Below are 71,460 nucleotides of genomic sequence, written 5' to 3' on the forward strand. Positions count from 1 at the left end.
GCTCTGGTGTCCCTACCTTAAAAGCAGGTGCTAGAACTGATAAGCATTGAGATATGGATACTAAAAGTATGAAATTACTTTTAGGGGAAGTGCCTGAAAATCTAAAGACACTGATGTTTACAAAAAGAACAAAGACAGTGAAATGCTAAACTATGCATGACATTGAGAAAACAAGAGAGAATGGCTATTTGCTATTCCTCAAAGAACAATAAGTTTTACAAGAAACAGCAAAACACAATTTTTATATTGGGAATTGTTGTTACAAAAGTTGAGATATTTAAAGGCACAGATGAATTGAAAAATGGGTTAGACACCAATAGCATAAGCAAATACAAGTGCTATTACAAAGATGGCAAGGCAGCCTCTGGCTCAAGAAAACTGAAATATGTTTCCACAAGTATATTAGAAAGAATTGATATATAAGTATAAACGTGTACATGAATGCACACAAACACAATTATTCCTGGGCCAGAAGGGTGAAACAAGGAAGAATCTCTAGTTATTTGGTCAGCACCCTTCTGTAAGTCCATCAGTAGTTACTGTCAGGTCAGTCTCTCCCAAGACCCATTCACATGTCTCTCCCTCCCTTTCAGGATCACTGTTGCAGATGTCATAGACTCTTCTCTGCCCTCAGGTCTCTGATTGCAGCTGATTCTTCACGTAAAACACTTACCTGGAACTGGGACACTGGCAGCTGGCTTGAGTGTTCAGAAAGTATGAGACCATCTCTATTCAAAGAACAACATTTGTATGTAAATAAGAAAGGCATGATCAAAAAGGAATCCTTGATTTACACTGCTGAAGACTCTGCCAGAAGGAAACTAAAATGCAAAATCCTGAACCTCAGAGAGCTCTGGCAAGTAAGAACATTGTTTTTCTGCTCTCATATTAAGTTAATAAATAACATGCTTATGGAGGAGCTTGAACCATAAGAGCTAGCAAACAACAGGAGGGTCCAAATTTCCATGCACCTGCAAAGATAAGATTGGTGCTTGCAATCAAATGTTTTAATGTATGTCTGTGATAGGCTGTATTATCCTGTGTTAGGCCCAAAGTGAGTGTTCTATCTTTGCCTTTTGATATGATTTGTTGCTTATATGGTTGCTGTCTTTTCCTTTTATGATACAAAATAAACCTTGTGACTGACAGGAAGCACAGGCTAGCAGGGAAAACATGAGACACTGCACATTCATTTCTTTCTAGTGATTCAGTAAACAGGTCTGAAAAAGGTGAATATATTAAAGGGCACCACATTTCCAGATTGTTGAGAAATGAATAATGCATTGGGAAGCAAACATAAGCATTATTTGTCTTCTAATCAGTATCATGAAGCATATTACAAATTAACCACTTTCCCCAGACACTTATTGTATTAAGTAGCTCTAATCTGAGCCCCTAGCAGGGTGGACGGTGCCATCTGCACTTAGAAAATTACCTATACATTTATTAAAGTGAAATTCAGCCATTAATTGATCCTGTCAGCATTTTCCTCATAAACTCTCAGTAGCACATTGAGCTAATTACGACAACCGGCAGCACAAGAGGGTTTGTGTATGTGCAGGCTGGGGAGGAGGGAAGGTATTCTAACAATAACAGAAAGGATAACTCACTCCTACCTTTGCATTAAAGTCAAATTGATAAAGCCAGAATAACTTTGGGATGAGATAAGCCTACGATTTTATTTTCCTTCCATACTGGAATCTTTGTTGCAGCATAAAAAAATCTTCTGAAGCTGATAAACCAGAAAGAATGAGACCTTCTTCTAGTAGCTGATTCCTACACAACTCTGTGGTGGTAAGTGTTGCAAAGTTTTGACCTAGGAAAAGGAAACTGCATTTGTGTAGCAATACTACTTAGTTTCTTTTCTAATCTCTCCTTGCTCAGGATATTTTCCTACTTGCTTGTCTGACAGCAGCACCAACAAACCCTGGCTGGATAGGAGAACACAGATGCACCACAGGGTTATCTTGATCTGCCCTTTCTTTCTTCAGCAAGGCAAGCCAGGGGGAATGTGAGAAGCTCTTGCTGCAACAAAAGAACAGGCAACTACATGGTGCATTCTCCGTCCCTGGAGGTATTTAAAAAGAGACTGGATGTGGCACTCGGTGCCATGGTCTAGCAACCGCAACGGTGGTTCAAGGGTTGGACTCGATGATCTCTGAGGTCCCCTCCAACCCAGCCAATTCTATGATTCTATGTTTCTATGATTAACTCAAACCTTTCACAGTGGGGCTTACATGAAAAGATTTTCCTCATCTGTCACACAAGTTAGAAGTAGCTGTGTAGTCAGGGACTATGGCTCAGTTGATGGATAGTCCTTTTTTATGCCATGATAGCAGTATTCCCATCACAAAGATCACTGTATGAAAATCAAGTGAAATAAAGTGAAAACTCCTTTACTTGATAACAGGTGGGGGGGAAAGTGGCAGTATACAGAAATTAAATTACTTTTAATGGTTTTAGGGTAGAGGGAGGCAAGTACTAAACCCATGAATCTTCACTCCTCATTGGGTCACTTTGCCAGCATACACAGTTGTTCACACCAAGCATCTTACAGGTATTTTTTTCCTTTCTTTACAAGTTCACACATTGTCCCAAAGGAAAAAGTAATATTTTAATAACTCTTCTCTATCACATATTTGTAGCTTAAATGCAAATATAGCCATTATTACCGGTGCTGCCCACAACCTTTCTGCATGGGCAGTCCTCCTCCTGCAAAACGGGAGCTGTCAGGGCAGGGCCTGGCAATAGTCATCTCACACACAGCAGAGCACAGCTGGCAGATGAGCACATTATCCAGCTGACACCACCAGGCTCACACAGTGGGACTGCCACAGCAACACTCACACCCGTGGGCTTTCTAGAGGCACATAGCAAAGAGGGTGGAATCTGAAGGCATATGGTGAGAGATAAGTCTCAGAACATCTTAGTTAGAGACCCAGCTGCCAGGACTGATGCGTGCACTGAAAACTAGGTCAAGCTCCAGAGGCCTTTATCCTCAGGGAGAGGAATCAACTGCTGGTCATACCACTGTATTACTCACTGAGCATAGGAAGTTCCACATAAATAGCAGGAAAAACTTTTTCACTGTGAGGATGACAGAGCACTGGCACAGGCTGCCCAGGGAGGCTGTGGAGTCTCCTTTCTGTGGAGATATTCAAAACTCACCTGGACACATTCCTGTGTGACCTGCTGTTGGTGACCCTGCTCTGGCAGGATTAGGTGATCTTTCAAGGTCCCTCCCAACTCCTAACTTTCTGTGATTTCTGTGAAAATTGAGGGCCTTTTCTTGTCCGGATCCTGCAGATCACAAGACACATTTGTAAGCTAGAGACACTACACAAGGTCCTTGTAAAAAACAACCCCAATTAAACATGATTTGCTCTTGCTAATTTTACTGCAGTACAAGTCTTGTAACTATAATTATCCAAAGCTCTAAGCAAAGATACACAGAGGTACTTACCAACCAGCCCATCAGCAGTTCCAGTTCTCAAGCACTCTGCTGCATACATAACTTCTCTTGAGCCTTTCATCCTTTCAAAGTCAGCAGAACAGTCCCTATGTGTAAACCAGATCTTACACACATGCCTTCAAAATCAGAACTTAAGTAACATTTTGTAACCTCAAAAGCATTTTCCTTTCAATAAAGAATAGCAAAGTGTTTCTTTGTCAAAAAAAGATTTTCAATTAAATTAGAGCTCTGACCTCATATGGAGAGCCAGATTATTTCAGCTTGCTAGAGTTTTCACCCAGCCTTTTAATGATATCCTTTCTGGCTTTCTAATGCTGACAGATTTCAGCTGTATTCCTCTAGCAACAAATGGATTATTCTGTGGCTAAAATAATTGTATAAATATAGATGCTAATGTACTCCCTCCTACCGATTAGTATCAAGTTGTAGAGACAGTGAGTTCAGCTTGTACTTGTATAATAATTTCTATTAACTTCTGCCCCCAATCTCTATGTAAAGATACTCTAGTGGAGAAATAACACTAAATAAGTACAAGGTGCAAAACATTTTTGGTGTTGAAAAATTAAAAGAAGAAAAATTTAAAGAACTTCTTCTGTGTCATTCAGGCCAGATGGCTGCTCATTTAAGTAATCAAGTTCAGCAAGATGTATTCAGGACTATCCTCTTTAATTTGATTATTTAAATCAGTAAACTGCGCGTAGGGCATTGGGTTTTTGCACATACAGTCATGTCATATTCAACTCTAGTTCTTATTTCCTAATTTTGATATGGTTAGATCCAAAATGAAAGAGTTCATCATTGCTCTGGGTTGCTAAACTGTTTTGCTTTCATGAGGAACGTTTTGCATCAGATGAGAATTACCCTGATGCACCAATTGATGTTATGTTAATGCCTGGCAGATTAATGCTTGGGCAAATTTGCATATAATGAACATGCACCATAACCCTTTGCTGAAGTGAGCATCCCTGTGTGCCTGACCCAGACACTGGGCCCTTTCCCTATCGACAGGGGACTGAGAAGGGAGGAAAAGCAGATTCTGTAGTTCCTCTTTTATGCATTCAACAAAACTACCACCATAACTGTGGAGGTAGTTACTGGTATGGGAGTGATTATGCAAATGAGATGATGCAATTATAACAACTGAACCACCACCACCCAAAGATTCTACATTTGTTCAGTCTACAGTAGATGTTTCCAGCCCATGCAGGCTTCAAAAAAGATGAGTGCTTATATGGTCAATAAAAAATGCTGTTCTGCCCTTCTTCCTGGCAAACTTTGGCAGTGGTTATTTAGGGCTTGTCCAAAAATTTTCCAGTAAAACTGTTTTTTAAGGCAAACTTCAACTTAAGACTGGCCAGCTTTTCATTTTTACTGGAAGCAAATCTTCTGTCTGTGGAGTATTCTGCCCTCTCTGTCCCAGTGAGCTGAGTCCCAGGCAAATCCCATTTAGATGGGGACATGCCTTTCTGAACAGTCAGTGGAACTCAAAGTGAGGATCCTTTGGGTTGGGTGGGTTGATCCACCATGGGTGGCCAAACACTGGAACAGGCTTCCTAGAGAGGTGATTGATGCCCCAAGCTTGTCAGTGTTTAAGGAGAATTTGGACAATGCCCTTAATAACATGCTTTAATTTTGGTCAGCCTTGAATTGGACAGGCTGTTGAACCAGATGGTTGTTGTAGGTCCCTTCCAGCTGAAATATTCTATTCTATTCTATTCTATTCTATTCTATTCTATTCTATTCTATTCTATTCCATTCTATTATATTCTATTTCATTACATTCCTTTCCATTGCATTGCATTGCATTGCATTCCATTGCATTCCATTCCATTCCATTCCATTCCATTCCATTCCATTCTAATTTACTGTTGAGGCACAACTATCCAAAATTAGCAACTGCTTTGTATGCTTTGTAAAATTTAGTCCAGCTAGAAAACCTGGCCTGGAGAGGGTAATGAAGGTATGAAGCACCTCAGGGCATTTCCATACCAAAGCATTCGGGTCTATTATTTGACAAAATCTTTTTTGGAAGTCAAGCAGTAACTTTGTTCACCATGCAAAAATATCCTGAATGCAAACCAAGAGCTAGTAATTGAATTTCACTGAAAATACCCAAATCTGGAAAATTTATATGCTTCCTGTTTGTCCTGGAGTCACTTTGTAAATGGCTGGGGAGGACTGCATGGGAACGTGGAACACTGCAGTCATCAATCTAGTCTGGAGTGATGTAAGATGAGAAATTTTGATATTAAACTGATACAGTGAAGACTGGAACCTGCCTTACCCTTCTCTTGAGCTAGTATCCCAGAGCAAAGCCTTTGGCTTTAATGAATATTTTTTTTTACAAAATTTTATTGAAAATATTCCCAAGGATCTACAATTAATACTTTTCAAATGACATGGAAACAGTGGGATAACCTCTATTTATTTACTCAGACAGTTGTTCCATTTACTCTAAATCATTTTTCTTGGCTCATGACTCATTTTTAGACATAATTAAAATAAACCATTTACCTTTTTAGAGCAGCATTTAATTATATTTGAAGCTCACAACGTACAGTTGCTTTTCATTACCCACATATGTAACTGTAAAAGCTGTTATAACACAGCATTCCTCTCCCAAGTTTACAAAAGCAGGGTGAGCTAATGGAAAAAGAACCACTAAATAAAGCAGTAACTGGCCCTCTTTCAAGACTTGCTTTTAACTTTTTTCCCTTTTTTGGACATTTAAGAAAAGATACTGTCATTTTTCCCACTTTATTTTTACCCAGACATGAAATAGCTAACAATAACTCTTATCTTTTTCAGTGACATGTTGAATCATGTTGATTCAGATGAGTAAGTATGAGATTTGGATGTTAAAAAAAAAAAAAGATTTTCTGTTCTGTTGCTCTATTTCCTTGTAAACAAGCAGACAAACTAGAAACCTAATTTCTCTGTGTATGCTAATTCCATACTTGTTAGGACCAGACACAAATTCTACACAATCTTGAAAATGGGGAAACATTACAAAGCTGGAGATCAGTAAAAAAAGATTTATTTTTTTTTTTTTAAGATCTCATTATGGTCAATAATACAGAACTTGTCATTAGCACAATTTGCAAAATTATTTTCCTTTGACAAATCAAATAGAATGAACTTCTCAAAGTGGCAAGAAATTCTTGGAGGGCAGGCTCACCAACTTCATCAGGAGGGCTTGAGACTGAAGCTGTCAGGGAGTGGGGGCTGACACAGTAATGTCTGTGACATTGCAGCTAAGGGGCAAGCAGAGCAAAGCAACCACCACAGAGAAGGGCACAACCACAGGGGTTCTTCATGGTCTCACTCCATTAAGCCCTTGAAGTGTGCAGTTCTGGGCTACTCAGTTCAAGAGGGACAAGGAACTACTGGAGAGAGTCCAGCACAGGCCACCAAGCTGATGAAGGGTGTGGAGCATCTGCCCTGTGAGGAAAGGCTGAGCGAGCCTGGGTGGTTTTGCTTGGAGAAAAGGAGGCTGAAGGGGGAATCTTATCAATGTTTATAAATATCTGAAGGGTGGATGTCCAGTGACATCCAGGGGTAATGGACACAAGCTGGCAGACAAGAGATTTCAATAAAATATGAGAAAATAGTTCTTCACTCTGAGGGTAACACAACACTGGAACAGATTGCCCAGGAAAGTTGTGGAGTCTCCATCCCTGGAGACATTCAAGACCCACCTGGATGTATCTCTCTCAAATCAGCTCTAGGGGATTCTGCTCTAGCAGGGGCATTGGACTAGATGATCGTCAGAGGTCCCTTCCAACCCCTTACTATTCTGTGATCCTGTGATTGCCCGTGAGCCTTTACAGCCTGAATAAATTCTGCTCAGACATTCTAACACCATCTATGTTTGTGAGTCACTTGATCTTAGCTGAGTATGGGAATAATTCATTTGATTTCTGAGTGCAATTCTATGTGCTAGTGCAGAGCTGGTCTCTGAATTTCTTACTGAAAAAAATTACTGCCTACTGCTCTTCATAGAAAAAAATACAAATCATTTCTTGGGGCTCCATCATCCATGTTTAATTTATGTAAATAACATATGCTCTGACACAATGTAAGTATCACTGGTGTATGAACCTAAATGCAAAACTTGCTGGGAACACGAAGACATCACAGCACAATTAAAGTGCTTTAAAATTATTAACAAATAAATTCTCACCTTTCTACTTAAATATAGAGTAGTTCCTTATATTTCAAATGGACTGAGCTTTTAGGACAGCTGTAATTGCTTCTAGGAAAAATGTATACATTAGGGTCACAGTCCTTTACTAGAATGTAAAAGGGCAGAAACTGAAAATCACTTAGGTCCTGGTGATGCCTGAAGGGATAAATAATGGGGCTTTTCACCCAAGTTGATGGCATAATTCAAAATTCTTGGTATGCCATTGTGGTAGATGACCCTCCTGAGGTCCTTTCCAGCCTAAATTATTCTCTGGTTCTACAATTCTGTCACAATGTAGTAAATCGTATTTGTTGACAGCTATTCCTTCTGGAGCCAAAACCTTGTTCCTATAACCCTATGGTATGTGGAGGGAGGGTAAAAGGGAAGGGGAGGGAGATTATTAGACTTTGAGGTAGGTAACACACCATGGGGTATGGAAGTCACCAATGTGTGAAGTCTGGGATCAGAAAATGTACAGAGGACACTGAAAGCTGGCCTGGCTGTGAGAGGTTTATTGTTGGTGCTCTCTGAGAGCACATTTGATACAAACAGTAAAACAGAATATTGCAGGAAAGGGTGAAATGTAAAACTCTGGATTAAGAGTTTTCCATATGTATCTTCTGGAAGAATCCAGCCTGCCTTCTGGTTGGAACAAAAAGAGATGCAAGGGCAGGTAGGGACTGGTGTGAGGGCTCTGTTGCTGGAGGATGTACATTTTTATATCTGAGCTGTATAGTAATTTTTTGTGTAGTATTTTGACAACTTGGACCAGGTAGAGGAGCATCTACAGGGAAAGCTGATCTTAGAGAACATACCCAGTTTTGCTGAGATCCTATCACAAAGCAAATAATCCTGAAGTGTTCCATCCTTACGGGGATAAAACAGAGTACATTTCAGAGGTACTGTGTAATTAATTCTGAAAGAGACTTCGTCCCTAGTTTGAGATACATGAACTGCACCTGCACAAAACAGAAAAGTTAAGGAAAACCCATCAAAATAGATAAGATATATAGGGGTATGTCATGTTATAATTTCATTTTACAAAAATCAGGCACAGTGAAGTATTGAAGCTACTGCTGAGATTTCAGGAAGACAAAATACGTTACCATTAATTCAGGAAGTATGAAATACCAGAAATCATAATTTTCTGACAACAAAGGGATCATAATTGATGTTTTTTCATGTTCCTGATGCTACACAGAAAGCAAACAATTGGGCAGTAGGCAGGCATACTCAGCCTGTTGAAGGACTTCTTTATTATTAAGGTTATTAGTGAAGCCCTGAGATAACAGGAGAGCCCTAGTGAAGTGCTCATTGCAGTTCTTCTTTAATGTTCAGATTACAGCAGTGCCCAGTCTGAGAGCACAGCTCCCTTATGATAGGCATGGTTGAGATGTACACTTAGAGAAAGACCCTGCAAGGAAAAAGGGAGAGAGATTCTCTTTAAGTGGTCAAAAAGATGTGAGGAGCAGTATGGAGGTGAAGTGGCTTATCCAAGGTCACAGGGCACAGCCGTGGTAGCACTGCAGTCAAAACTCATCTCCTGAATCCCAAGCCAAGAATCACCCAGCCAACACAAGCATGAGGCAAAAGACAGAGATAAAATTTTGGCTGTATGAATCCAGGGCTCTTCAGGCTGCTCTAATGCTTCTTATCTTATTCTATCACTAAAAGCACTGACCTGCAATAAATAACCTTGCTTTGGTGTGTCTGCAGCCATCACTCACACAACTTACTTTGCAGTTCTCTTCCCCAAGCTTCCACTCAGCCTGGACCATTTGATGCCTGCTGTCTTTGTGAAGCTTTTGAAATTAATTCTTTAAAGCCTGTAAGAGCAGCTCAGAAGGAAAAACCCCATCAGTTTTACATTTTAAAAAAGATGCTCTTATTCCCATCACAGCTGAATTTTGCCAGCAGATTGTGAGCAGAATAGTAAGTAGGAATTTTTGTTGTGTTTTTCCAGGCCAGTTTGTCTGGGCTGCAGAGAGCCATATTCTGTCTTGGGTTTGGTTTTTTTTTTCCAGCAGTTAAGCTATAGGAAGCCACCTCCTCTGCAGAGGCTGCACCTGTACATGTGTGCACCAAAGAGGATGCACAGCCCTCCACTATTCGACCTCATCATGTCATTTTCCCCACTACTGGGGACAGAGAAGGCCTTGTATTTTTCCAGGTCCCCACTTGTCTTCTCTCATCCTTTGCCAGTCAAGTGTCTACATACATACCTACAAGCCACACCATTACAAATCAGCGAATCACAGAATTGTCACGATTGGAAAAGACCTTGAAGATCACCATATCCAACCATCAACCTCACAACCCCCACCCCCAATTAAATAAAAATTTGTCAGTATCTGTATCACCCTGCCCACTAAAGCAGGTCCTGAAGTGCCTCATCTACACAGTTTTTAAATACTTCCAGGGATGGTGACTCCACCACCTCCTTGGGCAGTCTGTTCCAACACCTATGTGTGAACTGAACAGACTTTCTCTCCATCTGCTAGGCTGCCCCTCAGGAAGGATTTATTCTACACCAGCAAAAATGTTCATATTAAGTGATTCAAATAGAACTTTCCCAGAAGTGTTGGTGATGATGTGCATCTCCATTGAGTAATCCAGTCCTCTGGAGAGCAAAATCAGCTCTCAGTCTTACAGCCCAGAACCCAGTGCTAGTCTGAGCTAACCCAACAGCAAGTTTCAAGCATTGGTCACAGACTGTAATGAAACCCAAATCAGATTAAATTTCTCCTGTGAGCAAAGAAAAAGTTGTCCTACAAGCAGTGAAATTACTGCTTGTAGTAATTTGAATTGCCAAGTGATATTTGAATTGTCAAGGTTTGTGTTGTCCCCAGTTCCTACTATAATCATTCCCATTCTTCTCTTGTGGGCAGATACAGATATTGCTAAATATATTTTATTTAGTTTAATGGAGGGGAATGTTGACTGTTGGATGCTGTGGTCTTAGAGGTCTTTTCCAGCCATGACAATTCTGCAATTCTGTGATTCTTCCTACCTCCTACAACAGGCCTACAATATAAAATAACAAAATGAAGATCTCTCTATCCCTCCAGCATGTCCCCTGTGCCTCTCCATGGCCCTCAAAATGCCCTGGCTCCCTCTCCCATCTCTAAAACACTTCCCACAACACTCCCCCAGCCTTCTACACCCCCTATACAGCCCCTGGACAGCTGGGGAGGCAAAAGGCACTGCAGATTGCAGCTGATCTGAGAATACCCCTGTGTTAACTGGGAAGCCCTCAACAAATGCTGTCTGGTCATCTGGATGAACGCTGTTGACAGAACAAAACATTAATTTGAAGGTCTCTCCACTGTTAAAGTGCAGATTTAAAAAAAAAAAACAACAAAAACTTGTTAAAAATACATAAATATTTATAGCTGTTATAAATATACAATATCTTTGAGCCCCCTATTTCTCTGCCAAATGGGGCTGAAGCATCCAGGCAATTAAAACTGCTGAGAACTGACAGAATGATAGAGGAAGACAGGATGATCATGTTAGGTGTTTTTTTTTAAGAAAACATATTGAGAATTAAAAAAACCAACCATGAATATGCAGTACTTGTACTTAAAAATTCTGAATTAAATTCTTACTTCAATTTTTTTGTTTGTACCAGGATAAAATAACAAAAAGCAGTAATTATTAATTAATTTTGAAGAAAGGACATTGACAGATGAACATAAAAATTATACTGAACATTTAAAAAATATTTTTCTTCAGTAATTTTTAGAAAAACTTAAGCTTTCCTATCTTTCCATTCCAAAAAGCTGAGTGAGAAATTCATGGTGGAGCTACCCACTGGACCCACTGAGTGGGGTGTGTAATTTTTGCTTCAATAAAAAATCACTCAAAAAACTAGCATCATGCATTATATGCTAAGAAATCTTGGAGGGAGATGCTGAAGACTGTTCTTAAGGGCATTGACTTTGATCATCTTTAGGAGCAGATAAAAAAGAAAATAAGATTATCTTGGGAAAAAATACACACAAACCCAGTAAGATTGTAAGGCCCATGGTGAAACACTACTCTTGGGAAGTTATACTGGGGGGGAGAAGAGGGGCAGTAAAAGCAACTCCTCTGTCCATAATGTGTTGTTTTTTTTAACATTTACAAATTATTTTTGACTTAGCCACGCAGGGAGCCTACTTTCAAACCTCAATTTGAAAATCATGGAGGCTTTATAAAGTCTTCCACCTGCATCTCTTTTTTGCATCACAGTTCTTTATCCTCTAAAGGATGAAAACCCCGGCATATAAAAACTTTGTTAAGCTGTCACTATCAATAGAGTAAAAAAAATAATGGTTGACAAAGAAGAAACAAATTGCATCTTCGAATAAGTTTCCTTCATGCTCTTGTTAAAAGCTATAACCTCTGATGTTAACTAAATTTAACCCATTCTGACCCTTGCAGTGGCCCTTAACCTTTTCTTTATTCTGCTTCCTGTGGTTGCTGAAGAAAACTGGCCCAGCCATTGGAAAAGCTCTCTCTGTTGCACACAAAGCCCCTGCCTGGCTGCTAGTCTGTCAGGAGGGATAGAATAGACGGGGAGGTCAGCACCTGTGCTGAGGAGCAGGTGACAGGGAACTGCTTGGACCATTCTAGGGCAAGTTGTAATAGTTTCTACCCTTTAAATATCACACTGTAGTTTCGGGTATTCAAGGCAGCGAAGTTCACATTTTCTTTGTGAATGCAGACTTTAAACAAATTAATCTATTGCTGTTCAACTGACTGTAAAATTAGTAGATTTACTGTTGAAAAAAAAAAAAAAAAAGAAAAAAAAAAAAGGGAGAGCTTTTACTTCCACTTTAATAAGGTCACGGATGTGTCCTAGGCTGCCAACAAAAGCAGCTTTTAAAATCTTTGCAGCTGAACCCAGCAACTTGCAAAGGCTGCAGAACAATGTCTTAGATGTACAGTGGAAACTCTTCTCCCTACAGTCAAGTTGTAAAACGAGACAGTTAAAAAATTTTCTACACTGGGAAGTTTTAACTTTAATTGTGTCCCGCCCTGGGGACCTGCGGGCTTGTTTTATGATTAACATTTTAATAAATTTAGTCAGCCTTGCTTTTCAGGGAGCAAAATCAATTATTTGCCTGGATTCCATAAAACAGTCCCAGCAATTTAACAGCAGAGCATGCATCTTCAAAGGATTTGCTTTAATTCCTATAAAGGGGGCAGATCTCAGAAACCAAACAAAACTTTAACTGTTTCAACTGCATTTGTCTACCCTGTGCAGGCAACAGTTAGCAGTGACCATTTACCACTCAACAGAATTTTTGGGCTTCCTTTAATTTTTTGCTTCCTCTTGATGGAATAAAAATAGAGATTTGTGAGTGTGAAGCAACTTTGAAAAGCTGGGGATGGAAAAGGAGTAAATGAGCCACTGCAGAATCCAGGAATTTGGACCTACTACGTACTCAGAACTTCTGTGTCCTTTAAATACATGTTTACTATGATGTGTTCTCTGCCATATGGCAAAGCTCAGCACAGCACAAGGGAGCTTTTCATCTGAGTTATGTGTGAAAGTCTTTTATAAACACCAACGGGGAAAGGAATACTAAGGCATGCTTAGGGGAGGCAATGGCCCCTCTCTGAACCAGGGGACTGCAGAACCACACAACCATGGTTATAACCAGCAGGATGGTGGAGGTGAAACACGGCAGCTGCTGCTAAGAGCAGGGCTGGAAGGAGAAAGAGACTCTTTCCCAGTCTTCCCAAAGCTTCCCTGCCAAAACACCCTGTGAAGGATGGAATTATATAGAAAAACAGGAGAACAGGGGTGTAGAGGGTAAGAGGCCCTCACAAAGCTCAGTATGTTTGCAGGCACAAGTGTGCAGAAAACTCATCAAAGTTTAGTAATAAGTGGATAAAACTGCTCTCCCACCCGCTGCTACTGGGCCATGACCAAGAGCCTCAGGCACTGCAGAAACCCAGCAATATAATGAATTCCTGATGATCTCGTCTGGCACTTGAAATGTTTTGGAGCAGCTCTTGAGAACTAAAGCTCCAGTTCAGAAAGCAGCAAGATGTTCACCACAGATCCAACTAAGTCTTGTCCTCCACCCAGAGACAGAAGGTCCAAGCTCCTTGCCGGTCTATAAGGCACTTCAGCAGCTTGATTCCTCCTCCCACAAAGTGAATGATGGAGTTTGAATTAAAGTAAACTAGAGCACTGGGTCTCCAGGTGAGCATTCTTTCATTTACCTAAGAGTATTCTCAGTCTCTTCTGAGCACTAAAAGCAGCTTATTGTACAGAATGAATAGCTTCAGGGGGAGATCAACCAACCCCAAAACGCAGGACTGGAGCCAGTTTCCAGCATCCTCAGGGGACAATCAAACTGTCCCTCAGAGACTCGTTGTGACTATGGAGGAAGCTTCCCAGCAGCACCTTAAGCCTTGATTCTTAGCTGGTCAAAGGAGGAGATTGTCCCACTTTACTTGCACAGGTGTGGCCCCATCTTGAGTACTGTGTGCAGTTCCAGGCTCCACAGGAAGGACATAGAGCTACTGGAGAGTGTCCAGAGGAGGGCTATGAGGTTGGTGAAGGGTTTAAAGGGAAAGCCATTAAGGAACAGCTAATGGCACTTGGTCTGCTCAGCCTGCAGAAAAGGAGGCTGAGGGGAGACCTCATTGCAAGGTCACTGCTATCTCACTAGGGAAGGAGGAGGAGCAGATGCTGCCCTCTTCTCTCTGGTGACCAATAACAGGACCTGAGAGAATGATAGGAAGATGTGCTGGGGGAAGTTTGGGTTAGAAATAAAGAAAAAAATTTTCACCCAGAGTGTGGTTGAGCAGTGGAATGGACTCCCCAGGGAAGTAGTAATGGCACTGAGTCTGCCTGAGTTCGAGAGGCATTTGGATGACACTCTCAGGCACACGGTGTGACTCTTGGGGTACCCTACACAGGGACAGGAGTTGGACTTGATGATCCTGGTGGGTCCTCTGCAACTCAATAGATCTCTGAGATTCTTGAACTAATTAATAATAATTACATTCACACTTGCAAATCACTATACTGTTCAAGTATGAGGGCAAGAAATGTCTACATTCACCATTCTTCCTCCCCATGTATTTGCATTTTAAATTCTCTGGGGCATGAATTATCTATGGTTTGGCACAAAGTCTAGCAGAACAGGCCTTGACTTGGTACCAAAAAAAAAAAGCAAAACCAACAACTTTGCTAACCAGCTTGGGAAACTGTCAAATGGAAAAAAAGACATGCAGATTTTTAGTATTATAACAAAACAGATGACTGAATGTATTAATAAGGGAAAAGGATAATGTGCATCAGGCAAATAGAAGGGAGAAAGTTATTATTAACGGCATTTATTATGATATTGTCTTTCAAATAATAAAGACTGCAGTCCCACTGTGAAAGGCACATATAAAAACTGCCCCTGGACAATTACAGTGTAAACAGACACAAGACAAAGGGCAAGGAGAAAGAGCACAATGAACCCATAGAAAGATGAATTTGAGGACAAACAGCATGAGAAGGCTGAACTATTTCTTGGCAAACCAAATTTAATTAGAAAGGCATGAAGTAAAACAAACATCAGCTTTAAACTTAACAGAATTAAATAAAGGGAACAGAGAAGGAATGCAAGTTGTATGCACTGCTTTCATGCAGGTAGTTCTTACTACACTGGAGAGGTTTATTAGCTTTATTGCTCCTACTAACACTGCTGAAAATTATCTGTCTTATGAGGATGGTTCTCAGGGAGGCAGTAGCAGCCAACTGCAAGCTGGGCCACTGACAAGCTCTTCTCTAATTCACATTGCAGAGCTGAGAAGAAAAAAATAAATCTCTCCAGGCTTCAGCTCTGCCAAAACTTCCCTTCATGGTTATTCAAATTCCACACTTGATTTCCAGACCATGAAAAGAGCAGTAAAAAATATGTCGCCTTTTCTTATTGTGGAGTATTTCACTCTCCACAACTGGATGCTCTAGAATTTCAATAATTTATGTTTCAAGAGCATCAAACTGTGATCCAGTTTTCCTAGGCACTCTACTGGTAGAAAAGATGGCAATCGCTGCTCCCCAGAAACTTACAATTGTAAAGGCACAATGCCTGAACCAAATCAAGAAATGAACAAAAGGAAAAAGGGCAAGATGGAAAAAGCAGGCACCATTGGCACAGAACATGTGAGGCTACAAATGTCAGCTCACCGTCAACTTAGCTGATTTTGCTAGTGGCATTTTTCTGTACACATTTTTGCAGGTAAAGTTTTAAGGAGAACAAGGCAGTATAAATGAATATTACAGTGTGAACTGACTTATTAAAGTTTTCTGATTTTTTGCATAATTACCACCCAGTGTCTTTGGTGAAGATGACAGACTTTTTTGCATGTGCATCCCAAAATGACTGAATCAAGACAACCAGCATGGGGAATTAGAGCATTCTAAGACCACAGTTAAGAATAGAAGGCTTTCAAAACAAACAAACAAAACAAAACCACTCAGATTTTCATAGCATTTCCTTTCTCTTGGCAGATAAAAAAGGTAAAGGGTTCAGTTGTCTCCCAAAGAAAGCAAAGAAGTCTGGATTTATTTTTTAGGCAGGAAACAGCTCAGCGGCGGCACAGCCGGGAAAACAACCCGAGCACTGCCCGTGCAGAGCCGGGCAGCCTCACCGCAGGCCGGGCGGCACCGGGGGGCGACAAGAGGGACACGCAAGGACAGCCACACGCAGAGAGACAGAAACGCTCCGCACACAGCAACTGCAGGAGTGCGGCTGCCTCTGCCCGCAGCCTGCGGGGGACGCAGGGCAGCGGGGACAGGAAGGGGGAGCAGGAACGGGGCTGCAGGGAGGGGGAGCAGGAAGGGGGAGCAAAGAGAAGGAAGGGTGGGCAGGAAGGGGGGGGCAGAAAGGGGGGGGCAGAAAGGGGGGGCAGAAAGGGGGGGGCAGAAAGGGGGGCAGGAAGAGGGGGGCAGGAAGAGGGGGGCAGGAAAGGGAGCAGCAGGGAGGGGGCAGACCCGTACACCGCCTCACACACGCATGGGGACGGCGCCTGCGAGCAGCCGAGCATCCATACGGGGCGGGAGCGGGTGTGGAGGAGCGGGAGGCGGAAGAGGAAGACGAGGGAGGAAGAGGAGGAGAAAAGGGAAGAGAGACCCGGGCTTGACCCTTCGCTGCGGCGGCGGGGCGGGACCGGGGACGCTTGGGGGCTCTGGTTGCTTAGGCTCCGATCCGTACTGTTCTGCTCGGCCCGGCCCGGCCCGATTCGGCTGGGCTGGGCTCAGCCGGCCCAGCCAGCAGGTAGGTAGGTAAGAAGGAGGGAGCCGCCCGGCGGGGAGAATGGCGCTGCGGGCCTGGGCGAGCCGGGGGAGGCCCAAAGAGCTGTGGTTATTGGTACCACCTGCACCCCCAGAGCGGCGCCCGGACCCACGGCCGCGGGACGGAGAGAGGCAGAGGATGAGCTCCCCGAGCCGCACACCCGGGAACAGCGTCACGGCCACGCAGCACCGTGGCGTGTGTGTACGGGGATGGTTGTTTGCAGTGTGCCATACATTGAAACACTGGCACAGGGGCCCAGGAGAGTGGGGGAGTCACCATCCCTGGAGACGTTTTAAAGACGCGTGGGTGCGTTACCTCGGGACGTGGCTCAGTGGCAGGGCAAAGTTTAGTGTTGGACCCGATGACCTTAAAGGTCTTCTACAGCTAAAACGATTCTGTGATTATACATAAATATATATAACTATATATTGAGAGTGGAGTCAGGTTCCCGTATCGGCAAAATAAGCCACACTTTTGCTAACTCCTCTGGTATAACATAATTTTTTCCAGTGTCATTTTTGGCTTTCCTTGCACTTGCTGCCTTTTAAACATGCAATAATAAAACTGCAGATAATACTCCACAGTTTGCTTTTTAATTCTAAAGTATTTGCAGCTGTTAAAAAAAAAATTAAGTTTTGAACAAAATGCAAATGACAGCCAGGTGTACCTGAATTGCCAGGGGCATTCCATGAACCAGGGGAAAAAATGGGGAAGAATTATAATGGAAGGAATGTCAGTTTCACTAGTCCTCACATTTCAAGCACAGGCTTATTTTGAGGCTTGTTTTGGAAGTCCATAGTTCTATGAGTACTGTGGCAGGACAGATGTCTGTAATAATTTGTTGAAATTTTGTGAATGGAGATTTTAGGCAAATAAGTGTGTTGCTAATTTTCCAGTCCATGTATTACAGACTGTCTCACCTTTGTCTGTTTTCTGCCTTTTTTTTTTTTTTTTTTCCCTGCAAGCTCTTTTCAACATTTACAAAGAAAAAGTATTATCGGTGGTTTATTAGATGGTTCTGGTAAAATGGCAATTACATGCATATGTACTTTTTGTAAGAGGTCTAAGTAGCTTTGATAACTGGAAAAAAACCAGCTCACTGTAAATAGAAATGTGCCATCCAATGTTTGTGAAAAACACAGCAAGACTATCACTGCTTGAAAGGTCTGATAAAATAGTTTTAAAATTAAGGTGCTGTTTTCACTTTGAAGCATGGCTGAATTTGTGGAACTTGAGCTTAAAATACAGTGAAGATGCTCTTTTAAATTTTTAAGGTTACTGAAATAATATTGGTGCTTAGTTGATATAAGACTAAATACCTATATGACTTACTTCCACATAATGACATTTGGAAAACAGAAATACACAATTTGGGATCACTACTGTGAAACCAAATTGCATGCTAGCTATGGAAGAGTTTTCAAACCAGGGATAAATCTCATTTTTGAGTGTAGTAATGGTCACTTTGTCACGGATTAATGTTGAAGTGAAGATTTTGAATGGAAGGCTTACCCTGGATGGGCAAGGCTTTGAAATTCCCAAACTGTACTACACAGAAGTCAGGGTTTAGATGTTGGGAAGGCTGTTGATGGACATATCACAAGTCACCATTTCATTCACTGTGTGTTTAGGGTCATTCTGAAATAATGCGGCCTAAATAAAACACTATTCAAAGAAGAGTGTCAGAATCAGGAAGAAAGTCTTAATATTGGGTACTTCAGGAAAAATATTAAGTGTAGCATGTCTTTTTATCTGTCAACAAATTCTTCCTCCTAAACACTGGTTAATTTCTATACACATAAAAAACCCATGTAATAGTAGATGCTCTTGTGAGCAGAAATGGAGTTTTGGGTTAGAAGTTTTGGATTCTTTGAAAGAGTGCAGGCTCATATTCTAAAATACTGAAGATAACATCCACTCTTCATAAATCTTGTTCTTCTATTAGATTTTCTCTCTGGGCTAAAGCTCTGTTACAGTAAAATTACTGTTGATTGCTCATTCTGTGGATCTTTTTGAAATAGTAAGTTTTATAGACTATGGTTTACTGAGCTGGAGTCAAGTCTAATAAAACTAGAAGAGCCTGATGGATGGAGGTAACTTGTTTCTTTTTCTTCCCTGCTTCCTCAGAATGACCACCTTTTCTGTGATGAAAATTTTGTGCCAAGCAACCAGAAATGAGAATAGATCTGCAAAAAGATTCTTTGGTACTCTCCTGACACAAACACCACAGAAGAGGTTCTTTTCTCCATACTGGATGGTGGTACCAGAGCCTAGAAAGTCAGGAGTGTTTGGACTTACTCAGCCATTTTGCACAGCTGAAAAATCCCCCACGGAGCCAAAAAAGAAAGCAGCGTTTGGAAGTGTTGGGCGAAGAATCCCCCATCGGATTTTGCATTTAATCAACCAGGAGGGAGAGAGCTTAGGAAATATGCATCGAGCAGAGGCACTCAAACTTATGGATCAACATGATCTGAAACTGGTTCTCCTTCAGGAGAATGCAGAACCTCCTGTGTACAGACTAATGACTGGGCAGCAGATTCATGAAGAACAGCTTAAACGTGCAGAGAAGAAAAAAGGAAGTCCCAAACCAGGTATGTACATTGTTGACACTACAACACTTGGAAAAATGCCGCACTAAAAGTGGTTTCAGCAGATGGAATCCTCTTACTTGTATCTGTGTAAATCCAAAGCAATGTCTTTGCAATCCATGCTATTATGGATTTTCAGTAGTGAAAATAAAATTTTAGATTATTTTAGTCTTCTTCCACAGAGAAGCCTACTGCCTTCTCAGGCTTTACTATTTTGGCATCTGCTGGCTTCTTTTAAAAAAATCTGTTTTTACTGAAGTGAATATAACTAGACTCTGGTTCCTTTAGACTCACTGAATTTTTAGGTACTTTACTAAGGCAAAAAGTGACAGGCAGTTTTTGCAAACTCAGCACCAGTTACACCAATACATAATTTTGTCATTATTAGTTGTGATTCATTCTCTTCCTAGCTTACTGCTAGGAAGAGAAAATCTAGACCCCCTTTATCTACAGAGTAAGAGAGCAATTTTGTCAATACTGAATAATATTCAGTGTTTTCTCTTACACTGTCCTAGCCCAGCATTTTAACAAACTGATTTTGGCAAAGAGGTTTTAGAAAAGGTATCTGATCTCTTATCCTCTTTTCTTACCCAATTAAACATTGCACTTCATGGAAGAAAATGGGCTCTAGATGAAGAGCTATCTAACATAAGTTTTTACATTCAACTCTACAGGAATTTGCACACCAAGTTTTTCATTCCAGATCCCATGCTTACCTGTTAATTTTTTACACCTGCATTGTGGGTGGTATGAACAGAACTGTAATCAAAATGAAAATACTTTAAGCCCTCTAACCCTGAAGAGACTTCCTACGTGCCTCAAAGATGCACTCAGTCTCCCAAACATAGCCATGACAGTGAGAAATCAAGTAGGCACCTTCTAAGGTGCTTGGTGAATACTGCACACTGTGATGCACTGTGTACAGGACAGCAGCATGGGGGGAGTTTGGGGGAGGGAAGCAGACAAAGCACCAGACAGAGCACCAGACAAAGCACAGTTGAAAGAGAGCAACTAATACAGCTTTGTCAGATGTTAAACCAACACAATTTTAGTTCTGTTTTAAACAGGAGTAGTTCAGAAGGAGTTATCCTTTTCTTCAGCTATTGCCAAGAATGACTTAGAAACCAAGACTAAACAGATAGCACATTGGATTGAGAAGAAATACCACGTTAAAGTTACCATCCGGCAAGCAAAAGATAGCAACACAGACATGGTAAGTGGACTCCTGAAAGTTGGACCAATCAACTTGATTAAATTGCTGTACTTGCATTAGCTTCCCCTACTCAGTACTGCCACAAAGGTCTAGGTCCCATGAAAGTAATGGTTGCCCCAGCTTAAGTTGCATCTGTTCAGACACTGCTTTCTAGACCACCACAGAAACAATTCAAATGCCCTTCTTTCTTCAGCATGCAGTAACAATATTGATTTTGACAGCAGAGACTTAAGTAGTTCCTTCTCCTTTGCAGCACTACCTTATTTAACAGGGCTGGTAAAATTTTCCTATATATTTCTCAGGCCAGCCCACTCACTCACTGAAAAGTTTAAAAATAAGGTTTAAAAAAAAAAATCTGTGTATTATTTCAAGATGCATATGTACAACTGTGGCTATGGTTTATTCTCCACTACTGTGGAAAACTGTGTTCCAAAACTGTCAAAGTAAACATCTGTAAAGATGTTGGGGAGCTGGTGGCAACTTCCTAGTATAATTTTAGAGCCTTCATTGTCACTTTTTTTGTTGTTTTAATAAAGATTGGGGGGGATGTGACTTTTTTTTTTTCTACTTTTAAGTGTGCAGTGGATTGGGTTTCCTTAATGATTCTCTCTACTAAATTGCTGGAAAAAATCATGATACCACTTCATCCAAAAGCAAAAAAGCTTTTTATAGGAAGTTCACACGGAAGGGTAGAAGGAGGAAGAACTGGATATGAGAGGGAGCAGAACATTTCCTGACACATTCTGGATTTAGGTTGTCCTTAAATTTACAGGCTTAATTATCTTAAGCATTCAGCTTGTTATATGAATGCACTGTATCACTCCATTCAATACTATCACTTTCTGCTAACCTTAGAACAGTACTGCCCCTTAAGACAAAAGCCCCATAGCAATGTACTCAAACCTAGTGGAATAGCAGGGTGGGGAAGAGACGGATGCAATTGTCATCACTTTCACAGATGTCTTTAGACAGCAAAACAGTCATTCCTGTCAACCAAAGTGTTAGGAAATGGCTTGGTGCCCATGGTCACTTTCCTAAACCTGCTTACTAGTAAAGAACAAATGATTTGGAAAGGACAAACTGCTTAAACCAGGACTAGAAAATAGCTGGTTTCAACTAATATCTTCACCATAAGCAGGAAATAAGTGTCACTACAGCCTGAAATATTTATCTATGTGTTTGTACATTTAATTCCTATTTTTCTCCTTTTTCAGTTCATGGTTTTTGATCAGATTTTGGAGACTGTCTCTGAGAAAGCCACTTACCTTTCCAAGCCAAAAGTTACCAGAGAAGGAGTGAGTACCTGTACTTTGAGACACATGTCTGAAAAAGAGTTGAAAGCACACCAGAAAATGGAAAAACAGAAAGCTGGTACAGTGAAGAAAGATGAAAATGAAGACCTGAAGACAAGTGAGTTGCATCAGTGACTTTATGGAAAGTTGTAAACAATAATAATTTCTTATTTAAAAATAAACAGACTATAAACTTAAAATTATCCTTCAGCCTTGCACTGATTATTCCTTGAAGTTGTCTCAATTAACCTTTACTGCAGTCAGAATCTCAACAGTTGGTATTTTATTTTCCATGGGCTTATCCATCACCTTGCTTTCTGTCACCACCAGACCCTTTCTTGTCTGTGTTTTAGGAGGAATGTAGCCACTCAGGCGAGAGGCTAAGCTCCTCTTGGGACGAGAACGTTTTGCCTGGCAGAAATAAATCCATAATAAGCAACTTAACACATATATGATGCAAAGACTACTAATGGGGGGGTGGGGAGGAAGAAGAAATTAATGAATATGCCAGCACTGTATTATTTAAAGGAGCTTCAGAATCTCCCAAATCAAGTAGAAAACTGGCTCATTTTAAAACACCCAAGGTTTCCCCTCTTCTGAAGTGACAGGGTTTGGTTGAGAGGACTTTTTGAAAGTGTAACTTACTTTCAGCTTTCTCTTGTCAGGATCATGTGCAACTGCATGCCTTGTTAGGCTCTGCTACAGTTACAAAGGACAGGAAAATGAAAAAGAGTTAGGTTTATCATTTCAGATTATGGGATTCAGATTAGGATGGTGTAAGAAATACATACCTTCATTGCAAACACTCTTCCACAGCCTGGATAATCACAAGAGAATGGTTTTTTCTCCTCATGAAAAGAATGTATATGGTTCTGAAGGTTAAACACAGTTGTGTAAGTTCTTTCACATCCTTCTCTTGGACAGAGGTAGACTTCTCTCTCCGTAGCATGTGTTTTTTGATGCTGCTTGAGGTAATCTTTCCGTTTAAAAGTTTTGTAACACTCACTGCAAACTATTTGCTCTGAGTGGAAGAGAGAAGGCCAAGTATAAATTTATAGCTTCTGTAAGAATATCAGAATCAAACTCAGTCTTCTAGAACAATGCCAAAATCCACATGAAATGCAAGAAACTCTGAGACTTGAAAAGAATAATGCAGTATGAATTATCCTGATATGATATCCTACATCACACATTTTCTTGTTAACTGGATCACAGAGCAAAGACTACTGAGTAGTATTTCATCAGTTAAAGGTCTAGATAGACTGATTATCATTTTACCAATACATTAGTAAGTGTTTGTCTGCACCCAATGGCAAGTTGATTAAATGAATTCAACAAGGACTCCTAAGAAACAAACTGCTAATTGTATCAAAAGCTAAGTTCCTTTACTAAAGCACTTGGAATTTACCTGTATGACTTTCTTTGTTGTGTTTCAGAAGCTCTGTCCAAGTTTTTCCAGTGTATGAGCAGTTTTCTTTCTTGCATGAATAGCCTGTTGGACAGGATATATGTTTACAATCACAAAGGTTCTAGCAAACACAGTCCAGTTTTACAGGGGGGGGAATTCCTTTTTTAGCATTTCAAAATTAAGGATCAATATTCCTCCTTTCCTCCCATATTGAAGGGTGATGGGAGGACGAGCAGTAACCACAAATTAGAGCATAAGATAATGGCATTTATGGAAGGAACCTTGTATCACTGAGACAAGTTGTCCAGAGGCTGTGGAATCCCTACTCTTGGAAAAATTCAAAACTACTAAACACAGCTGTCATCAACCTTGTCTAACTGACCCCACCTTGAGCAAGGAGTTGGACCAGATGGACCTACAGAGGTCCTTTCCAACCTCAATTATTTTATTAAACTCTCTCCCTCTCTGCTTCAGTAAAACCACTTAGCAGCCACACACTTTCAATTAAATAGATGAAAAGAACTGTAATATAGTCTGAACATAAATATTTGTATTACATGTTTAAGAACAAAAAACAAACCCAAAAAAAAAAACCCCAACAAGATCTCGAGTATACAGCATATTCCATCAAGTCTAAAGAGACTCCACCATTCTATCAGATAGTTTTTAAATGAACTGCAGAAAGTCAACAATATTTAAACTCCAGGACTGGGAAGGTCAAACAACTACAAGCAAGGCCCTGTCTTAAGAAAGGAAAGCAGTACAAATTGCAGCCTCTTGGAAACTCTTCCTAGTCCCTTGGGTTTGTTTTTGTTTGTTTGTTTTTCCTAGCACCAGAAAGCAGATTATCTGTCCATAGTACTATAAGAATGGATAGAAGCAGAGCAGAATTAGCTCCAACATACCCGACTACCTCCTGACAGTTCCAGTTAAGTACCTTTCACAAAGGCACATTAACAACTTCATAAATGAAAACCTGCATGGTTTTGCCAATGCTCCACAGGAAATTTGTGGCAGAACTGATCCTAACCTCTGGAGATCTCGGCTGGTGCTTTAGCCATTAGCCCATCTTCAGGAGACAGATTATTGACAAGGAAGCACATCTTGAGAAACAGCAGAAGGAATCCTGAGCTCTTTTCAGCCTGCCACAGATACACTGTAATTGAAGACTGCAATGTCCTGCTATTGTATCCCATTTGACTGCTCAAAACTGGTGTTCTTCTTGTGCTTGGATCACTAGGCCCAGAATATTTTCCTGTCTGTCATACATCCCTGCATACCCTTCATATGGGAAGAAGTCCTTTCCCCTTTGCTAAAATGTAACTGGAGAAAGAAGAAAATCTGTATTACCTTCATGGATCTTTTCGTGCCTCTTTAGATGACTAGGAGTAGAAAAGTACTTCTCACATCCTTCATTACTACATCTAGGTATAAAAGAAAACCAGTTTAAGTCCTTTCACTGCATCTGCATATTTTGTTTAAGAATAATTAAAGAGGACAAAATTATCCAAGTTTCCCTTCACCTAAAGATCTGTTCTGTCCCCCTCCTGCCCTGTAAAAGTAAATTCCATTACATGTTTCTAACAGAAGACTCTGATCCCCGTAAGAATTAAAACCATAGCATGATTTCCAAGTATACAGCAAGCTAAGCATTAGGCTAAACAATCAAGGCTCATATCATCCCTATACACTAGGCTCTTCAAACATAAACCCTCCATACATTTTGTATCTCTCTCTCTTAAGTGGCTTGTACAGGTCTAGCAGCCAAAGCAGCAGCAGAGCAGTAACAGTATTTTTGTGTCTGTCATGCAGCCATACTAGTGCATTTCACTTAAGTGGAACACTCCTGTGAAGTGTGCTCCACCTGTAAGAAATACAAAACTAAACTTTTTTTTATCAGATCTATACTGAGGTGTCATGTAAATCATGGAGCTGCAATGCACAGCTTCTCAGATAGTGTCCAAGCCTCTCACCTTTTTTTAAGCTGCTACTCACTTCAGTGTTAGCCAAGTCCTGCTTTTTACTGGAAAGCAGAGGTAGCTGAATTTCTGTGCAAGCTTTTATACTTGTATTTCAGACTGTGTGAACTCAAAACAGAGGTTTTTTTGTTTGTTTTCCCTGTGAAGCTGTAATAAATTCAAAGAAAAAGTCTAGAATGCTGAAGTCACAGGGCACCAAGACTTGCTCAAAAGATACTGAGCAAAGGACTAGTACAAGAAATGTACTTGCAGGACTACAAACTCATGCCACTGTTTTTTTTAAATCCATATCAATAAAAACTTGACAAAAGGCACCATTTTTCATCTACAATGTTTAAATGGCATTGTTAAAAGTTAATTGTTGAAATTTTCCACCTACTTGAAGGGAGGTTCATTGGTGTGGTGATACTGATGAACCTTCAGTTGTTGATGTTTCCTGAAAGACTTGTTACAGCCTTCGAAGTCACACTATTTAGAAAATTAAATTATCATTAGAAGCCTAGTCCACGTGTGTTTGCTGAAATTCTAGTCATAGTATTTGAACTCATATACAACTACAGCGTAACAACCAATTGACATATTTCACTAGATACACAAAAAGGAACTTCTTTAGCCTCCACTTTACAGCATCAGAATCAATCACTTACCACATACTGCTTCTTCTGATTTTCATGTTTACGCTCAATGTGCTTCTTTAAGTTTGACTTTGTTCCACATCTCTGATTGCATCCATCAGCTGGGCACCTACAAATGATCTGCATGTTTTATTATCACTGCCCAACAATGGTTTGTTTCCTAAGCAGATACAGAAAACATCGGGCAAGAGGCATATACAAGAAATAACTTAAGCTCACAACATAAAATTTTGCTTTAGAGACACAAAAAAGCTAAGTTACAATCAAAAGCCACAGGAAAACATATCAGAAGAGATTTTAATAAAACACATAGGAATTCCAAGCTCGTAATCCATTATCTGAAGCTATTAATGACTTAGTAATAACAGAAACTACCTTTCCTTCTTTTAATTCTGCATTCTAGGGAGACACCTGCCCTTTCCTTTAAGCATCTCTTACTGATCTCTGACAGAGGGGAGGGTTCAGGCTCAGGAGATTCCCGACATCCCACCTGGTGTGCAGGATGCTGGGGCAGCACTCCCCAGGCCAGGGCTGGGCACCCTCCCCACCACACGTAAACCACTTTTACCTTTTCACAAGGACAAGCGTGACCCATTTTAAGAAGTAAAGGATTCGGCCTTACTGGAACGGCTTTTCCCCCGTGTGCGTGAGAAGGTGTCGAGCGCGGTGGAAATCTCTGGTGAAACTTTTACCGCAGCCTTCGTACTGGCAGACGTACGGCCTCTGAGAGACGGCGAGAGAGAGGGGTGTTCAGAGACTACGAACTGCACCCCGGCTCTCAAGCGGGTGTTCCGGTGTTGTTTCGGACCCCGCGGGTACCCCCAGCCCCCCGAGGGGCTCAGCCCTGGCCCCGACCCGCGCCGCCCCCTCAGCCACACCCAACCTCCCTCCCCGCCGACGGGGCGGCCCCAGCAGGAACCCCGCTCCTCTCGCCGCACCGCCCGCCCGGCTCACCTCGCCCGTGTGCCGGCAGAGGTGCGCGTCGAGCTTCCAGGCCTTGGAGAAGACAGCATCGCAGTCGGGGAAGGAGCAGATGAAAGAGCCGGAGGGGACCTCTCTCCCGCCGCCGGAAGCAGCCCTGCCGCCACTCTGACTGCCGCCCTGTGCGGCGGCCGCCGCCCCCCGCTCCCCGACCATCGGCAGCGCCGGGGAATCGGCCCCGAGCGGGAACCGCAGCTCCCGCCTCCCGCCTCCCGTCCCGGCCACCCGCGGGCCCCAGGGGCGGAGCACTGGGCGGGCGCATGCGCGGGCGGGCGGGAGCGGAGGTGCTGGTGGTGACTTCAGGGAGTCTCTGGGCCGGTGGTACTGGGGAGGTTGTGGCTGCGGTTCCCCGTCGATATTCCGCCTGATCCGCCGCCCGCTGAGCGGCTGTGAGAGGAGCACAGGGACGCGTCCGCCGCAGCTGAGAGCGAGATGTGAAAGCATCCAGGCCCCGCCGTTCTCTCAGTGGGGAGGGAACCTCAAAAGGAGACCTCCGCCTGACCGCCCTCTAGTACTGCCTGAGGGAAGGTTGTAACTAGGTGGGAGTCGGTCTTTTCTCCCAAGTAAGAAGTGAGAGAACAAGAGGGAATGACCTCAGGTTGTGCAAGAGGGAGGTTTAGATGGGGTATTAGTAACAAACTCTTCATCGAAAGGGTTGGCAAGCACCAGAACAGGCTGCACAGGACGGTGGTGGAGTCATTGTCCCTGGAGATATTTAAAAGATGCTTAGAGGTGATACTTAGGAACATGGTTTAGGGATGGACTTGGCAATGCAGGTTTAGCAGTTGGATCTGGTCATCTTAAGTGGCTTTTCCGACCAACGTGATTCTATGTGCTGCACACAAACTCCTGTTGCTGCCTGGTGTGGAGTCCTCTCATATGTCAGAGGAGAGCTGATTATGAAGCAATCCAGAATTCTGGGTCCCTCCACAGAGTAGCTCATTCAGGGTTTTGTGGACACAGGGGCTCCGCTGCCTCCCCAAGAAGCACTGCTTGTGTTTTTGCAGCTTATGTCCTAGGACTGCTTTCCAAGCAGCTTTTTTTTTTTGAGTCTCTGCTGGGTTTGTGTGATGCTGGTTGGAGCCAGGCATCAGCTTCTGCTGCATGCTTCCAACCTCCTGCCCTGAAATTCAGGCATTTGTGGCCCAGATGAAGTTGTCTCTGCTGCCCAGGATCGCACAGCAGAGGTGGTCTGTCCCCCTGACCTGTGAATCATAGAATCATCATAGAATCATAGAATTAGCCGGGTTGGAAGGGACCTCAGAGATCATCGAGTCCAACCCTTGACCCACCGGAGCAGTTGCTAGACCATGGCACTGAGTGCCACATCCAGTCTTTTTTTAAATGTTTCCAGGGACAGAGAATCTCCCACCTCACCGGGCAGTCCATTCCAATGCCTGATCACCCTCTCCGTGAAGAAATTCTTTCTAATATCTAACCTAAACCTCCCCTGGCACAACTTAAGACTGTGTCCTCTTGTCTTGTTGAAGGTCAACATGTGGTCATGCTGTGTCCCCAAACTGCCAGAGATATGCTGTCATTTATTTGCCAAGACACCAAAAAGACAGTCTCCACGGCTCTCTCTATGTCAGACACAAAATTGTCACTTGGTATCAAACTTGAAGTCCTGGATAGCCCGGGTGGGACCCAGTGCTGGGTCCTGTTGTGGTCACAACTACTCCAGGCAACACTACATAGGGGCCTGGGGAGGAGTGGCTTGAAGGGTGTCTGATGGAAAAGGACCCAAGGGTGTTGGTCAACACCCAGCTGAATTTGAGCCAGAAGTGTGCCCAGGTGGCCAAGAAGACCAACAGCATCCTGGCTTTTATTAAGAATAGTGTGGCCAGCAGAGGAAGGGAAATGATCGTGCCACAAGGCTGCACCTTGAGTACTTAGTTCACTTCTGGGCCCCTCACTACAAGGACACTAAGGTCCTGGAATGTGTCCAGAGAAGGGCAACCAAGCTGCTGAAGGGTCTAGAGAACAAGTCCTGTGAAGAGAGGCTGAGGGAATTGGGAGTGTTTAGTTTGGAGGAGGCTGAGAGGAGACTTTACTGCCCTCTACAACTACCTGAAAGGAGGTTGTGGAGAGGTGGGTGCTGGCCTCTTCTCCCAAGTAAATAATGATATAACTGTAAGAAATTACCTGAAGTTTCATCAGGGGAAGTTTAGACTAGATATGAGGAAGAATTTCTTTATTGAGAGGGTAGTCAGGTCTGCAACGGGCTGCTCAGGGAGGTGGTGGGGTCACCATCCATGGATGTGTTTAAAAACTGTGTAGATGAGGCACTTCAGGGCATGCTCTAGTGGGATGGTGATATATAATTATTTTTTTTGTTGCATGGGGGAGGATGACAGTTGGACACAATGATCTTAGAGGTCTTTTCTAACCATGACAATTCTGTGATTCTGTGGAAGGAATCTTGAAAGATCATGTCGTTCAACCTTTCCTGGAAAAGAGGCCTAGATGAGTTTATCTACCACATGATCTAGTCACATATTGACAAAAGTCAATGCAGAGGAGGGGATAGAAAAGGTTATTCCTCTTAAGCATTTTCATCCTGTAGGATTACTATAAATAGAAATTAAAGAAGACCAAAATGTGAAAAGCAATTGAAAGAAAGCCCCAGAAAGCTGGGGGGATAAATGTGGATGAGAAGAGCAGAGCATAGGAGAAGGGTCCTGGTGGGTGTTTGCACTGAGAAGGATCAGCCCAGCTACACCCAAAGTGCTTCCTGCAGCTACTGTATTACTGCTGTAATCACCCCTGCCATTTTTCCCAGCTCTAGGCTACTTGCAAGGTTATATGGACCTCAACCCTCCAGCCTCTTTTCCTCCTCACAGCAACAATAACAGCTTTATTCTCTCCTTCATTAGAGCCTTCCTCATTTCCCAAATCACAAGCCTGTGCCATGTCTAAGGGAGAGCAGATGAAGCATGTGTGAGTTACGCAAACTGGATGCCAGAGGTGAACTGCAGTTAGGATAATGTTTCCATGATCTCTCTGTTTATAGAACTATAACTGGCTTGTAATAGTGCCAGTGTCCTCGGAAAACCTTTCTAGGGATTTCTGGGCACCACAGAAACATGTTAGGAAGAGGATGGAGTTAATCAGTTGGGCTTTCCTGATGCTATATTCAGCTGAGCAAGCCGCCTCTGACAGATGTTTCTGTTTTTAGGCCACAAGGAACTTTATTGACTGACTTTCCCTGTGTTCAAGAAGCCTGTAAAGCTATCAAAGATTTGTTCTTCGTAGGTGCATTTTCTTGTCAGGTGATGTTTTTCTGTCTCTGGCATAGTGGATCTAAATTAATCTCTCACTAGACTGATTACCCAAAAGAAGAAATAGAGGAAATCTACTTTACTGTCTGCAGGATAAATGCACTTCTCCTTCATTTACATGTGCTGTAAGTGATGGTGAAGTTACAAAGCTGAGCTGAGCAGAGCAGTGCCAGAGCCCTCTGCTTTCCATCAACCCTCCCATCAGCTATCCTGACCAGCCTATTTTGAATAAAATTTCCTACATGTTATAGAAACCAAATTAGAGCCATTTGACAGGTTCCTTTACACAATTTGAAGCCAGTCAGTTAATACCACTGCCTGGGTCCTCTCTCTCCCTCACTCCTATGACAAGATGGGAAACCCAGCTGTGTGAGTAGCCATGTGAGCTGCCTTCTCATGAGCTCTCTCTGGATGAGACGGGATAAAGGAGGGCTTGGGCTCAGCTCCTCTGCAGGCTGTGGGGTGATGGAGAACCCTTCTTCTGAAAAACACCTCCACTCCCAGTTCCTGTCCCTTCTTCAATATGTTTGCCCTGAAGGATTTACCTACTTGATCATTCAGCTTGCCCAGCTGTTAGACAGGATCAGACAAGACCAAGTTAACACAGAATGGCTGTGATTTTCCATTGTTGTAGTCCCCACACTCTAGTCCCCTGAAGTGAGTGCAGCAGAACCCTCAGCACAGCTCTGAGTCCCCCAGCACAGCTCCAGGAAGGAGCTGCCTGCCCAAAGGATGTTGATGGGTTTATCAATCCTCCCTGGCTCATAAACCAGCCAATTTTCAGAAAGAACATAACACTCAGCATTGTGTCTGCCCTGAAAGTGGTGTCTTTCCTCATAAGTCACAACTAATTGTGCTGGCAGCGCTGGCCTCTCAACAGTGTCACATTACATGGGTCAATAAGGACAGCAGTTATCTATCTGACCAAAACTGCAGGTGCAAAATTAAGCCTGCAGCTACCCAGGGCCATAAAAACAAGACATTCTCCCAAGACAGGTTGCAACAGAAGCTGCCATGCAGTTGCTGTATGAGTCCTTCTCCTGGGCAAGGCCCTCAGGGTGCTTTTGTAGCACGTAGTCTGCTCACTTGGAAGAAGAAGAGATGCAATTTCACCCATCCTCTCCTGGCAGCAGTGGCTGGGAGGGACAGTTAATTTAGGGGACCATAACGTTATTGTAATAATTGCTGCTTCATCAGCCAGAATTACTAGTCTGTCAGCAATGTGTTAGACAGCAACACTTGTATCAAATGCCTGTTAATTATCTAAATAAGCAAATGTGCTTCCTTTCTCACAGTGGTCACTAGTCCCTTGTATCATTTGTGCAGCCAAAGCTGTGATCTTGCAAATGCTCCTGCAAGTAGCTGTTATTACAAGGGTTGTTTCATCCAAGTGCAGAGGCTGCTGATGTGAGAAAGAGATGCCAGACTAGTTCCCCAGGCCCTGATTCAAATCCTTTTGAAATTGGTAGAGAGATACTCCCAGTCTTTCAAGGCTTTGGATTATATCCTTAGATAGTAACTTTTTCCAGGAGGAATTTTGCTTCAAACACCTCTTGAATACACTTGGCTTATCTGGCAGCTGATAAAATACTCAGCCTTAAGCCAACACAGCCAGTGCAGCCCCTGAATACAGTGTAATTTTTTCCAGCATCCAGCTTTTCTCCTTGAGAAAGCAACAATATCATACATTTTCTTTTCCAGAGTCAGACCTGCAAGTAGCTTGTGAGTTACTTGGAGACATTCAGAACCCGAAAATGTGGCTTTCAGGGTGTGCTGGGAGTCAGCCCTCTTTGCCTCTTACCTAGTGAAGGACAAAGGAGAGGAAGTTCCTGGCTCTCCACTGGTCCATACCCCAGTTAAATACTCGACAGACACCCAAATTCATCCCTTTTGGGTTCAAATCTGCACAGAGGCTGCAGTGCAATGCCTGCTGGAGAAGTCTGAGGTGAAAACCCAGAACTTGCCCCAGTGGGGACCATTTCATTCAAATCTCAAACCATGAGGTTTCTCACAGACATGTTCATTTTATTCAGGGATGTTAGCAAGAAAATAATGAAAGCCATCATCAAAACACAGGTGAATTTTTCCATTTAAAAAGGAGATTTACCTTGCTGGCTCTGGCTGATAACCCCCCAGGCACAGAGCTGTAGGGCTGCTGCTCCTTTGGGGCCATAAAAGGAAAAGCATGTGCATTTAGTGAAAGCAGATAGAGCCATCTAGTGACACTCATTCTTAATTTCATGCTGTGAAAATTCTTCATGAGCCCCCAAAACCTTTGTTGGCCACCAGGACAGGTGGGCCCAAAAGGACAGGCAGAACCTTATGAATTTCACACTTCCAGAGCTTTGCATGGTCCTCAGCAAAGCTTTTGGGAGCTTGGACAGCAGTGACAAGTAAAAAGGCTGCTTGGGTAATTAGCAAGGTTTGGGTTTGAGAAGAACACCGTGGTGCCTTTGCAAGCTTTGAAAAGGGGGCAGGAACAGGCAGCACAGCAAGCAAATGGTGTCAGGAGAAGGAGTTTCCCCAAGCTGTTTTTTAGCTACTTTTGCTAGTCAAGGAAAAGTTCAGGGCAGAGGAGATGATTCTTAGAAAACAAATAAAAATATTTTGTTTCAAAGTATGCATGAATTTTATTTAAAAAAATAATTAAAAGACTTCAAATGTTTTGTCCCTTTCAAATAAGGAAAGATTGAGAATGTCCGTGATCTCTTCTAGAACTTTCTATCACTAACATTTTGGAAAAAATTGATTTATTGGCAGAGGAAGCATTATTTTCTTCTTCCTTTTCCTTCTCTCTTTGTCTAACACATTCCTCCACTCCTCTGAAGAATTCACACAGCTCAGCTTGTTATCAGTCTAACTAATTATATTACTGCACTTCCCAGCAAACTGAGATCCAAAGTGTGCCATTTTACAGTAAACTCCCCAAAGAAAGGGCTAGTGAAGTTACTTAGCAGGTTATGTTCCTTGGCTAATTTCCATATGCATCTCAGTTTATCAAGTTGGAGATAGGGTAGCCAGGATAACTTCTATGTTAGCCTTCCCAAGCATTGCCCAGGTCTCTTAGCACTTCTGTAAAGGAAGGGATTCTTGTACTGGTGGCCCAGAGGTGAGAACATATACCCCAGGTTAGAGAGAGACCAAAGTCAGTTCTGGCAAAGCCAAGACCTAGACCATTTGGATGCCTTAGGCTGGATCCACACAGCCCAGTGATGGATCTCCTGGGCAATGTGGTTGTGTCCCAACCACAGAGCCCTCAAGCCTAGGTCTTTTCCTTACCCCAGGAGGTTTCCCTATGGCCCAAAAGACAGGATTGTCACCTTGTGCCAGAAGAAGAAACCACTTAAGACCACCTGAAACAGCCCAGCAGAGTGCTGCTTTCATGGCACAAGGGTGGAGAGACTTGTGGGAGTGTGGGATGAGGCTATCTGAAGATGCAGGATTGGGACCATGACATCAGCTCTGCAGTGAGTGGAGTGATTGCTGCCAGCATCACCACAGCACAGGGCAGGCAGAAACAGACCGAATCACACCAAGCTGTGCTGGGAGAGGGGAGGACTTGAACTCCAGTTTTATGGAGAAATTCCAGCTCCAAAGTTTGGTTTGACTCAGAACAGAAACAAAACCCACACTGTCCACACCACAAAACACCCCAAAGCAAAATAATTAGTTTGAGGTCAACCTACATGTTTGGATTAGCTTTTGATTTCTTTTGAAAATAGGAGACCTAAATTTTCTTTCCTTGTTCCCACAGAAAAGTTTTCTTTCTATCAGATGGCACAGCTCTTTGGACATTTTCTACCTAATGATCTGTTTGTACCTGCAGTCCCAGCCAGGAACTCAGCACTAGCATCCCAGTTGTTTTGCACATCCTTAATTAAGTCAAGGTGAAATGACTGGATGTAATGAGCTACCAGAGTGAAGGGTGTGTAAGGATAATAACGACAATGCAGTCATCAAAGGAGCAAAAATGCTTTTGTGTAGGCTAATAATGTAAAAAAAGAACTCCTGTCTGATGAAAGAGTGTTTCTCTGACACTATTACCTGATCATGGTTGATCTCTGACATACTTAGCTTTGTTAATTTAGTTATGCATTCCACTTCCCTGATCCTCTCAGCTCCCTTTGGACACTTGTGGGTGAAATATTCACCCACATTCTATGTCTATTCATGAATTTGCCTGCTAAAATTTGGAGGAAGAGGCTATGCTACATGCTCATCCAGCACTTACCGCAGAACCATTTGCAGGCTTTAACTGGGGTGTTATAAATGCAGCACAAGTCACAGAATCACAGAGTCATTCAGGTTGGAAAAGACCTCTGAGATCACCAAGTCCAACCCTCAATCCACTACCACTGTGGTTCCCAGACAATGTGGCACTCAGTGCCACATTCAGTCTCTTCAGTCTCTCCAGAGATAGAGAATCCACCACCTCCCTGGGCAGCTCATTCCAATGCTTGATTACCATCTCTGTAAAGAATTTTTTTCTAATACCTAACCTAAACATCCCTTGGCAGAGCTTAAGACCATGCTCTCTTGTCTTACTGATAGCTACTTGGGAGAAGAGACCGACCCCCACCTGGCTACAGGCTCCTTTCAGGGAGTTGTAGAGAGTAAGTGACACACACCATTCTCCCTTAGCCTCTCATGTGATGGTGTTACTCCAAGTATGAGCCTGGTAGCAACACATTCATTCACTCAGGTGACTGTAATCACTTTAGAGTTGGGTCCAAAGCCTGTAGCTGGCTCACAGTGTTGGCTGTGACACATAGCCAGGGTCAACCTTTACTTTAAAAGCCTAATTCTGAATGTATTTACACATCAAGCTCTCTGTGAAGACCTATTCCACCAGAGCCTCCAAGAGATGGAAGATGGACAAACATATGCTGTGCTTTCTACAAAGGACATCGAGCAGAACAGCTTTATGTTGTATTTGAAAAGTTAGCAGTTCTCAAGGATAGTAAAGAGAAAAAATTAAGCCCTTCCTCAACTCTGCATCAATCTGACAAAACGAACTGTTTTTCACAATTCTACTTCATATGTATAAATGAGCCCATGACTACATCTAACTTGGATGATAAGTCATCAATAAGATTTACTCATCAGGCTCCCCAGCTCTTTCCTCTCTTCTCCATCTTCCCTGCCCACCTGCAAGCTGTTGCTCTGCCCTGTGGGGAGCAGCTGCCAACATGGGGGTTGTACCAACTTGTTCTTAAATACACCGTCTGCCTCAGCAGGACATGGCTTTTCCTTGCTGTAACAGATTTTGGGAGAGCTATAGGAATGAGTGATTCAACTCAGGCTCTTGGGAGAAGTGTCCTTTGCTCCTTAAGAGCACCAGTTCTTCCTTACAGCTTTTAAGTGTAATCAGCACATCTGAACCACATCCTTTCTCTCTTGCAACTCTCCTTTTGGCAATGCTGCTCCTTAGTTCTGCTTTCTGCCGTTGCTTGTGCCATCTGCAAATGCCACTTGTGTGCCCATCAGAACAGACCAGTGCTCTCTGCAGCTCCATCCAAAAGTATCCAACCCCTAAAGAGCTGCTGTCGGGAAGCATCAGGGAGGAATGGCATCCAGACAGGGATGTTAGCATGGGGAGTTGTGATTGACTTGGGAATGACTTACAGGCAGAAGGAGAGATTGCATCAATTAGCTAATGATATTCAGGGCAGTCAGTTTGGGTGTGCTCAATCCCCATTTCTTGATGAATCATTCTAAAATAAGCATTCATTTGGAGGCACATTTACGTAGCTGCCGTACTGTGAAGGCAGTGTGGGGCTGTGTGTGTGCATGGGGATGTGCTGCCACTGTTTGTAACTCCCCTCATAAAACTGCCTGTCATTTGAGTTCACTGATTCCTTTTATGTGTTCCAGGACATTGGTTGGCCAGCAGCTTTCAGCTCTACCTTCATTTGAAACAGTCCTGCTAAATAGACGTTGGCTCTCTTATTAGAGGGACAAAAAACAATGTTTTGGAGCCCAGCACAAACATCTTTATTCAAAATTCTCTTAGCTGAGTCATCTGTTTCCAAGGATGAACATTATGATTAATCAGTTCCTGGGATCTTATTCACTGAGCCCAGCAAAGCTGTAGCAATACAAGGCAGTTTAAGCAGAAGAGGCTCTGTAGGCTCTAACAGTGGACTCTACACCTCTGCCCCCTCCCCCCCACAACTTCAGAAGCTTGTAGGTGGTTTCACTGAAGTTTTATGGCAACATCTAGGGAAAACAACTTTGGGAACTAACAATGCCCAGCAAGACACAGCCTGCAGCATGTTTTTTATGACCAAGAGCTCAGAGAAGTATTGGTTTCATTTCCTCATTGCTTGCAGCAGTCCCCCTTTATGGCAGGGCTGTGCCCCCCCGATGCACAGAGAGGCATCCTGGGTTCAGATGTGTCAGCAAAAAAAAAAACAAAAACAAAAACCAAAACTGGGACAGAAAAGATCTGGATTTGAAAACCTACATGAATGAAACCACAGATAATCTGGGCCCCATCGCCTAGGCAGGGCACCAGTGGCTTTGAGTGGGCTCCACCAGTGGGGGCTGTGACTGTGGACAAACACAGAGAAACACCATGGCCTTACGACTACCAGCTTGATTATCACTGCCAGGAACTGCCCTGTGTGTCCTCCCCTTGAGGCCATTGCAAAGCTCACAGTCTGCAGATGCTGCCACTGATACCTGTCACTGATGCTAATGTCAGCTTTCCGGGGCTGGTAGCCAGGGTTTTTCCTTATCAGCAGGTACTTTATAATGTAGCACTTCTGCTCACATCAAAAGGATGGAAATACAGAAATATGTTCTCAAAGACAAGGATTTGTTCCTAAAATGTCAGTGAGATTGGTGCAGGACCTAATGGCAGGATCTGTCCTGTAAAGCATGCAGTGACAGCAGTTGGCAACCAAAATGCCAAGGTAATGCCAAAATGCCAAGACAAGGTAAGACCCTGTGGTTCTGGGAATAATGCAAGAACCTTGAGAAGAAGAAACATGCATCAGAGCTTATTTACTCCCAAGGCAGTTGAAAGTTAACAAAGCCCACATCAGCAGCCAACACTGATGCAGTTGCTGGCAGGAGGGGGTCTGGCACTCCTTGCAATAGGCATTCCCCCCTTCTTCCAGGCTTCAATGTTGTATCACTCCAGCTTGATGTGGCAGGTAAGGTGCAAGCCTCTACTCTTGCCCTCAGTAGTTGGGATGGTTAGGTAAATCCCAGGCCAGCTGAAATCTGAACAGAGCACACCTGAGGTCTCCTGAGGAAGGTAATTGCTGTAGCTGAGTTTCACTTTCCCTGAAGAGGGATTTCTGTGAGTCGTAACATTTTTTTGACTCCAGCTTTTACTAAATTTGGCTGTTCTTCAGATTTCTCTTGCAAGAGAGGCCTGACTTTTGAAGACATCCTGTCTGTTCCATGAGGTTTTTACCTTGCCTGTTCACAGGTAAAGAAAGTGCCACTTGCTGGTTGAGCATAGGAGACAAGCAGCAGCTTGTAGTTTCAGTATTAATTATTTACCACAGAAATAAGTTCTCACCTAAGAACATTTTATTTTCTTTGTGGACAGGAGATGATAGAATAATGAATGGCCACTTATGAAATGAGAATGCAGGAGTGATGCTGGTGTCCCTCATGGTTAGACAAAGATGCATCCAATTATATAAAATCATTAGAAAACTCTTGTCCATGCAGGGAACAAGGTCACAACCCTTTTTGAGATGTTTCAATGAAGAATTGCATACTGGAGGAACACAGCCTGGCAGCTACAGCCACCCTGATGGCACTGCCCAAGTAGTGGCAATTCAGCTCTTTAGTATACTGACCTCAAACCTCTTGTCTCACTGTGGGAGCTAACATCAGAGAGTAAAATCAGACAGCCCCAGGCAGAAGCAACATGTAGCCAAGCATCCTTTGGCTGCTGTTAGGATAACACAGCAATTTGCCATCTTCCTTCTCTGACCTGTAATTATTCTTTAGTTACTGGTCATCTCTTCTCTTCAGACCTATAATACAGCAACCTTTCCGGTCCTGTCACCTACAAGTATTTATTTGTTTGCTCATTTAGGAAGACTTAAACTTCTTTTTCTGCTCTTTTGGGAAGATACAAACTGCAGGCAATTTAGCTGATGACATAACACCAATAATGTACCTTTCTTGGAAAAAATCCATAGGGGCTCTGTGTGTTAACCATATGGGCATGAGAGTAAACATGCTCTGAAAGACTCAGGAAATATTAAATGGAATCAGAGCTGTAGTGGGAAAGGCAGCAAAGCATCTGTGACTTGGTGCAGGCAGACATTCTCCTTCATGTCGTACATGTAGTGATGTCCATCTCTGACATATTTAACAAGAAATAAACTTGTAGTGTCCTGTATGGTCACTAAACTGTCTTCTGTAAGCAACTATACGTATTTGACTTTGGCACCTTTCTAGCAGTGTGGAGAGCGTTTGTAAGGAACCATAAAAAGTCATTACAAATGCAGAACAATTGAACCTCCTCAGCATCTGTGGTAGGAAGCACATCTGTCTTCTGTCCCTTTCTTTCCTAAATGTCTCCCTGAATCAACTTTTATGGGAGGGTCGTAAATATCCCTTTCTATTTGAATCCAGGAGTTAACAATACCCCCTGTGACCATAAACACAAGATGTTTCAGTGAGGAAAGAGGTGCACTCAAGTAAGCAGAGATCTTTGTGACAGTTGCTGCCAGTATGGTCCCCATGCACCGCTAATCACATTAGTGGGAGAGCACGGGGGTGGCCAGCAGACAGCAAAAGAAAGAGGGAGAGAAAAGCAAGACTAATCTTGTTAAAAGGCAAGCAAAGATAGACGCTACTTTTACACAGAAGCTTATAACGTTCCCATTTTCCCAGGACTGGAATCACCTGGATGTTCACATCATCCTGACCATTGCTGTAGTGGAAGCAAACAGCCCCACATCTTGCTTGTGGTTACTGAGGGATGGCTTTTCTTACTGCTCTGTGCCATCTGTGTTCTCCTGGTTTTGGCACAGAACACCTTGAGTCCTTCCTGAAGTAGAGGTACACTTGCCTCTTGATGACTTTAAAAGCAGTAGGACTGGGTTTAATCCCCTGCCTGTGATCTTCTTCCAACAGCTGAAGACCCGTGATTTTTAACAGATGAAACAAGCACCTCATCTAAAATATCCCTGTGTTTCATCATTCTCTGCTGGGGAGACAATGTCAGACATTTGAAGGTACCTGAACAAAGTTTTTGCTCCCTGTCTGTGTGAGGATGATGGGCAGATCTCAGCTGTGTAACTCCAGCACCCTTTTCTCACTTGGGGAATCCCAAAACAGAGATGAGAGCTAATGATTAGCTAGTCACTCCTCAGTGTCTGACAGCCCCAACAGTATTTCATTCTCTACTCAGAGCACCCAGCCTTTGCCATGCTGCAAGACACAATGCAGAGTCATTTCCCCAGGGCTGAGGTCCCCTCTTCCTGCTCCGTCCTCTCACATTTGGTGGAGATGGGGTGAGGGAAAGAGGTGCAGGAGGAGAGGTGCTCCTGGCCAGACACTCACTGAAGTGTAGGCACCAACATGTGCACTACCCCACAGCCACAATCCTGTTCACAGTGTGCTGGGGTGCAGTGCTGAGACTCTCCAGCCATCTGGGAGCTCAAGGCAGGTTGTACCCAAAGCAGTGAGCTGCCTGTTCAACCAGGCCAGACATACATTTGGGGTAAAAAATTTCCCCTTTTGGGGAATCACAGCCTGGAGAGGCAGTGCCTAGAGTGACCCTCCAAGCCAGTGTGGTGGACACAGCCTAGCAGAGTACTCCTGCAGCACAATGAGAGTGAGACTGTCCCTCCTTCCACCATCCATCACTGTGAACCTCCTAGAGCTGTGTTACTGGGCTTCCTCTCACAGGGTTTCATGCTGGAAGGGAAAACAGCACCTTGTTATCTGAGAGGAGCCTTAACCTGGTTTTATACCCACACCTGTTTAATCAGCATCATCCTACACTGCTGAGGATGGAAAAACAAAGTGCTTGCGTCAGTAGATGGGGTGTCTGCCACTGCCTCTGCCTGTCCCTTGCCAATTAATCAAACAGGGAACAGGAGGGAGGAACCGATGGATGGGCAGGAGAAATCCCTGATGGAAAATCTTGCTTGTTATCACATAGGGTGAGGGGGCGGGGGGAGAAAATGAAGAAACAGCCTGAAATCTGGCAGCAAGGACAGTGGTAATGGCTTCATAGCTGAAAGTCCATGTCCAGTCACACAGAGAGGAGGTTTGGTCACTTGTGGCATTGATATTTGAGCAAGTACTTAAATTCAAAAAGCAAAACCCAGACCCTCCTGGCATTAAAATAATTATTTTAGTCTGCATTGTTGGTGGCTAAATGAGATACAAAGTGGCTGTTGTCAGTGTCCCAGTGCACTCATGCTCCCCTTGCCATCAGTGCTGGGGCTTTGTGGGAGGGGTGGCAGTTCCAGGCAGGAGCAGAGGGACTGGCTGTAGTAAGAGGAGAGGTTGTGAAGGAAAAGTTCTAGGAATGCTTTCAGTGACGTTTGGAAAAGGTCATGGGGCTGAGGACATCACCCTGCAGAGCAGCCCCGGTGCAAGGCAGAGACCCCTGTGTAGAGCAGACCAGGTAAACCTGATGTTTCTGAGCATCAGAAGGGAGAGCTTCTTGGTGACATCTAACCAAGAGCTGAACCTGAAATTCATGTCTTGCTTTCCCAATTGATGAATATTTCTTTTCCCAGTCCCAGGAATTAATTGGTAAGACCAGGACCCTCTAACCCTGCTGCTTCACTCTTCTTTCTATCCCCTTCTCTCCCTAAAGAACAACCCTGCACTCTAAACTGGTTGGCATCAGGGGTACCTTCCATGGCCCCCACAGCCTCTCCCACCTCAAATGATATCAGCATTGACCATTTCATCATGGATGATTTTACTGGCTGTAGGGGGAGGGCCTGGGACCCAGTCAGGGCAGGGAACTGGGACTGTGGGAGGAAGGACATAAATGAAGAATTTGGGTACAGCAGAAAGTTGGTGTTTATGCCTCTGCAAGCCCTTTGCAGGCTGTAGGGGACATCCCCAGCACACAGATCCCCATACACATGATGCATTTCAGCTGCAAAGGCATCAGGCAGCTCCAGTTCTCACTCTGCCTGCTTCTTCTGTAGGTAAATAGTCTTTATTCCTGCTATTACAATTATAATTATTACCATTATTACTAGTTGCAGTAATAATACTGTTGTTAATATTACTAATATTATTATTTCCTGGTTTTCTGTGGAAGCTGGACCTTTGTCTCATGCAGGCAAAAAAGATAACCTGTAGTTTCTCTTAAAAACAGAAGAGACCTTCCCTTTTCTCTTGAAGGTGCCTACGTGGCCCTCAGATGCAATCTGTTCCTTTCCTCAGCTAAGCCAATATATTGATTCTCTCCCTGGGCTCTGACCCCTCCATGCCTTCTCTGTTTACAGAGTTATCTTTAGCATTCCTGCCTCCACACCACTGCTCAGGGGCAGCAAACAGTTCAGATGAAATTGATCCGGTGGGTGCAAGGAAAGATGTCATGAAAAAAAATCAGGGCATGAGGCCATTCACACTCCTTCTGCCATCCTGTAACCAAGCTGAGGGTTGGTTCAGCATCAGCTGGCTCCCGAGTGTGTTCTCATAACAAGAAAATCTGAGGGGCTCTGAGCATCACTCACCAAGTGCAAACTGCAGTGTTATTTCATTTATCATCATCATTGCTTTTGTTGATGAATTGGACAAACCTCAGTTCTGCCTTCCTCCTTAGACTCACTGAAGGCCAGACAAATGATGCAGACCACCCAGTCTGACCTGCAAGGGACAGCCCAGAGCCTCCCAGCTCAGTCCCAAGATTTCACACAAGAGCACGAGTGTCTGAAAATGGAACAAAAATCTTCTTAGTGTTTGTCAAGGCCTCTTTCAGGGCCTCTTTCTGCCTCCAGGCAGAAAGGGCTACTCAGAACAAATTACTTCTTCTTTAGGACATACTCTCTATTTTTTTAACCATAGTGAGGGTACACAAATGTCGTATTAAAGTTACTACTTGCAGGCTCAGTCCCTGTGTCTTGTTTCTCAGTGCTACAGACCATGTTCAGAGGATTACAGATCCACACAAGTCATACAAAAAACCCTCCACTTCTCTCAGGGAAACGACTTCACCCCTGGCTAACATGTCAGATGTCAGACTCCTACTCAGGTGCCCTGCCTGGCAGCCTGAAATATTTCTTTTTTTTGTTTTCTGCAGAGCGGCCTAAGTTTAACCAGAGGAGTGAGATGATTGTGCATGACTTCCCTCTACAAAGGAAGAGGAATGTTTAACTTTCAGGCACCACAGTGCTTAGCATGGTGGTGCCCAATTCTTGGCATGACTCCTTTGCCTGCCCTTCCCCAGGGTGTGTAGGACCTTAACTCCAGCCATGCTGTGCTTAGAGGAGGACTGGGAAGCATGGGCGGGGGAAGGACCCGAAGTGCACCCCACAGATCTCAGGCAATGGCCTCAATCCGCTTGCAAACAGCTGATTCTGCCAAATGCTAAGTACAAAGAAAAAAACAACCACCAAGCCCCAAAACTCATGTTTCAGCTGCTCTAAGTGACCTTAGCTTCAAGCATCATTAAGTGAGAACTCCATTTCTGTCAGCCGTGGACAATTATTTGCTCTGCAGGTCTTAATCAGCAGAGGCCCTGGAGCTGCAGGCAGCTGCCATGGGTGGGCTGGCAGGGCTGGTGGTGAAGCTGCTGACCCAGGAGGTCTGCTGGAACCAGTCAGGGGCTGTTTGCTTGCTGGTTGCCCACTGAAAGCCCCTCCAACTGACTTTCTCTTCTGAAAAGAATGAAATTCATCTAAAGAAGTTAGGTGTGTAGGAGTATCCTTCACCCTAGTTCTTTGTGGTTTATGTATGTCTCTCCTTATGCACAGTAATGACTTTATTTTCTGTAGTGGTCTCTATCAGAACACTGTAGATCCCCTCCTTTCTAAAGGGTTGTCCTGGGTGGGAATGACTGTGAAAGGTGGTTGTGACTTCTCCCAAGAAAAGGTCAGAGCAGCTTAGAAAGTGGCTTGGTAGGGCTAATTTTACTTGATATACCCCACAGCAACCTGCATCCTTGAGTATTTTTGGAGCTCTGATAATCAAAAGTGCAGGAGCATCGTTACTGGGGAGAGTGGGAAGCAGTAAGGGTGATGTTCTGGCTGATATAAGGACCCACTCAGACCACTATGAATAGGAATATGTGTGATTGGGTATTATTTGATCAACATGCCAAATTAACTACACCATCCCCAAAGTATTATGATCCCTAATAAAGTGATGTCTCTGAACATACATCACTTCGAGGATTTTGCTTGTCTCTAACTTCTCAGGTAAGCACATCAAATGCAGCCTGAGAACAGGCTGATACTACTGAGAAGCTGAAGCTCATGCAGTCACCAGGATGTGGAAGAGCCAGTCAGTACTGCAATACAGTTCTGTTGGCTAATTAAAAAATATATTTAAAAAAAATTTTTAAAAAATCAGTGACTAACACAGGTACAAATGCTGGGAGAAGCATCTGAGTTACCTTTCATCCATGTGATGAAACGGAGACCAGTGACCCCTCTGAAGTGCTCTATTCTCTCTGTGTCCCCATGTCACCTGTGGACTGCCAGGGGAGCTCAGATGAGCTGAGATGTCCATGCTGTAATGTTCAGTGTTAGTCCTTGGCACTTGACACAAATCCTTGACTTGTGGTCTGCTTTGCCCTGTTCTCCTTTCACACCACATGCATGGACTGAGTGCCCCTGGAGAAGGCTGCCTGTGCAGGCCCCTGTGCTGCATTTTCCAGGGTGGCAACCTACCTTTATCATCCTTCCAGCTAATGCAATATATATAGCTGAATGAAAAGAATTTTCCCTGTCCCCTTCTTGCCTCCCAGCCTAGTCACCAGAGGTCCTTTCCTGTGAGTTTTGGGATTATTCCTTCACTTGAATATGAGGGTATCTCCTGTGAAAATCCCATGATGTACGACTACCCCTTCATGCTTTGGACCAGGCTTTGACTGCCACCCACCATGTGTCCTAACTCCCCTTTCTCATGTCATGGGTTTGGTTTTCACACTGGGGATGTCCTGACTGTCAGGACCAGAGGTGGGTTCCCAGCACACTGCAACTCCCTCTCGAAGGAAGGGAGTTTGCCCAGGCCTGCAAGCAGGAAGAAAAGCCACACTGCATCAGTGGCTGTCCCCTGCAATGTCACCTGCTCATCCCTTCTCACAGGTCATGGTCTGTATGAAGCAGCTCTGCCTGTGCCACCAGATGAACCCCACTCTGTTCTGCCAGGAAAGAGGGCTTTCCCTACGGCTCCCTTGTGTGGACAGACTGCCACATGCCTGGGAACAGGTACACAGACACTGCCCAATGCCTAGAGTCTCATCTGAGCTGGATGTTTAAATGGTGTTTGATTCCAGAGTTTCTAATGGATCTCTCTGGAAGGAAATCAATGCCACTAATATATGAGCACTCATCTGGTTTTTTGCTGCCTCTCAGCGCTGATCAGTCCCTGCAGGCTGCCACCACCTCATTCACTGTCCAGATGGCAATATCCAGGGACCACATTTTTAAAGTTCTTGTATAAAAGCAAGCAAGCAAGCTCTTCCCAGCTCTACATAGAACATCTCTACCTGACTAAGTGGTCTGGTGTTTCATCATCTCACTCCCTCTCTTACCAAGTGCCTTCCTAGACTCTTCAGAGGATCACCCAAGCACTACTTTATTTCTTCCATTACACAGAACAACAAATAGCTTCTTTTTGCATTGAGATTGGTGTTTTTCTCTCTAAGGCAGTAGATCTGAGAATAATACATTTATATGTTTACATCAGATTTCTTGCCCCCATGTACATATATCCATGAAATGTTCTTCTCTTCAGGAGCTGTATGAAGAAGACAACGCCTCTCTAGAGCCAGTGATACCTTTTGGTAACTCATCACTTCTTTTGCCATCAGACACAAATGTTCAATACATTTTTTGAAGGCTGAATCTCAGCCTGCAGTCCTGGCAGACACAAATGAGACTGAAAAGCCAGGGATTTTGTGCAGACTCCTGAGTGCCTTGGGCTATGAGTACCCTGGCACACACCAACAGGTCAACATTTCCAGACCCCCCCCGGTGACACCGTTACCTCCACGTGGAGCATCCATGCTCAGGGTGGTTTCTCTTCAACACCAGAGCTCTGCCTTCCCCAAAACCTGGGCTCCATCTTGCAGCTCTGCAATAGATGTCCACAATTCCTGAGAGCCACCAAATCCCCAGTCAGTCACATCCAGCTCTGGCTTAGCAGACCCCAGAAGTCCCAGCTGCCTCACTGCCTGCAAGACAGATCTGGCAGCATCTCACTGTCATGTCTGATGGGCACAGGTCCATGTATCATTGAAATGAGTGTATTTTTCAAAGTATTCTGACTCCTGCAGATTGATGTTCAAGGCTGGAAACATCTGTCACTGCAGCCCTGCAATGACAGATGTTTCCAGCCTTGAACATCAATCATCTGCCTCAGTCATTGCAGCTCTTGTTCTTGCTCTCCCCCCAGCCCTGCTTAATAGGGATCAAGGCAGCCTTCTGCCTCCACCATCACAGCAAGTGCCACTTCTCTGGCATTTGCCACAGACTGTGATTTCATCTGAGTCACAGTAAATGCTGTAATCCACGTGGGGAGGTGTGGGGCAGAATTTTTCTGTTGAATGCCAGTTTGGGAGCTGGTGACCTTTTTATTTGTGCTGGTGGGAACAGGTAGTGAGTGTCAGCATGTTGTGATGGAAGAGCTTTCACTGAAGGAAGAATTAATAAGTCTGCTGCTTTCTTGCACACTTCTTTAGGACTCGATCAACCCTGGTGCCATGATTGATGGTGTGAGCAAAGCCTTGTTGGCGCCATCTCGAAGGCAGCTGCCTATTAATGAAATGAAAAGACAAGGATGAAGGTGTCTTGCAGGGCTGGAAAGTTGAAGTGAGTGGCTTGTTCTGGGGCGGGGGTGTATTTGCTGACAAAAGTCTGTGCAAACAAGGACCTTGCGAGAACACACTGGGAACAGCTGCTCTCTATCTGGGAAAGGTAAATGCAGTTTGCAGAGCAAACTTGCTCTAATTCAGGCAAATACTGTTACAAGCAGTGTAGCTGAAAAGAAAACACGTTTACTGGGATGTTAACATGACTCATATCAAGTGCAGGGAAATGGAGAAAATGCCCGTGTCCTGGAGCCTGATGCCCGAAGTGAATCATTCCTGCTAAGAAAACACCTTTACCTGGAGCAGCTTGCTTTGACCAAACATCTTCAGTACCTGAGGTGGTAAAGTGCCCAGAATATGGCAGGATTTGGCCTCCACCGGCCCAGTCCGAGCACTAGCTCAGTGCTTTTATTTGCTAAAAATGCTTTGGACCTTGGGTGCTGATTTGGGCTTCCCCCAGGGCTGGTTTGCAGGGGCAAATGGTGCTGAGCACTTGCAAGGGGTCAGCACCTTTCAGAAGGCTAAAACTGAGCAATTCCACACTGAGTATCCTGAATCACTGTTCCATCAAAATTGCATCCCAAGTTTCTCCCTTACCACCTTATGAACCACTGCCATCACCCTCAGCACCCTCATCACCATCACCCAGAGAGAGAAGCTGGAGATTTCTTCAGGAGACCAAGAGCTGCAAAATTTGGGGATAGAGCTCCAGTGTGGTCTTGTGCCCTGCATTGTACCTGTTGCCACACACACTTAGTCTTAATTAGTCTTAATTTGTCACACAAGGACAGGCATGGGACATCGTGCAGGTCTTCATCTTCTATAGCTCAGGATGATTTATGCAGCACAGGTGAATGGTAGTAATATTTGTGTTAGTATTGAAAAGAAAAAAAGAGTGGGTTTTTTGTTACAGCAGGTTTCTGATTTACAGTCAGACAGCTGGTTTAAGGCTGGGCCATGCATCTTTCATGGAAGGAACGAGCAATTAAATGGCCCTTTACATTATCAGATTGGGCTGCAATAGGAAGGCATCAGGCTAAGCAGACCTGAGGAGAAAGAGATTACTCACACCTGGGTCAGCCATGGGGGGAGCACTGCCTGGGGAAGCTGCTCAGCAAGCAAGAAGGATATGGCCCAGGAGAGGCTGGGAGTCAGCATCTCTTTGAAGCCAGGTATTTGCTGTGTTTCTGTATATAGAAATGACCATTTCTTACCCATCTATACACAGGGGAAATAATTTCTCCCCACTTCATTAAAACATAAAGAAGGATGAGAGCAACAGACCATTCTCATTCTCCTCTTGGAACCATCCTGGGAAAGACCTGAGGCACCTCTTGCCACCAAAACCAAACCAGGCAAGAGCAGAGCAGAAGTGTAAACAGCTTTGAAAGCATTGTCCAGTGTCTCCCACAGAAAGCATCCCCAGTCAGGACTTCCTGCAGCCCCATGAGGAAACTCAGGACTGAATCTTCTCCATTGGGTCACTTTGATTTCTGTTGACAGTTTCCTGGGAACTAATCTCCTTCTGAAGCTTCTGTTATGGGAAATGAAGCCTTGGTCTGCTGTATAGGTCAGAAAAGAAATACTTTTATTCTAAACCCTCTTATTCTGTCTAGAAAAAAATTATACTTATCAACCTGCTGTAGCCAGAATGTAACTGTCTCTACCACTCCCAACATGTGTGATCAGGGATCCTGGAGGGATTATTTAGCTACAGTCAGTGTGGTAGAAAATCTTTCCATTTGGCTGCTATGCAAAAAATCCTAGAAACATCAGTGATGTTCTTTGATCCGTTTGATATAATCAGGGATTATCACATCTCACACTGCTTAATTGATTTTGTGGGCTTTTTTAACTCTGATTCTTCTATCCTGTATTTCAATGCTTCAGTTCTTGCTAACTTCAGAAGTGGCTCAAAAAGCTGCTGATTTTGCACACCAGAGAACAGAGCTCCACGGAGTCTGAGTTGAGCTCCTCCTCCCAGGGCTGCTGCTTAGCACTCAAGAGCTCTCAGTAGGAAACCCAAAGTACCAGCAAAACCCAACAGTATATCCAACTAACACGGTTCCTGTTTCTTAAGGCTGAAAGTTTCCAATGTTTTGCTCAGGAAGCACCATTAGTCCCTAAAACGAGGGAGGGTTGGTGAGATGGCAAAGCTCATCTCTAGCATCAGGCACTGGTGCAAGGCAGGAGGTGCTCAGCCATAGCAGTTGCCTTCTCCCAGACAACAGCAGCAGCAAAACCCTGGGTCAAGCCCAAGTGACCTCATGATAAGCAGGGCAGAGTGTAAAGCTTGGCTATTTCTAAACCTCTTGCAGTAAAAATGCAGAGGCTGAGCAGCGTGTTTGTGTCTGGGATTAATGAGACTCTTGGGGACAATGCTCTGAGGGGGGGGGGGAGGGAATTGCAGAGGTTTGGCTTTAAGTGTTTTATGGAAACACTGAACAAACACCATTAGCCAGCTCAGCACTTATTAATAATTAAGCTGGATAGCACCGAGCTGCTTTCAATTGATTTTTAGCGGGGAAAAAAACAAGCTGGAAGTTTCATTTCCATGAGGCACACGCGTGAAGAGGAGGAACAGGGCCTAGCAGGCTGGAGCTGCCATTCTGAGACTGAGCACGAGTCCTTCAGCTCATGGGGGTAAAGAGTGTGACACTCTGCCCAGAACATCCCCAGCCCTGTCCCCACCACCCCCATTTGTGGCAGGGATGGCAGGTGGGGTGGTGGTGGAGATCCTGGGGGCCTGGCAGAGCTGATAGCAACATCTCCTCCTTTTGGGACTCACCCCTTGCACAGGGAACAGCAGTGGGGGCAGAAGGTTGGGTGGTGTCCCCAAAGCCAACATCAGTCACAGGAGTTTTCCCCCCTCATGATGCCCATGGCTTGTTCAGAGGATGCATGGGGACTGCCAGGGCCACCATGCATGGCCACCATGGCTGGTCGCCCTCTGAACATCGCACCATCCATAGCTCCCTCTCAAACCTCCCTGCCCGTCCCCGTCCTGCAGCAGGGAGGTGGCTTTTTGGATGGCCATGGGAAGACTTGGGAGCTCAGTGCCTGGTGCATGGGTGACATCTACTGACCGCCTCCGGGGTTTCATTTTACGGTTTTACTACTGCAGAAAGCCGTGCCAAGAAAGCAGTACTTGAGTACTTCTGTGCTGTTATAACTGCTCTTTTACCCGTCACAGGGTAAAAGCCAATAAATTATTTTTATAACTGCATAAAGGCTTTGTGCCCCATGCCAGGGCCATTCTCTGGTTTTTGACAAAAAGCCAAGACTTGGTTTTCAAGTGGAGCAGTGCACAGCTGTAGGAAGTCTTTAAACATGAATCAAAGTTATTCCCCTGCAATTTATTCCCCTGAGATTTATTCCTTTCTAATTAAGATTAGATTCTGGATCTGTTTCTTTAATTGTAAGTTCACAACAAGTCCAGAGGAAAACTAAACATGTGAAGTAAAACCAGTGAAGAAAAATGGTGCCACAGAAAACCGATACCACTAGCCCTAGGATTTATTTTAAAATGGCAAACTAATGGTCATTTCTCTAATGTAGTAGATGATAGTGCTATCTATCTACAAAAAGCAAATGCCTAACTCCCTCCAAACTCCATAATTATATTTAATCAAAAAATATTTGCAAAAAAGGAAAAAACTAGGTCCTTTTTAAAAAGCTGGTGACTTCTGATGTGATGCAATATAATAGAAAAATAACACTTGGATCCATGCTCAACAAATTGCCCTGGCTGAATACAACTTGCCAAGCACCTGGCTGTAGACGCAGACTGCCAGAAGGCTGTCACTGGAGCAGTGTTTCTTTGTGGTTTGGTTCTTGCATGAACTTTGCTGTGCTTACTTGCAGATTCTTAGCCATGCAACCACAAAGAAAATAACTTGTAAACAGAGTACTTAAAAGCTCAAATTCAAAGGTGAATAGAAAGTAAACAATGCTTGTTCTTTCAAAGGTTTTGATTTTTTAAGCCTTTTATTATCTTGGCACTTGGCATATAAACTGTGGTAGTTTAGGCAAGGTGAGGCTGCTGTAGAGACTGTACGAGCAGTACTTTAGCATTGCCACAGTATAATAGCACCTGCAGTCACTGCAGTATCTGCAGTGCCATAAATGTTACTACAGCTTGTCCTCTTTTCATGTGTTATCTCTTCACGCCTATAGTCAACTCCTAAAGCACAAGATGGGGACAGGAATAGTCCTGCTGGAGGACCGGCAAGAATAACATGCCAGGCTGTGATACAGGCTGTTAAGAGAGCTGGGACAGGAGAGCTGGCTCAGGCTGGGAGAAGGCAGCTTCCAGGTCAATATGAACATCTTTTTCACTACTACGCATTCCCAAGAGACACTCAATCACTGTGAATTGCTTAGCATCTCTTCCCAGGACTGTGGCTTTCCATTCAGTACAGTGAACACCACCTCATTGCTGCTGGGTTAGTCTGCAAGGCCACCAGTTCTACCCCTACTAAGCTGAGATTTTCCTATTCACTGAGCACATAGAATCATAGAATTAGCCGGGTTGGAAGGGACCTCAGAGATCATCTAGTCCAACCCTTGACCCACCGGAGCAGTTGCTAGACCATGGCACTGAGTGCCACATCCAGTCTTTTTTTAAATGTCTCCAGGGACGGAGAATCTACCACCTCTCTGGGCAGTCCATTCCATAGCCTAATCACCCTCTCCGTGAAGAAATTCTTTCTAATATCTAACCTAAACCTCCCCTGGCACAACTTAAGACTGTGTCCTCTTGTCTTGTTGAAGGTCGTCTGTGAAAAGAGTCCAGTTCCCACCTCGCTACAGCCTCCTTTCAGGTAGTTGTAGACAGCAATGAGGTCTCCCCTGAGCCTCCTCTTCTTCAGGCTGAACAGCCCCAGCTCTCTCAGCCTCTCCTCATAGGGCCTGTGCTCGAGTCCCTTCACCAGCCTGGTTGCCCTCCTTTGGACCTGTTCCAGGACCTCTACATCCTTCTTAAACTGAGGGGCCCAGAACTGGACACAGTACTCGAGGTGTGGCCTAACCAGTGCTGAGTACAGGGGAAGAATCACCTCCCTGGACCTGCTGGTGACGCTGTTTTTGATACAGGCCAGGATGCCATTGGCCTTCTTGGCCACCTGGGCACACTGCTGGCTCATGTTCAGTTTCTTGTCGATGCAGACTCCCAGGTCCCTTTCTGCCTGGCTGCTCTCCAGCCACTCTGTGCCCAGCCTGTAGCGCTGCATGGGGTTGTTGTGGCCAAAGTGCAGGACCCGGCACTTGGCCTTGTTGAACCTCATCCTGTTGGAATCGGCCCAGCTCTCTAGTCTGTCCAGGTCCCTCTGCAGAGCCCTCCTGCCTTCGAGTTGGTCCACACTTCCTCCCAGCTTGGTGTCATCTGCGAATTTGCTGATGATGGACTCAATCCCTTCGTCTAAGTCGTCGATAAAGATATTGAACAGAACTGGGCCCAATACTGATCCCTGGGGGACACCACTAGTGACCGGCTGCCAACTGGATGCAGCCCCGTTCATCACCACTCTCTGGGCCCGGCCCTCCAGCCAGTTCCTAACCCAGCACAGGGTGCTCCTGTCCAAGCTGTGGGCTGACAGCTTCTTCAGGAGAATGCTATGGGGGACGGTGTCAAAGGCTTTGCTGAAATCCAGGTAGACCACATCCACCGCCTTCCCCTCATCCACCAGTCGGGTCACCTGATCATAAAAGGAGATCAGGTTGGTCAGACAGGACCTGCCCTTCCTAAACCCGTGCTGGCTGGGTCTGATCCCTTGCCCATCCTGCAGGTGCTGTGTGTTTGCACTGAGGATGATCTGCTCCATAACCCTGCCAGGCACTGAGGTCAGGCTGACGGGCCTGTAGTTTCCCGGGTCCTCCTTCCGGCCCTTTTTGTGGATTGGCGTGACATTCGCCAACTTCCAATCGTCTGGGATGACCCCCGTGAGCCAGGACTGTTGGTAGATGATAGAGAGAGGCTTGGCGAGCTCTTCTGCCAGCTCCCTCATCACTCTTGGGTGGATCCCATCCGGTCCCATAGACTTGTGGGGGTCCAAGCAGCTCAAGAGGTCACTGACTGTGTCCTTCAATATTACAGGGGGGCTGTTTAGATTTTTATCACCTTCTATAGGCTCCAGAAGCCTGCTGTCAACAGGATAACCTGTCTTTCTGTTGAAAACTGAGGTAAAGAAGGTGTTAAATACCTCAGCCTTTTCCTCATCTTTGATAACTATATTCCCACCCATCCATATAATAATATAGTTATCTTTGATAACTATATTCCCAGCACCTCCAGGATCGTGCTGTCTGCCTTGAGCACTGAGGAAATTCTCTCCAAGAACAGTCCCTGAAGAATGCTGCAAGTTATCTGCTGCCACCTCAAAGCCCTGCCTTATGTATATGTCATGCCGGATACCATTTTTGACAACCTGCCTGATAATTTTTCAGATACCCACAGAGGTTAAACACTGCTTTTTCCCTATGGAAAAGAGGTGGTAGGTTTCTCTGACATGACTTCTCTTTTGTGGATCCATATTCCTTTTTATTCCTGTTTTATGGCCAATTCCTTGACTTTCATTATGAAGCCTTTCACAGGAATGCAAACAAATGGACCCATAGATCTCCAGTACCCCATACACCTTCTGAGTAACCTCAACTCAGTTCTTCTGCTGATTTATAGATCTCAGCTGCTGCTTCTAAGCCCACTTAAGTTGCTTTTATTCCTTCTTTTATATTTTTTCTAATCTAAACTCATCCAAGAAAGCTTCCCTGTGCGCAAAGGCAGAGTGTTGGTTCATCCATTAATCACTTCTCCACCACAGTTAGAATTCAGTGCTAAAAATTGGGACATTATGAGCCAAGAATGGTATATTATACATGTGATACAAATGAGTAATGTTATGCTTCATCTTGTGAATTATAAAATAAGTTCTTTCTGGAGACACAAGAATGGAAATCATGCAGAAAATTATTTGTTCAGATTTTCAGCCATGTGGAAGAAGCGTGTTTAGAGGCATTAATGTTTAATGTTAAATCTTGGACTGGCTGAAATTTAATACAGCTTATTTTGTGGTGCTCTTTTGGATAATATTCTGTAAGGAAAGCTCCTGTAAGGAAAGCTCCTGCATTTTAAGGTCCTGTACTTTTAAAATTATTTATTTGACAGCATGATTTAGCTCAGTTGTCCTTTGGCAAAATTCCCACTTTTCTAACAGATGTTCTGCTCATCTATCCCCAGCTGATATCTTCCAGACCAGAGACAATTTAATGGTGCCTTATAATTATAGCTTCTGAAATCCTTGGGAGTTTGCAGCTCTATAAATGTCAGTGGTATCCTGTAAAATACCAGCTATGTGAAAAACTTGGAAATCTGCCCAGCTATCCTATTGCCAGGAATTTGGATTTAAGTGAACATGACTGTATTGGATAAGAAAGAAATTAGACCAAGTTGCTTGGATTGATGGTTCCCAATTATTATGCTCCGGACGCCAGCATAGCGTTTCCTCTGCTTTTGATTTATCCTTTTTCTTGAAGCATGTTCAATCCCAGCAGAGGAAGGAATTGGGTGGGCACCCGCTGCCCCTGCCTGGCCAGGCTGAGCTCCACCTCTCGCTACCTCCCAAGAAAAAATATTCTTTTGGATGCCACAAGATGGTGCCAGCAGTCAGGGAAAACAAGGGCACGACGGACCCAGGGAAATCCTCCTGGTTTGAGGTTGTCAGTATTAGTTAACACGGCTCCCAGGACCTCTCCTCTCTGCTGAGGATTTCAGTTCCAATCTCTTCCAACTGCTCTGAAAATATTCTTCATGTTTTGGCGCCGCACTTTGACAGCCTATTTTAGGAGTCAGCTCAGGATGCTGTAGGGCAGTTGGCATTCCCTCAAAAATTTCCTTTTTATAAAAACGCGAGCACTTGTGTTGTTTCCCTTAGTTCCTACCAACTGCTTAAAATCAAGTGACATGGAAAATCTAGTGATCTGTATGTCTTAATCATTCATGTCTCATTTCTTTCGGATAAGTTAGGCTGTGATTGTTTTTGTTACTTAGTCATTGCAAAACCAAACTGAATTCCAGTGTTCCTGTTAAGAAATCAGTGATTCTAAGTTCTGCATTACCACACCAGACTCCTCAAGGGAAAACGTTAGGACCCGGAGTCTTATTGCTGTGCAGGTATTACATCCTATAAAACCATTTTCCAGATATTTCCCACCTTCCAGACTAGATGTAAAATCAAGCCCTGCCTAAAAAGAGGTGCTAAAAGTCATCTGCATTTTGTGGTGAAGCCTGGAGGTGTGTGTAGGGTGGAGCTGAAGCATTGCTCTTGCCATGGGGTGTAAATGGGGCTAGGGAAATATCCTATAACCCCACCACTTCATACAGGTTGGTCAAAAAGATGAGGCACATGGGTTGTTCCTTAGCCTTCGCTCCTGTGGGTTGAAATAACAGGAGCATTGCAGTGGCTCCAGGGAAGGCATTATCCCAATAAGCTCTTGCTAGACCACATGTGGTACTGCATCCAGTTTTGAATTCTGCAGCACAGGAAAGACATCAACCAGCCAGTGAGAGTTCAGCAGAGGTACCAAGATGCACTCCTGGAGGCAAGTCTGATGACTTCTCTCTGAAGAGCCTTTATCTTGCCATTGATTATAGAGAGAGCCTAAATACCTAAAGTCAGGCAATGGAATCTGGTATAAGGTGAGTTGCTGGAGGAGATCTGGACAACCAGGACTGAAAGGCCAAGTTTCTGGAGTGTTTAGCACTCCAGCACTAACAACTCTAACACCTAACTTGGACTTGGTTTTAAGCTTGCCCCTGTGAGTGACCAGTTTGCCAGGGTTTTTTAATTCAGTTTCCAAAGCACTAAAGTTCACCTTTGCTCAAGTTTTCATCACAGATTGCTCAGTGCAGGTCAGACCCCCATATGTACACCAAATTCTTTCAAATGACTTTTTTCTTCAATTCAGCAGTAACTTGTGTATTGACTATAAAATGAAGTAATGCCCTTGGTTGGGTCAGCTTTTATGGAAAACAGCCTCCCTGAACCAGCAGTATTCAATAGACTTACAGGCAGTGCTGAAAGATAAACAGATGTGAACAGCAGTTTGTGTTCTCTGATTTACATTTGGCCATCTTGCCAATTGATATTGTGATGCTGAGGTAACCATGGAAGTCACTGTTTCCTGCTTCCAGTGTTCAGCCCCCTGATTCACTCACATTTTCAAAGGTGAAGGATGAAGAAACTCGGCAGTGCAGGAAACACCACCTCTTGTGCAAGTCTATAAATGCAGCTGTAGAGGCCAGGCTGAAGTTGAGAAGAAAACAGATGCAACTGTCTCTAACACAATTGCTGTCCTTTAGACTCCTGAAAGTTCCAGTGCACACAGCTCTTTTTGGCCAGGATGTAAATGGTAACAACTGTAGAAGAAAATAATCACCCTAGCATCTTCCTCACCACATCTGCAAACCACAGGAAGACAGAGTGAAGATAAAAATTACTATTTTTTATCTCAAAGACACAAAATATGCAGTGAGACTTGTTTTCCTGTGAGAAACCAGTGTTCTTGGATGTTTAAATGGGTTATAAAGCTGCTTGCATTATTTCAAAATTTTTAAATATATAGTCAAGCTTTGTTTCTTTATCCTGCTTAGTGCACTGTCTCTGCAGTAGCTCTGTACCAACAGAATATGTAGTCTTAGAGCATGCAGCCTCCTCCCAGAACAGTGACATTTGGGCACAGCTATTTAAGAACCCAGTACATGAGGCTTTGCTACAGGTTATATTTGATAATAGAAGAGGTGCCTGGGAGTCTGTGACCTTTAGTGCAATAAAATAGTGGGATAACTAGGATCAAAATTTAAATCCTGTGGACCTACAACTAGCATGCTGGTATTGGGTACTTGGAGCAAAGGCATCAGTGGAGCTATCTGTCATAACTTGCTTGATATGCCACATTAGCATCTTTTCCACTGTGACCCCACCGAAATGTCACATCCAAGCATTCAGTGCCAGTACCAGTGGCAAAAGGCTGAGTGAGCTCTGAAAGATTTCTCAAGCACTGGCCTGAAGGCAGAAGACAAACAGGGGTGCTCTCTGCTCCATCTCAGGCAGTCAGATTGCCCTTTCAGAGCAACCTCTCATGGATTTAGTCCAGGTTTTCAACAACCTAATCTGGGGGAAGTTTTGAAGTTGTGTTACAGAAAAACAAAGTCTTCTCCAAGGGGGCTGGTAGCAGCCTGTGTGAAGCAACCCTGACCTGGCTCTGCAGGAAAAGAAACTCCTTTCCTTTAGGACAAGGAGACCAGGGAAGCCCTGGGAAATGCCATCACCATCTTCATAGAGTGTAGGAAGTGTTTCTTAGATCTTGCCCCTGCCATAAACTTTTGTGTGCATACTTGCATGTGTCAGTATTTATTTGAAACAAGGCTTCCCAGCACACTCACCTCCAGAGGAGAAGAGATTTGCCCCAAAAGACAACTGCATGTAGGGTTCACTGGTGGTCAATGCTACTGCATGAACATGGAGTAAGAATAGAATAAAACTTTTACATTAACCTCATTTTTCTGGAGAAAAAATACTAAAAATTTTAGAAGGGGTGCTTTAGCAGCACTTAGGGTGTGCATAAACCAATGGCTGGATTATCTCTGTAAACCTCAGTCTACAGTTTTCAATACAGGGCAATAAAACCTCCTGGGAAACAGGAGCTCAGTGTCCTTCAGCAAAAACCAAACAAAACCTCCCTGAGCTATTTTAGAATCCTGAATGGCACTGCATAAATATATTTTCCTCCTCCAAAAGGCAGGTCACAGCAGTCTTAATTATCAGAGGCCAGAATGGAGACAACATAAAAATAAATCCTTTCAAAGTTTGCTCTCATTACCACATTTGGCATATTTAAACATAAACACCATCTGTGTTTATCATGAAACACAGCACTAACTGCAGTCCGATCTGGCAGTGACACCACTGTTTATGGAGAGTTACAGTAAGGGGCACATGCGATGCTTCCCCAGAAACTGAGCTCCCCTGAAATTATTTGCTCAGCCACCAGCTGCTTGTGTAGACAGGAGACATTTTTGCCAAGAAAAGGATTACCAGGGAAGAAAAACAAAGCCTCAAACCTTGTTCTCATGGCAGCATCTTCTAGCAACCCCAAGGAGGCAAATAGCAGAGAAAGTTACTCACAGCAATGAATCAACCCATAAAACACACTTGGTACTTTTAACCTTTTAATTCCTACTTGGGGAGGAGGAGCATCTGCAGAGCTGTGGGTTAACCTCTCTGCTCTGCACCTTCCCTGGCTGAGCGGGACCAGGTGTCCTTCTGCCCTTGCAGCACACTGGGGATGCTGGTGGGGACCACAGGCATGGGCTGAGCTGGGCTGTCCCCTCCCCTCTGCACACCGTGTCCCAGGCAGGGGCAGACGGGTCTGTGCCCAGACCAGGCACTGAGTCCTTGCAGCAGTCCCCTCACCCAACTCTGGTGCAACAGCCCTGAGAGAGCCACAGAGGGTTTGTAGAACAGGAGCTGATGGTTTCTGTGGGAATTGTTCTGCCACAGTAGTAGGACCTTATTCTGTCAGCCACATCTACCCATAGGTCTGAGCCATGGATGTTGTTTGTTTGTGCTCACAAGCTTTGTGCGTGCAGAAGCAAAAGCATCTTTGATGGGAGCAGGATCAGTAGTAAGGATGGGAGCAGGAGTCAGATATGTTCTGCCTGAAGCTGGGATGCAATGTTGCCCAGGGTTGATGGCTTAATCAGAAACTCTTCTAGACACCGTTGTCTAGCTCAGCACAGGCACTTTCCCTCCCACTGAGACCAAATTGTCCCATGGATCTGAATTCAGGGGTCGATCAGCCCAGCAACACATCCTCTGTGACAGCAAAGCCATCAGCTATCTGAAACCCAAAGGTAATGTCAAGCCCACCTGCACTGCAGACTGTGGCATCAGAACCAGTCTTTGGTTCTTCTTCAGTGACACACAAGGTTTAGGCAGACTGCTCAGCTTAAAATCTCAGTGTGCAGTTCACTTCACCACACAAGAGTGGTGTGAATGGTTTTGTATAATGTCCACTATTTTTGGATTATAATAGTAATTATGTGAAAGTATAAAAACTCTTTGACAATTAAAGATTAAAAAATAAAATATAGGACATCCAAAATGTGTTCCATCACCTACAGACTGGAGCAGTATCTGATCTCCATTGCTCCAGCATCACTTGCCCCAAACCACTGAAGGTGAAGAAGATTGATAAGTAGTATCCTTCAGACTGTAATTTGGCTAATTATGTCCCTTCTTGTAGTGGTGGCATTGAGTGGTCTGCATGTAACAGGAATACATCGAACCATTCAAGGGCATTTCAACTAAAACTAAAACAAATGAAAAATCCACAGCATTAACCTTAATTCATTCAATTCCAGCCTTTATGAGAGGTAGAAGATATGAAAACTGTAGACAGCATTTTCACAGTATAAACTCACTCATCAATAGTATGTTCCTAGTGTTTAATTTGAATTTCCTTTCTCTTAATTTCCTCTCATTTACCCTAATTACACTGCCAGTGTATTTGCCTAAGCAATTTTTCTCTATCAGATGTGTTTACTCTCTTCAGATATCTACAGAGCATTTTCACATCTGCCCACACAGTCATATTTTATACAGACCCTGTTTAGCTTTATGCTTGTCCCCTATAAGCTGATGACTCTGGTCTTCTCCTGCAATTGTGGCCTTACCTTGAATTTTGTCATCCCACCCAGACAGTGATCATGGGCCCAATGGATGCTCCCCTCCCAGAAGCTGTGAAGGCAGCAAGGGTGACCTGTATGGCAAGCACCCTGGACCACAGCCAGGGAAGCAATTTGCAGCCTGTGCTTAACCTTAAGCACATGAGTAATCCTGCTTACTTTACTGAGATTACACATGCCTTTAAAATAAAACCTTGATCAGCTGCTGTGCTGGAGTGGCACCAGACAGCTCCGTCTATTCTGCATCAAGCTCATTTTAAAAATGGACTTTTCCCCTGTCACCATTTTCCTGTGACATAATGGTGTCACAGGACACCCACTGTCATTTCAGTGTCTCCAGACATGCTCCTGTACCCACATTTCTTCTCCCTACAATGGTTTGGGCTTTTGTAACTTTTCAGAATGAGCTCACCTTCCTCCAAGACAAATCATGTTCTTGTTTTCTGCTGTCTGGCTTAAAAAGAGCACTTGGACAAAATGCTGGGGGGGGGGATGAAGATAGCTCTGTTGATGGGTTTACTCTGAGATAACACAATTTACCATGGGAAGGTGGATGAAGTGGCCAGTAAGCAGTGTAGGGCTGGTTCCCTGGGGACCTTCTGCTGGGTCACAGCATTGTTTTGTGCCCACTTCAAGAATCCTTCCAGTGGCTGAGGTAGTACTACTGTACATATCCCACAAATCTTCTCTGCTCTCTGCAAAGACATTGGTCCTTCTCTCCTGCTTCCCCCATTCTCACAGTCTTATTTCTCTTATACTTAGCCATTTATTTGTTTGAAACTTGTGAGAACTGAGCTCTGGGACAAAATGGCTCATTGCAATCACTATTTGACATTGTGGTAATAAATATGTGGACATTGTGGTTCAGAAACACCTGAACACATGCAATCCTGCTTAAATAATGGTATCACAAGAGCTCCATTTCTGTAGCAAACCAGGCTGAAGAGCAACTTGATTAACAAAAAAGGAGTTACCCCAACTGATGAGTTATGAAGAGCTGTACTGTACTGATGTCCAAATGCAGATAGCATTCTTCAGGGGTCTGTACTGGCAGGAGTGCTGTTTGAACTAATTGTCAGACACATGGACAGTGGAATTTAGTGTTCCCTCAGCAAGTTTGCCAATGACACCAAGCTGTGTGGTGTGGCTGACATGCTGGAAGGAAGGGAAGCCATTCAGAGGAACCTTGACAGGCTTGAACCTTGACAGACTCATGTCAATCCCAAGCAGTTCAGTAAAGCCATGTGCAAGGTTCCTGCACATAGCTCAGGACAATACCTAGCACAAATACAGTTTGGGTGGAGAATGAATCTAGAAAAACTTTGAGAAGAAGGACTTTGGGGTGTTGGTTGATGAAAAGTTCAACATGAGCCAGCAATGGGCACTTCAAGTCCAGAAAGCCAGCTGTATCCTGGGTGCATCAAAAGAAGAGAGGCCAGCAGGTTGAGGGAGGTGATTCTGCCCCTGTACTCTGCTTTTGTGAGAGCCCACCTGGAGTACTGTGTACAACTCTGGATCCTCCAAGATAAGAAGGATGTGGAGGTGTTGAGATGAGTCCAGAGGAGGGTCATGAAAATGTTCAGAGGGCTCGAACACCCCTCCTATGAAGACAGGTTGAGAGAGTTAGGGTTGTTCATCCTGGAGAAGAAAAGGCTCTGGCAAGACCTTATAGTGGCCTTCCAGTACCTGAGGGGGGCCTGCAGGAAAGCTGAGAAGGAACTTTTTATATGGCCATGTAATGATGAGGCAAGGGGGGATGGCTTTAAACTGGAGGAGGAGAAATTTGGCTTTGACATTAGAAATTCTTCTATTGTGAGAAATTCTTCATTGTGAGGATGAGACACTGGCACAGGTTTCCCAGGGAAGTTATGAATGACCCTCCCCAGAAGTGCTCAAGGACATAGAGAAACCTGGTGGAGTGTGAGGTGCCCCTGCCCATACAGGGGGGTTGGAATGGGATGACCTTTAAGGTCTCTTCCAAAACAAACTGTTCCAGGATTCTATGAATCACATTCCTGTGCCTTTTAAGTGAACAACTGACAAAGTCAAGGAGATTTGCAGTGCTGAGTGCCTTTGAAGTCTGATCTGCTTTATTTAGATGTCCAAGTATGGACTGAGGAATGTACCTGCTCGTTCCACAGATCTCTATCTTGGGCCATGTTTTCTGATGAAACATGGACTACAACAAAGAGCTGAGGCTTTTCACATCTGGTTGTACAGCACTGGTAAGGCAGACAGATACTGGCAACTGCTTCAAATAGCACAAGCTTGAAAATGTGACATCTGAGGCATGAGGAAAAAAGCCAGTAATAGTATATTTCAACTTCAGGAGACCACACAAGCAGTTGCAACCCTCACCATAGGCTTCATCCACACGACTCAGATAGTAAAGTGTCCACAAGGATGGCTTAGACAGCAGGAAAAAAACATGGGGGATATTGAAGAACACCCAGATGTTCTGTGGTGAAAAATGGTGTGTGCTGGTAGAGCTGACATCCCACCCCAGCTGCAGATGGCCCATGGGCTCACCAAACCAGAGCAGCCATAGCTCTGTGCACGGGAGGGAGTCCCAGGCTTGCTGCTAGCAGCACTATCTGGGGAGCTTGCTGGGGTCCTTGAAACATTCATACATTGTACAAGGGCAGCCACACCCCCAGGGTGACGGTAGATCTGGGGTCTCGCATCTGTCAGGCTTATTTATCATGAGTTGAGGACAATTGCAGGATGGCTGTGAAAACCCATGTCCTATCTCTTTCTATTTTACCTCCGTAGGTGTAGCCCAAAATTAAAAGGAGACCTCGGAGGAGAGGAGCTGTGCTGGAAAGTGATGGAGCAAGGACAGTCTCTGATGGATGTTAGAGCTAAGCCATAGCTGGAGTACCAAGCCAAGCCACCATCCCATCCATCTCAGTTGAGAGGTGAGCCCTGAGCCTTGCAGAGTGAGCAGGAGGTGGAGGCTGGGGGAGGTAGTCTGGGTATGAGCATGGATAACAGGATGGATGGACCCTCCATACACACAGGGGGTGGCTGGACCATTTCTTTAAGAAAAATAATTCTCTGGCTTGAAGCCCAGACTCTTCAAATCTCCTGTGAAGCAAGCCACACTCTTTCAGCACTGCACATACCTTTCATATTTCTTTCCCTCAAGGAAGTGTTTTGTGATGATTAATGAATTATGAAGGTCACCTTTTGGGTCTTCAGCTCTCGCTGAACTCCTAAGAAAACCAATTCAGGAAGAGTTCCAGCTAGAAATGTCATAGCAAATGCATCCAGTTTACTTTATTTATGATTATGCTCACAATGGACTTATTAAGTAGATTTTTAAAAATAAACAGAACTGGAGACTGTTTGTGAAATCCTGGGGTTTTCTGTCTTAAAACATCTGCTGCCTATTTCTCAAGAACCATTTAGGTATCGCTAGAGCACGTACAGATATGCATCTATTTCCTGTAAATTGCTTAAACATTCTTCAGAAATGCAGAAATCAGTGCCTTTACCACCTGAGGAAAACCTAAGACTAAAACAAATGAGGCTGGGTAGCCACCAGCTGAGACAAATTCAATAAATCTACCCTGCATATGAACCGTGTTGGTATGTGAGACTGGGAAGTCTGCTGGCAGGAGGTAGAGAAGGTAACTGTAAGTCTGTACAACTCAGATCCATAAATGTGGTGCTGCACAAGGCAAGCCAGCTATGCCAACCACCATTTTGCACTTTCCAGCCACCTGCCTATTGAATAAACAACTGGACTCTCACCTTGCTCCACAACTGAGGATGCTCTGGACACAAATTTCCTTTTGAGTGTCTGTCCCATTAGATGATTAATAATTCATATGCTCAGGGAGTCTTCTTTTACATACCAAGTATGAAGAGGAGTATCTGCTAATTCTGTGATTCTGTAATCTGCCTCTTTGTCCTTGGTGCCTTTGATCCCAGATCCATTGCTTTCTTGGCTTTATCTTGCACGTCCAAGAGATACGCAGCAGCCTTCTTCCTTGCCATTTCAAAAGAAAGCTGTATGTCTGTAGTGAAATGAGGCAACCAGGTGCCACTAGTTGCCAGGGAGTGAGCATGAGCTTGTGTCAAGCCCACCTGTGCCTAATTAGGGTGAGCACCCACTGCGCATGAGCAGGACCAGGGGGCCAATAAAAGGCCCTCATGCGCAGTGGGGGCCCACCCTGATTAGGCACAGGTGGGCTTGACACAAGCTCATGCTCACTCCCTGGCAACTAGTGGCACCTGGTTGCCTCATTTCACTATATATGTCAAACTCTCTTATTCCTGCAAATGAAGGATTTGTCACTTGGCCAGGTAGCTAGCCACAAACAATAAGCTTGCAACACCTGGTGATTCTACACTGGTGATTAAGAGTGCATAATACTTCTTCCTAGCAAGCATTGCCTCCGTAGACATCAAATCAGATGTATCTGCCAAGATGGACACACTGGATGGCCTCGTTGCTGCTGAGCTGTGTCAGAGTGCCTTGACCTCTGGGCATCACTCCAAACACTTTGTGCCCTGGGAGCAGCTGCAGTGACTTGCACATCCCTCTAGAAAAAACATCAGTCTGGATCCTGTGCTGTCTGAGTTTGTTATCAGTGAAAATATCCTGATCCTACTGAAGTTTCTTTTCTCTGGTTCTTGTGTGGCTGACAGGGAGGTTAAACCTGGGCATGGCAGCATGCACTTGATTATTAGAATTAAATATGATGCCTGCAGGCCCTGGAGTTCCCTGTGCTATTCTTAAATTCTCCACCAAAACATCTGAATAGTATTCTTAATTCAAGAATTAGAAGGGGGTCTGCCTCATGCAGGCATGAATTAGCTATTCCTGTTCCCTGACTACAGAAGACACAGCAGAATGAAGGGGGAAATCTGGCAGTAGCATTGCCTATCTTGGCTTGTTGAGAGGAAAAAGCCAGTGTGACCAAAAATATGCCATCTGGAGGAAAACCTCCTGGTCAGATCCTCAGAAAGAGACACATAGATCTCTTCCTCAGACTAATCTTGGTTTAGCACACATTAGAGGGGCCCTAAAGAAACTCCCATGTGCAGTGTAGGCCAACAGGTGTGAGGGCTGTTGCATTAGCCAGAAGTCATTAGAAGAGAGAAAACTTCCTTCATTGAGGGCTTTCAGCAGCCTCCCAACTAAGATACTCATGGCAGCAGAAATCACCTGCTGATATGGCTCCTGTCTCATCTGTGAAGAGAAAATATTAGCCCTCTCATGGATATATGTTTGTGATGGAAGCTGCTGTTAAGAAGCTGGGATCCCAGAGTCTTGGCATCTCCTGGGTGCAGAGCAACAGGTTTTCTATGCTTTCTCCATGGACCAGCATGGGGTGGGCAATGCTCCCATTCTCAGGCAAGGTTTAAGCTCACTCCCTGGGCTGACATCACCAAACCAGAATGTCTGTGCCACATGTCTGTGACACTGTGCACAAAGTATTTTGGATAGCCAGACAGGTGAGAAAGGAGGCTCAGCACAACACCTGACCTAGCCAGAAAAGACCCTCAAAAAATCTTTGAATGAAGAGTAAGTATATGCTCTTGATAACAAAATCTGCTAGGAATTAATCAGATTCATCTGGATTTATGGGGTAGGAAGTGTTTGCTTTGCTTTGATTCAGTTAAATGATGATCTGTACCAGATGCTGCAAACTTCTTTGATTCAGTTAAGCCTACGCACTTCGGAGTCAGCATCCTTCTCCTGCACAGAGATATCTTCAGAAAGTTTCTCATTCCCCTGGGAGAGGAGCAGCTCACTGTCTGGCAGTGATGGGGTCACGCTGCTCCACAGCCCATGGTTTGATGCTGGGTGCTGCCTCCCACCCTGCCCCTTGTGCATGGGTAAAACACAAATACCCTGAGGCAACAGTAATAGCTTGCAATGAAGCCCCCCTAAAAACCTTGCTGTGTCTCTGATAGCTTCAAATCAGAAGGCAACATTACAGCTACTGATGTGCTGCACCACCACTCCGAGGATGTCTCAGGGTCTGCCTCAGCTACACACCTTGCCCAGAGATCTGGCATCTCCCACCATGTCCTGGGGCACTGAGCACCTTGCAGGAAGGGACTGTGTCTCTGCACCACCAGCAAGGTAGGGCTGTGCTGAGAGCTGGTATCTGGGCACGAAGGCTGAGTTCATTCTCATTTCACCCCTGAACCCACAGGCTGGTAATTGATTACTGTCTGTGCTGTCAGGCTGGGGAGGGGTTGATTGCTTTTAGCCTCTGTCACCAAAGTCTCACTCTTCAACGTTTCATCCTGTTCTCTTCTTTCTCGTCACTTAGCTATGGCCTCAGCCCTCCTTCAGTCTGTGGGGCTGATGGATAGTCGCCTCTTTCAAGAGTGACATGTACTTTCCTGGGGCATCTTTCCCCTTTGGAGATATTCCCTTTACAAGCAGACTGCTCTCCTCTCTGCTACAACAGAGAAAAGGCTTAGAGGAAAATCTGTATTAATGGATATTGCACAACCTGGACAAAGACAGAGGTTGTTTCAATTTACTAGGTTGGCTCAACCGTCCAGGCAGGAAAATGAAGTTACTGCTGTCAAGAACTGTCTATCTTCTGTCTAGGTCCCTGTGACATGCACCACAAGTAGATGCTGCACTTCACAGACATTTCTGCCAAACTTAGTGACATTGCAGAAGTTGGAAGTGACACACATTAGCTTTATTGTGCTTTCCTGAGTTAGGATGTCTTTCATAAACCTTCCAAGAGGAGAAAGCAGTCAATAGTTTCAAGTTCTAGCTTTTTTTTTTGTTCTTGATTTCAGCAGCTACCCTAATTATAATCATTTGCCATGTGATTTTAAAGCAATTATGAATTGGTTGTAATGCATGCAGATTACTGAGCTCTTTGTCATGCAGAAAATTCATTCACTCTGCCAGCAATTTCAAATGCTGAACTTCAGTTACTCTGTGACTCACAGCTTTGCGTAAATGAGTCTAGAGAAAAAAAAACTGTGAAATAGTAAACCTTTGATAAACATTTTTCTTCAACAGATTTTCAGTGTTATTACTCCTTATAAGGACTCTTTGCCAGCGGAAAAGAAAACACTCCCACACAAACACGGGCAATTTAACTGAAGACCTTTTATGAGGCAAGTGATTGTTTTATACTTGAGCAGATATTTATTGTGAATTACACTTAGTTACCATAAAAAATACCATGTGGGCAGAGATGCAGAGGGGAAGCTGAGAGCAAAACCTCACCAGATTCCTTGTCAAAGAATCACTGGGTCATTTCCTGAGGTGCCATGTGCAAACTGGTGCAGGTATAGTGACAGTGCTTGCAGGACTCAGCCCAGGAGAAGCAACCAAACACAGACCATTCCTTAAAAAATTAGAGGCCCCTGCAAAAACACATGCTGCTCATGAACCATACCAAATCAATGAACTGGCCAGCTCTGCAATCAGTAAAATAGACTCAAGTCTGACTAAGTAGTTGAAAACTTCATGGAAATCTAGATGTCCTTCCCAAAACTTGGTCAGCTTGACTAGATTATCCAAAATATTTTCAGATAAGACTGCCCGAGTCTCTTCTCAGATTATTCAGTATACCAACATGAGCATAATTTTTCTCTAATGTCTGGGAAGCAGCAGATCCACTACTTAACAATGTTGGTCATTCATCTGGAATTTATGGACATCCAGAAGCCTGGGAAGCCAGCCTGGAAACTCAGCAGATTACTGCCCAAAGCAGTGGCCAACCATCCAAATCAATAGGGATTGATAGCTTGGTATAGAAATTTTACAGCTGGTGAAGCTGTCAGGAGAGGGAACCAACCCCAAAACCATAATTTGCAGCTGAAGTTGGAAAGTTATGTGCTCTGGGTTGCAGAATGAGACCAGCCAGTTCCTCTGGCCTTGTCATTGCCTGCCCAACACTTCCTTCAGCAGAGATGTGATGATAAATTTACTACAGCTTCATAAAACATCAGGTACAATGTCTTGCTCATGAACTGCATTGTGGCTCTTCCGCAGCAGAGACTGGTTTCCAGCAGACAAAATGTGTGCTAATTAACAGCATCATTTCTGGGAGGGCAGCCCATGGCTGTAAACATCAACATCAGCTCCCCCCATATCCAGCTCCAAAGCAGCAGTGCTTCTGTCTACCCAACACAATGAAAGCTGGGTTTGTTCTTTTTGTACTTGCTGATGTCAGCCTCAGCATCTGAGGCTTAATTTATATCAAAAATAAAGTCCTGCTGCTCCAGAGAGGGCCAAGCCAGGCCAGCAATGATGGGAATTCTTTATTTTATGGAGTGTAAGTGTGCATCTGCCTCCCAACTGCTGGAGTTGTTAGCAAACAATGGCTTAGATCTATTTTAGCTCCCCATAACAAAGATCTTACAGCAATGCAACAAGGGAGAGGAAACATAAGAGCCATTTGAGAGGGAACAACAGCACTAGAGAGTGAATGAAGCTTTTATCACGTGGCCCTCCAACAAAACCAGGATTCCACAGCTGTGGGAGAGGAGCAGCAACGTGATAGAGTGAAGCCCTGCAGCCATACCTTCATGAAATTACAGAAGCTGTCACAGGAGCCAGTGTGGTTAATTGAAGGGGACCATTTTGGAGACCAAAGTAGGATGACTCGTTGTTCCATGGATTTGTAAATACTTCACACCAGCAACCAGGTCAAAAGATCCTGGCCTTTTCTTGGTTTTGTGTCCTGAGTGCGTGCACGTGGTGCCAGGGAGGAGCACGAGCTCAGTGTGGGTCCCAGCCAAGCACAGGATGCCCATAGCAAAGGTCAGGCAGGGACCACAGATCAGGGCTTGAGCTTGAATACAATACCTGAGCAAAGGTGAGGTGATACCCAAGGTCTTGATGTTCACCCCACAAATGTTCCCAGAACAAATGAAGCAGGTATTGTTTTAGCAGAGGCACAATCCTCATGCCTTGATAATAGAGAGAGGATGTCTGGAAAAGTGAGGGGGGCAAGTGTGCAGTGCAGGAGCACTGTGGCAGTGAGACTGGGGTCTGTCTTCAAGCAGCGTTCAGCCTCCAGAAATGCCAGTCAAGTCTCCACTGTATTCAGCAGTATGGACAAAGCCACACAGATTTGGGATATTTAGCACAAAGACAGGTCATATCCTCAGACCATTAGCATATCCGTAGACTTCCAGATCCAAACAGGGACTCATGACCACAGGAAGTAGGATATGAAGTTCACTCTTGATCCTGGAAGAAGGAAAGGTTTAAAAGCCTGCAATTGAATCGAGAAATGTAAACAGAGGTAAGGTTATGAGCATAAAAGTTTGAGAAGCAGCACTTCCATCCTAAATAGGACTTACTGGGTTCTCTGGGCTGAAAGCAAATGTATTGCTCTTTAAGAAGATTTATGTAGTGTTTCCCATCCCTGACCCCTGATTTTAATTGACTGTTTTTATTAAGTCGAAGTCAACTTGAGTTTCTCCCTTGTCCATGGGGAGCAAAAAGTGAAATGAGAGTCTCTTGGTGGTGAGCCTTCCTCTAAAAATCACTGGGCAGATCTTATTTAGTCCTCATACAATATTTTCTTCTGTTCAGGAGAGATTTTCCAGCAGGTGGATGGTTTGGTCATGCTCCACTCCCCCAGATGTGAAGCTGGCAAACCCAAGTTTGAACCCTGACTTGTTCTCTGGTGCCTCAGGCAACACTTTGAGTGTGTTGCCCACTTTCAGAAAGTTAATCTTCCAGCAGCCAGCAAGACCCAGAGGAGCATCTCTTCTTCATGGAAAAGCTTTCTTCCTTCTTTTTTATGTCTGCTTAGGGTTTTTTCTCTCCATCCTTATAATATGTCCCTTACAACTAGGAACATAGTGATGCTCTGCCCACCTATGTGGCATCCTTTGGGTGACTAAGAAGCACTGTGTGTAATTTTATGACTTAAAAGATAAAAGGGAAGGACAGAGCTCTACCACTTGCTTCTGTGCTTAAAGCTGTAATTGTGTGTAAGTACTTGCAAATATCAAGGCCACCTTTGGTAACAACTATGTGTAATGGCTCTCCTTGCTGTATTCCATTTGTCCAGTAGAGCATAATGGCTAAATCAATGTAAAGTGTCATGCATTTTTTTTTCTGCTCTCCCTGGGGCTATTCTTTCCAATTATGTATGTTCAGCTTTGATCTTCAGAAAAAATCAATATAGATTCAGTTATTCTCAAAAAACCAAAACAACAAGCTAAACATTTAAAGCACTTGCTGTCATCTTGATGTGGAACATGCAATCCTTCTCCCCCTCAGGTTGCCAGAAAGAGCACCCGACTCAGCAAGCTTTTGTGAAGTGAGCAGCAGCATGAAAACAGGTTTATATTTAATGGTTGTTTTTCTTCGGTCTCATTCTTAACCATAATCAGTGAAATTGTTTTTACTTGTATTCTCATAAAAGCAGCATTGCCACTTTGCTGTTCCAGAAAAAATACAGGCAATTTTTACCAGAAAAAAAAATTTAAAATTATATTTTAAAAAAAAGAGCTGACCTCTGTATCTATCCTATGACAAGGATGTCTTTATATCACAGAATAATTTGGGTTGGGAAAGATCTCTAAAAGTCACCTAGTCCAACCCCCCTGAAGTAAACAGGGACACCCTCAACTAGATCAGGTTGCTCAGAGCCTTGTCAAGCCTCACCTTGAACATCTCCAGGGGTGAGGCCTCAGCTACCTCCCTGGGCAACCTGTTCCATTTTTCCACTACCCTGATGGTAAAGAACTTTTTCCTCACATCCAATCTAAATCTACTCTTCTCTAATTTAAAACCATTGCTCCTCATCCTACCACTCCAGACCCTTGCAAACAGTCCATCTCCAGCCTTCCTGCAGGCCCCTTCAGATACTGGAAGGTCACTACTTGGTCTCCCCTGAGCTGTCTTTTCTCCAGGTTGAACAACCTCAGCTGTCCCAGGGTGTCTTCATAAAATCTGACAAACCCTGACTTTTCAGTTCACTTCTGTGTATAGAAGTGATGCTCATGATGCAGTCAGACAGTGAGTGAAAGACACTGTTATCAGACTATATGAAGGAGTAATCTGAAAATAATAAAAAATGAGAAAGCACATTAAATGCAAACTGAAATTTATCCATGTCTATACAAAAATAAATCTTTACAGAAGATTTAGGAATACATTTGTAATAAAACCTTAATTTTGGTGCTTAGGTTTTCACAATGGCTTTTGCCTCCAGTACAACCGTCTGCTTTTCTAAAGGTCAGGTACCACAGTCAGTAAAATAATGCCTTACTTTTCAGACAACCCTGAGAGGTGTCAAGATTTCATTCTCTAAGATATAATTCTGCTGTTATCACAGAGAACAATCTTCAGGAGTGATGCAGTACCACTAGAATATCTTTCCATAAAGCATGTCAGGGCCTTGGGGATTAAAGGTGCTGCACCCAGAAAGTTTGGCATCACAACTCACAGGCTGCTCAGCAAAACAGGCTGGGAAGCTGAGCAACCTGGGACAACTGAAGAAATTCAGTACCATTTTGGAAAATAGTTGGCTCTGTTTTTAGCAGCTCAAATGCTATGCTTTCTTGGATGTTGCAAACATCTGCTTAGGAGCATCAGAGTTTCAATAAGTAGAAGGCAAAATCTTTGAAAGGTACCTTCCTAAGGGAGGTACTCCAGGGTCCCCTTGACCCATTCCTCTCATTTCACTGTCCTTCCCACAGGTTGTGGGGAGGATTGGGAGGTTTTGCTTTGCAAACAGAAGCAGACTGAAGCAGGTTTGATGGTCCAGTTCAACCACTTCTTATGGGGAGAAAGGAAAGAAGCCAAACCCTGCTGCAGCACGTGGGTGGATCTGCACACCAGCTGTGTTATTATCCACGTTACCAACCAGGCAAGATGCACAGAGAAACCATTGCAGTGCTGATCACACCCTCCATGCCTCAAGCATCCTCCGCCCCCCTGGCACTGAGCATGGTGTGGGCATGGGATATTTATGCTTGGGTCTGGTAGAGGGAAAACAATGTGTAGCCTGTTTTTGAGAAAAACAAAACCCACACTGTTTATCTGCAACTGGTTGGCAAATGATGTCATCAAGACTTCATTTCATTGCTGTAAGTGTGTCAAGTATCTTCTTCAAAGCTTGTGTAGGGACACAGTGTGGGTGAGGGAGAGCACTGAGAACCAACACACACAGACAGACACACACCCCATCTCTGGTCACTGGTGCCATCACCAGCCCCTGCTTCAGGCAGCAGCTTAATCAGCCAAGGACAATGGAGGGGAGCTCAGGAACTGAAAACGTTTCTCCCAGTGCCACTCATCAAACCTGATGTCCTTGCAGGGCATTTCTGGTGGGTAGATGAGCTAGGAAATGAGGTTGGAGGAGATGTGGAGTTGGTCTCTGCAGGGAAGTGGTGGTGAAACTAGCTCACAGCAGCATTTCCCAATTTATACAGCCCTCC

General features: G+C 44.0%; 2 protein-coding genes across 4 annotated transcripts; one reads left to right on the top strand and one right to left on the bottom strand.

The window, feature by feature from the left end:
- Window positions 1-16,761: 16,761 nt before the first annotated feature.
- On the top strand, window positions 16,762-22,247 carry MTIF3 (mitochondrial translational initiation factor 3). 3 transcript variants are annotated; one of them, XM_030469185.1, is made up of 4 exons: window positions 16,762-16,933; window positions 19,079-19,542; window positions 20,607-20,752; window positions 21,967-22,247. In XM_030469185.1, the coding sequence occupies exons 2-4, from the start codon at window positions 19,080-19,082 to the stop codon at window positions 22,177-22,179; spliced, it is 822 nt and encodes a 273-aa protein (XP_030325045.1). In that variant the 5' UTR covers window positions 16,762-16,933; window position 19,079; the 3' UTR covers window positions 22,180-22,247. The 3 variants fall into 3 exon arrangements, with proteins under 3 accessions (XP_030325045.1, XP_030325044.1, XP_030325043.1); XM_030469184.1 differs by having other exon boundaries at window positions 16,780-16,941; XM_030469183.1 differs by having other exon boundaries at window positions 16,780-16,937.
- On the bottom strand, window positions 22,164-27,250 carry GTF3A (general transcription factor IIIA). The gene is made up of 9 exons (XM_030469182.1): window positions 27,021-27,250; window positions 26,689-26,789; window positions 26,079-26,175; window positions 25,811-25,899; window positions 24,803-24,876; window positions 23,453-23,536; window positions 22,836-23,065; window positions 22,690-22,743; window positions 22,164-22,455 (listed from the first exon to the last, which is right to left on the bottom strand). Exons 1-9 carry the CDS (start codon window positions 27,201-27,203, stop codon window positions 22,285-22,287), a joined length of 1,083 nt encoding a protein of 360 aa, XP_030325042.1. The 5' UTR covers window positions 27,204-27,250; the 3' UTR covers window positions 22,164-22,284.
- Between the last annotated feature and the right edge of the window lie 44,210 nt (window positions 27,251-71,460).

Source organism: Calypte anna, chromosome 1 (genome assembly GCF_003957555.1).
Source record: "Calypte anna isolate BGI_N300 chromosome 1, bCalAnn1_v1.p, whole genome shotgun sequence".
Classification (NCBI taxonomy): domain Eukaryota; kingdom Metazoa; phylum Chordata; class Aves; order Apodiformes; family Trochilidae; genus Calypte; species Calypte anna.

Bases quoted from the DNA above. Each gene is read 5' to 3' on its own strand.
- MTIF3 (XM_030469185.1), top strand. From the start codon at position 19,080: ATGACCACCTTTTCTGTGATGAAAATTTTGTGCCAAGCAACCAGAAAT. The intron at 19,543-20,606 runs GTATGTACATTG...TGTTTTAAACAG, and splicing joins AAAAGGAAGTCCCAAACCAG to GAGTAGTTCAGAAGGAGTTA. The intron at 20,753-21,966 runs GTAAGTGGACTC...CTCCTTTTTCAG, and splicing joins AAGATAGCAACACAGACATG to TTCATGGTTTTTGATCAGAT.
- GTF3A (XM_030469182.1), bottom strand. From the start codon at position 27,203: ATGGTCGGGGAGCGGGGGGCGGCGGCCGCCGCACAGGGCGGCAGTCAG. The intron at 24,877-25,810 runs GTAGGTGGAAAA...TTTTATACCTAG, and splicing joins ACCAATGAACCTCCCTTCAA to ATGTAGTAATGAAGGATGTG. The intron at 23,537-24,802 runs GTAATACAGATT...CCTGTCCAACAG, and splicing joins GCACGAAAAGATCCATGAAG to GCTATTCATGCAAGAAAGAA.